Source organism: Lytechinus pictus, chromosome 12 (assembly GCF_037042905.1).
Source record: "Lytechinus pictus isolate F3 Inbred chromosome 12, Lp3.0, whole genome shotgun sequence".
In the NCBI taxonomy this organism is placed as follows: Eukaryota; Metazoa; Echinodermata; class Echinoidea; order Temnopleuroida; family Toxopneustidae; genus Lytechinus; species Lytechinus pictus.
The window spans coordinates 8,315,365-8,387,453 of record NC_087256.1 but is presented as its reverse complement, the minus strand read 5'-3'; the positions used below and the strand labels follow the sequence as shown (position 1 = coordinate 8,387,453).

At 35.6% G+C, this 72,089-nt stretch overlaps 3 protein-coding genes across 3 annotated transcripts in view; 1 reads left to right on the top strand and 2 right to left on the bottom strand.

Moving 5' to 3' along the window:
- Positions 1-2,599, bottom strand: part of LOC129273257 (regulator of G-protein signaling 12-like) — a 6,962-nt gene extending 4,363 nt beyond the window's left edge. The window contains exon 1 of the mRNA XM_064107570.1: positions 1-2,599. This exon is cut by the window's left edge and continues 1,982 nt beyond it. Within this exon, the coding sequence (XP_063963640.1) occupies positions 1-1,640 (1,640 nt within the window). The 5' untranslated portion in view covers positions 1,641-2,599.
- A 10,478-nt stretch (positions 2,600-13,077) lies between these two features.
- LOC129272893 (charged multivesicular body protein 7-like) lies at positions 13,078-25,344 on the bottom strand. The gene is made up of 9 exons (XM_054909976.2): positions 24,944-25,344; positions 23,181-23,346; positions 21,918-22,109; positions 21,097-21,167; positions 20,432-20,543; positions 19,159-19,278; positions 17,526-17,630; positions 16,074-16,272; positions 13,078-15,533 (listed from the first exon to the last, which is right to left on the bottom strand). The coding sequence occupies exons 1-9, from the start codon at positions 25,210-25,212 to the stop codon at positions 15,424-15,426; spliced, it is 1,344 nt and encodes a 447-aa protein (XP_054765951.2). The 5' UTR covers positions 25,213-25,344; the 3' UTR covers positions 13,078-15,423.
- A 23,364-nt stretch (positions 25,345-48,708) lies between these two features.
- On the top strand, positions 48,709-66,367 carry LOC129273467 (transcription termination factor 2-like). Its single transcript, XM_054910504.2, has 20 exons — positions 48,709-48,816; positions 49,412-49,495; positions 49,808-49,868; positions 50,517-51,747; positions 52,628-52,899; positions 54,421-54,568; positions 54,838-55,005; positions 55,844-55,943; positions 56,290-56,429; positions 57,609-57,707; positions 58,094-58,368; positions 59,016-59,221; positions 59,620-59,687; positions 60,431-60,519; positions 60,679-60,770; positions 61,314-61,548; positions 61,801-61,950; positions 62,394-62,698; positions 63,337-63,495; positions 64,501-66,367. Exons 2-20 carry the CDS (start codon positions 49,491-49,493, stop codon positions 64,562-64,564), a joined length of 3,867 nt encoding a protein of 1,288 aa, XP_054766479.2. The 5' UTR covers positions 48,709-48,816; positions 49,412-49,490; the 3' UTR covers positions 64,565-66,367.
- The last annotated feature ends 5,722 nt before the right edge of the window (positions 66,368-72,089 follow it).

Below are 72,089 nucleotides of genomic sequence, written 5' to 3'. Positions count from 1 at the left end.
AGAGATGCCACATCCAGGATTGGATTGTGATGGCTGTGATCCATTTGAACATTGAAATCACTTTGGTCTTTACTATTTCCGTTACCAAATCCACTATCACTGTTACTGCTGTTGGTGCTGTTACTTCGACGTGGACCACTGGCAAAGGAGGAGTGTCCATAAAGTTCACCAAAGTAGGACAAGTCATTCCGGTCTCTATAGAGTTGCGACACCTGCTGAAGAATAGGTTTGGCCGAGGAGGGGAAGATGTCACAAGTGTTTGTTTCTGGATTAGTGCAACAAGAGATACCAAATTGTGAGATGACCCGGGCGTGCACATCATGCCTTCTGAACTCTGGATCTACCATGAAGACATGGCAGGAGCTTCCAATTGGTTCATCATCACTATCCATAGCATCTAGCATTTCCTCAGGATTTTGGGATGTAACAATGCCAAAGAAACGCTTGTCATCTGGGCAGACACCACTGAAAGCAAGACGTTCTCTTGGGTACACAACAGCGATGCGTTGGTTACTGTTCACAAGCCGAACACCATCAGTCCGAATCTCCATCATCATGAACGAGTGCACCCTGTGCTCTTTGTGAAGCCTACGGACACACCCTCTTATCGCATGGAGACTGGCCGTTGGAAGATTTGCAGAAGCTGGAATGTCAATGGATCCAAGATAGCCAACCATAGCTCTCATGTGCACATTTTCATTGTCCTCCAAGAAAGATGCACCCATGCTGTGCCCCTGAGACAAATTCCGAATGGCATGTCCTGGAAGTGACACTGACTTGTGCATACCCCTTGAGGCATCACGACTGGCATCATTGCCCGGGTACATCAAATGGCTCAGTTCTACGGGGGACAATGGCCTCATTTCAGGATCATTATCATCATAGGGATTCTCTCGAATGTAATAGCTGGTCGGGGTAGGAGTAGAAAACATACGATTCCTCGGATCATTATGCCTCCTCGGTTTACGCGCCTTCGGTGTTGCATTCATCTTTTCAACACTTTTTCCATTCCAATAGGAGTAATCATAGTTTGGTGATCTTTTCAAAAGCATTTCTCCGTTTCCTGGCTGGTTGAGAGGACTCAAATGGCCTGGTGCAAACTTGGAAGAACTTATTTGGACGTCCGCCTGAATACGTTGCACTTCTGCTCCTCTAAGCATTGCCTGAGGAATATCTGTGTGCATGGAGAAGGAATCAAGAAGAGCCCCCTGCTGCATCTCTTCCACGACCATCTCTGCACGGGCTTTACTTCCAATCATCGACAAAGGTGTAGCACTCTGCGACCTCTTAGCATGCGGGTATCGAGTCCTGGGCATGTACACATACTCATCATCGGAAGACTCTGAACAATCCATCTCCGCGACAGTAAGACGTAACACACCAGTAGTTGCTCCTATCAACTTGATAATTTGTTCATGGCTTAAACGCGTCACATTTTCTCCATTCACTGCTATGACACTATCACCTGTTTTTATCCCGGCAATTTCTGCAGGGCTACCATGTAGGATGCAACTGAGAACACAAGGTGACTGACCGGATACAGTGAAGCCATAGCCATTTCGGCCTCTGGGTACTTCAACTGTTTTGAGGTTCATCGCGCTTGTCCTTGGCAGCTTTGTTTTCCTTCTGCCTGGATACATTTTTGCAGATTGTTAGGTCACACCATCATATCAAGTACATTACTCACTTTTGCCTTCCTCAGTAATAGTTTCATTTATTCAGTTAGGGTAAGCCTATGGGAAAGTCATCTCATCCACAATTATGAATTCATCCTGCAAAGAGCAAATTACAGCAACAGTGAGTATATCTTCCAGAGTATTATAAAGTTAATAAATTTCTCTGTCCAATTCTGAATGTCAGCAAGACAGCTGTCAAGATAGATGTTTTGGTAGAATAAGCAAAATATTCCTTCTTAGTTTTCAACCAGGGGGAAAGTGCAATGAACAGTGTCAGGTTATAATCAATACACGTTATTTTCAATAGAGTGCGTCGCTTTATTTCAATTTTACACCACACTCTGCCCACAACCACCACTCCAGTCAATGCAATATTCCAAATTCCAATAGGCAGTCGAAAATCACCTGCTACAAACTCAAGTGCAAATATGTGTACGATCTGGAACTCAAATGTTGAATAAATGAGTCTGGGTGATTAAAAACAGAATTTCTCACTCATCAGCCTCAATATCTATGACATTTATTCAGCAAAGTTTTTCGTTCGACGGCCGACGGTTGGCAATCAATTCAGGAATAGAACTTTGAACGGGGTTGCAAGTGGACAATCGGCCGTGATGTCTGCGATGAATAGATGTCTCGCACCCCTTCTTCGGCTTCGCTCAGCTCAGCTCAATTAATTACGAATACGAGCGCTTCAGTGTCGGCTTGCAAGTCCAAATGTCTTCAGATATTCATCAATTTATCACAAAATGAACAAACGTAAACCTAATTTCACTTTCACAGGCAATTGCAAAGTACGAGTTTACTTCTCGAAAGGCAAAGCGGACTTCCCCTTGGATACACGACGCGGTTTTCCACCACTTGTTCTCTGTACAAATTGATATGACAGGTGTATCACATTTGCGCAAACATCGGTCCCTCTGAATACTAAATTACCCCGTATGCAAAATGGACGCGTACTAACGGTGCGTCACATGGTAGGCAGTTCACATTGTGATTTGATGATAAAGCTTTTATTAGAAGTGTCTATTTTTTAAAGGGTGTAAGGTACAGGTTGTTGTTCCCCGAATTGTATTTTAGTCAGTTTTGTGTATTTCGAAATTCTGATTGAAAACGAATTCATTGTCATTTTCTCACTTTCATTCTTCCTTTCCCTTCTCAAATTCGCGTTTGTTTCGTTATTCTGTAATTCTTCACCTCTCAAAAGTTCTCTTTTACATTGTCATAGCACAAGGGACTTAATTAACATAATGACATGTAATGTAATATAATATACAGATTACACTATGATAATTAATGAAAACTATGAAATTTCGATTTCTTTTGTATTTTTACCTTTTCGTTCATACTTTGAAATTAAAAAATCGATCTATCAACACAGAAGTATCCAGGATACAGGATTTTCCAAAGGGGGACACATTTTCCCCAGAAAAAACTGACAAGCAAAAGAAAAAGAAAAAAAAGGTTTCCACAAAAAAAAATGAATGTCATTTTGTCCCACGTAAAATTGGACAAAAAAGGTCCTCAATCGTGTATGAAAAGTATGAAAGCACATAGTCAAATTAAAACTATTTGCTGCGACTCTCAAGGGGGGGGGGCACACTTTGTATGGACGACATATTTACATTAAAGGACAAGTCCACCCCAACAAAAAGTTTATTTGAATAAAAAGAGAAAAATCCAACAAGCATAACATTTAAAAAATTTCATCAAAATCGGATGTACAATAAGGAACTTATGACGTTTTTAAGTTTCGCTTAATTTCACAAAACAGTTATAAATTATGCACATCCCGGTCGGTATGCAAATGAGGGAACTGATGGCATCACTCAATCACTGTTTCTTTTGTAGTTTATTATATGAAATATTTTAGTTTTCTCCACATTGTCCTGTTAAACAAAGTTTTATTTCTCACCGTGAACATGAGGAATTACCATTGTTTAACATTTTATGGTTCAGTAAAGTTCTCAGTCGGTCCTTATTGTCAAATCTGTAAAAATTGAAATATTGTATAATTCAAACAATAAAAAAAAAGAAATGGTGAGTGAGGGACATCATTGATCCTCTCATTTGGATGTGACTAAATTGTGCATACAACTATTATGTGAAAAATAATAGAAAACTTTAAAATGTCTTTCTTATTTTACATCCGATTTTGATAAAATTTTCAGCATTTTGCTTATCTGATTTTTCTCTGTTTATTCAAATCAACATTTTTCTGAGGTAGACTTGACCTTTTAAAATATTGATTATGACTTTCAACAGGAGGCACAGGCCGGATGTGCCCCCCCCCCCCCGGATCCGCCACTACTTTTAAACTCGTTAACTAGTGTAAATAGAGAATAGTGAAAATCAAAATTACAGTCATTTTCAAGGTTTGACTTGGAAATATTATAGTCTACTTCAGAGGAATAAACCAATATTTCAGTAGGCCTACTTTTTCATAAGTTTATAATATTCTTTTATTGAGCATTGAACAATAACTGTTGCATTTACTAAGAGATACCCATTGGAATATTGTAGGCCTATTGTATACATTTACCCTTATGCGTCGCATATATCAAATATCAAGTGTATTCAATTTCGCTGCTCTCTTATCCATGATATCCTGTTAAATTGACTTTAGATATGTAAGTAATTCTCTGTTAGTTTTTGAAAAATGCAACTGCACATATGAATTCCGTATGATTGTTATTATACCCCTTTTAAATGAACGAATAATATTCAATTTTGCTCTTTTTGGCTTATTATAGTTTAGGGCATATTATGATTTATATAAAGTTCTGTACTTTATATTTTGGTTTCGAAAACAATTTTCAAAACAATCTCCTTTACCTCCCATTCATGAATTTGTATTAATCTATTTAATAGTAATTATTCATTTTTATGCACTATCATTTTTTTTTATACTGCCGCCGTTTCTTTCCCATGCACGATCGTGTCCTATTTCAAGACCTTTCATTTTCCTTAGTCTCCTTCTCTGGTCATCTTTTCCTTAATTTCTCAATCTATATATCCAAAGTGTTCATCCTTTTATTTGTAAATGATGGATATAGTATATATATAGTATATTCTTTTTATATTGAATTGCCATTATTTGTACAATTCAGTCTATAATCAGCTACGATATATGGATATAAACCATTTAAAAATATTATTAATCAATGTTTATGTTCCTGAATATTGCAACATTTTATGATTGATCACTTTTTCATTAAAACTCATTTTTTTATAAACCGAAAAATCATACGTCGATCTTCTATCATTTTTCAAACAAGCTTTTCACTTTTCAAAATGAATTGAAATAAAATGTGATTGTAATAGATTTATCTTATATGCAAAAGTCGCAAATTAAATTCTTAAAGTTGTCTATTTTTTGTCTTTTCTCGAATCTGTTTGTATTTTATCTGTCTTAAAAACATATGACTTTGTTCCGATAAAAAACTTATTTGAAGTCCAAAATAATTTTGCCTTAATATAATATGTATATAGCTTTCATGATATTAACATCAAATTGATCACCATGAAAAATAAAATCCTCTATATGTATATATATTTTTTACAGCATTTTCATAAGCAGGTGTCGGGAAAAGCTTTCTTTACTTCATGTAGCTCGAGGACATCTTCTAGTTCTAAAATCATTACAGATGTTACCTAGGTCTTTGCCTGCTTCTATAACAATTAGCGTGGCTGATTTTCTCCATATACTTAAATTAAAGTTAATGTTTCACTTTGTCCTTTATTTATTATTATTTATCTATTTATTTGTTTTCCCTTATTATGTATTTATTCATTTGCTTTCCTTTTTTACACTGTAAAAACGCTGTTTAGAATTTTAAGCACGTTGTGTAAGCCCGTCACTCAAACAACTATTGTTTAAACTTTTTAAACAACTGTCTTGACTTTTTAAAGAACTGTTTTAACAACCTGTTGTTAGAGTGACAGGCTTAAACAATGTACTATTTGTTTCACTCTATATAATGACGCTATATTATACATGTTATATGGGGCTCTTCCTCAGCCATGATCATCTTTCTTCTTCTTCACAGTTCTTGTTCTTCTTGTCTTCCCCCTCCTCCTCCTCCTCTTCTTCTTCTTCTTCTTGCACATGTATGTATTTATATTATAATACCCATTTTTTGTTTTCATTCATTTCGCCCAATAACACTTACTCTATTATTATATCAAATTGGTATGGACTAAATGGCTATTGGACCAACTGGTTATAAGACAAAATAGTGAGTGGATAAAATGGCAAATATACCATGTGGAGAGTGGACGAACTGACGGTAGACCAAATGATAGTAGACGAATTGGTAATTGGATGAATTGGCATTAGACTGAACGAAACATACTCTCTCTCTCTCTCTCTCTCTATCTGAATAGTGTCAATCAATATTCAACAATTAAAGATAGCCAGATTCCTCCTTGACAAAAGTTATTGTGACAAATTCATTAAATCTAGATCCCTGTTCATGAATTAGACAATGGTATTATTGATGCGACTTTTCCCTGAAATTGCACGATTGAGGCCATTTTGGTATTTTATGATCCACAGATCAAGGAGATCTCCTTGCACAGATCTATAACAATGCATAAACCCATCTAATAACTTAACTAAGGGTCTAATAACATGTAATACGGTTTTATAGTTGGAGCACAAGACTTGAACAGATTTTACAGATCTCATACAAAGGCTCATGATTATACCCAGAATACGTTTTAATAGGATTTAAATAACAACCTTTCCCATCTTTTCAGTATAGCCCCCTTTTGTGTAGAGAATTAAAGAAAAGTTTGAGCAATCGTTAGAAATTTTTTCTATCAAATCATGAAGAATTCCCATTTAACGCAGGATTTTACAGGATTTACATACACTAAAAAAGTAATAAAAAAAGCAGAAGAGTGAAAGTGTTTGGGTTTTTCACTCTTTTAATGCTGTCTATTCTCAGCATTGATTTTATCAGGGGCGAGCTGCGATTTGCCCCTTTTATGGGTTTAAGAGCATATCAAAGTTGTTTAAGATATGAACAATTTCACAAGTTCATGTAGATCTGCATGATGTACTAAACACTCTGGAAAAAGAACATTCAAAGATACAGTTACATGCATCTGTGTCATTTTTAGCAAGGAGTTTTAAAGGACAAGTTCACCCCCCAAAAATTGATTTGAATAATAGGAGAAAAATCTAATTATCCATTAAGCATAACACAAAAAAACTTCATTAAAATATGATGTTAAATAAGAAAGTCATGACATTTTAAAATTTCGCTTAAATTCACAAAACAGTTATATGCACATCCTGGTCTGTAGGACTGATGATGTCATCCACTCACAATTTCTTTTGTATTTTAATATATCAAATATGAAATATTCGAATTTCCCCTCATTGTCATGTGAAAGAAAGTTTCATTCTTCCCTGAACATAAATAATTGCCATTGATTTAAAATTTTATGGTTCAGACAAGTTAGTCCTTATTGTGATATTGGTAAAAATTGAAATATTGTATAATTCAAACAATAAAAAACAATAGAATAGTGAGTAAGGAACATCAGCGACTCTCTCATGTCTTTGCGTGTCACTAATTGTACAATCATATAACTATTTTGTGAAAAATAAGCGAAACTTTAAAATGTCACAACTTTCTTATTTTACATCTGATTTTGATGAAATATTTAGTGTTATGCTTGTTTGATTTTTCTCTTTTTATTCAAATCAATAATTTTCATGGGTGGACTTGACCGTTAAGTGACAGAGAAACATCAAACACATATCCTTTATAGCCACTTTGATGCCGCAAGGATGAAATAAATTATGTTACATGCACTGGCGGATCCAAGGGAGGGGGGGGGGGCAAAGCCGGCCCGTGGCCCCCCTTTGAGAGGCACAATTAAAATTTGTAATGTCAAAATGCCTTTAAAACAGAAGTGTGCCCCCCCCCCTTTGAAAGTGAAGACTTTTTTTTTGCTTGTCAAATTTTTCCTCGAAAAAATGTTTGAAAATCATGGATCCGCCCCTGGTTACACGTGTGTTTCATTGCAATTTTTTTGCAGATTGTATACAAAAGATTCTACAGATTTACACATGAATTACAAAAGGAAACATGCTTTTGTAATGATAATTACTTTTCGCTGCCTCTGGTCGGATAAGATGAGCAGACTGTGAGACACAGTGCTCACTTTTACAGGGGAAAACAAAAATAAATGTTTCAATATTTCTTGAAATATTATTTAAAATTACTCCATCGGCCGCATGTGGCTGCAATTATGACACAAAATAGAGTGTCACAAAGATCAAAGGAGTATATCCCGACAAACTATAATCATAGTGTTTTTATGATTGTGGAAATCTGTAAAGTTATGATTTTAATAATGTCAAATTCTTAAGTTTTATCACATTTTGAAACTGTTACCATTAAATATTTTGCCAAATTTCAGGACACGATAAGAGCCTTTGATATATATTTCATCATGAGTTTAATATCCATGTTTTGTAATCAAATAACTTGAAAATATGTCTCTTTCAACACTAATCACATCTCTGGCCGTTTTCGCCTGAAACTGGCGGCATCGGAGGTCACCACCAAAGGCTATAGTGCACCTGTGTATTCTTTTGTACTTCTTTAGAAGTAGGAACCAATTTACATACCGTGGTCACTCCATCCTTTTTTATCTCCATGTTTTTATAAGGGTGCCTTTTGAATGGTATCCTTTATACCATAGGGCGCATAAACTTTGAGATAAGGAATACGTTTCCCCTATATAGTCTTTTACTTTCCTGGATGAAGAGTAACAAAAGGGGAAGTTCGTCCTGCATGGTGATTGTTATGATAATAGTATAGAAAGCTTATACGAAAATCTAAGAAAACATTGATGAAAGTTTGATGAAAGTCTGTCATCATAGAATAACAGACTTATGAAACGTTAACACTTTGATTTTGTGATTTTACAGACGAGCAGTTCCTCTGTTATGTTGTGTGATATAGATTTTTTTTTTTTAATACATCTTTCTCCCAACAAAAAATTGTTGGTGATTTTATTTGTGTGGTAGATATATGATTCGACACATTTCAATCCCCAATCAATATTATAACAAAATCATTTTTATTGATCCAGTTAAAACATAATTATTCATGGAATTTATATTACACGATATACAGGGGAGCTGGTTGCATAAAAACTTCACAATTTTCATCATTTGATAGATTTTTCCGTAAAGAAAAATGATACCTTTGACACAATATAGCTTGTGTGAAAACAGAAAATTCAAAGAAACAGATCAACGAAAGTTTGAAAAAATTAAATAAATTATGAGAAAGTTATGAGCATTTAAAGTTCAGATCATTATCATAATTTAGATCCTCCGGTTGGCAATGCAACAAAGATGTGTGATGTCACATGTGAACAACTTTCCCATGATTACTTTTCTATATATTTAACCTAAACTGCCTCTTTTATCACATCTATTAGTAGATCATGTATTCTTTCTATAGGAGGGCATGTAATACAGATTTTTAAAGAATACATTATGGATAAAGAGCAAAAAAATTGGGGGGTATTTTATAGTCCATCACAAGGAAAAATTATTCACATGTGACATCACACATCTTCGTCGCATTACCAATGGGAGGATCTCCATAGCATTATTAATCGCAATATTCAAATGCTCACAACTTTCTCATCATTTGTCTGATTTTTCACACACTTTCTTTGATCTCATTCTTTGATTTTTCTCTTTCCACACAAGCCCACTTGTTCCAAAGGTTTATTTCCCCTTTAACCTTCTCCAAAATTTATCTTATGTCAAGAAAATAGATATTGATCATTTTCTTGACATAATTCTAGTGGGCATCATTCACATAGATATTTACCATGACCCAGAGAGAGAAAAACGTGAATTTATAGTCAATGTTTGATAATTACCGGGGATAATTATAATAATGACAATGAGTATTTCTAATGCGCACTTTCTAATGAATTACTCAAGGTGCTGCATAATTATATTCATTTTGTAATACTAATAGCAAAAGTGAATTATATACTGAATGTGATAACAAGGTTTCAAATTGGGTTTGAAAATATATTTTGGTGTGAGATTTTTTGTCCACAGATAGTTGATTATACTACATCCCGCACTGCTATATTTGAATGAAAATATAACTGCTTGTCTCCCTCCCAACACACCACATCAACCTCCACACACAAAATAAGCTGGGATTGCAATCCTTTTATTTCAAAGATACAAATAAAGAAGAAAATCCCACTCTAATAAACCAACTGTGCCAAAGAGAAGATTTAAACCATAAGTACACAATACCTGTTTCTCCTTACATAGAAGACTGTGTAAGCCATCTATTCATGTTGAGATTAATACTAAGATGATTCGAATAAGATTATAGTTTCCTGATTCATCCTGCTTAGGAGATATTCAAATGAGTTCAAAAGAACACTACTCAGGATCCTGTTTCATGGAACTAGTTATCAATGGCAAGTAATAAATTACTGTGTTAAGATAGTGAAAACATGAAAGTTAATTGGCCAAGAATCCTTCATTGAAAACAATTTCTCGTGAAAAGGGATCTAGGTGCAGATCAGGTACTCATGGGAGCGTTTGAAAACAGGACGAGATTGCTTCTAAATCAGCTTTCTTTATCCAAGATATACGAGATTTTCGCTCTTTACCTCTGATATATATATTTTCATCTATGAAATATCCAGTTTTAATTTAAAAATAATGACAATGAAAGTAAAAACAGGATACAAGGCAAAGAGGATGAAAAAAAAAAGTCTGAACATGTTCAGTCCCCTAAACTTTAGGGACAAATATTGGAAGTTAATTGCTGATTTGAAAGAACAACTCTGATTGGTTGCTAGCAAGTCTTTTGAGCAAAGTGCTCATGCAACGATGATCTTCATGGCGGGCCATTTCATTTAATTAATCACTAACCTTTATGTTACAGGGCCTAGATGAAGAAATAGTTGCGTTTAAACAGAAATAAAAAATCATGCATAAGCTCACATATTTTGTTTTGATTGTGGTTGTAAATCCAAGATATGTTTGATTCTGTTTCTGTAATAGCGGGGCCTGTAACACAACTTAGCAGTCATTGTAGAAGATTATCTTTACAATTGATTGCATTGACTTGATTGGTTGTAAATCAAGATGTGTTTGATTCTGTAATAGCGGGGCCTGTAACACAACTTAGCAGTCATTGTAGAAGATTATCTTTACAATTGATTGCATTGACTTGATTGGTTGTAAATCAAGATGTGTTTGATTCTGTAATAGCGGGGCCTGTAACACAACTTAGCAGTCATTGTAGAAGATTATCTTTACAATTGATTGCATTGACTTGATTGGTTGTAAATCAAGATGTGTTTGATTCTGTAATAGCGGGGCCTGTAACACAACTTAGCAGTCATTGTAGAAGAATATCTTTACAATTGATTGCATTGACTTGATTGGTTGTAAATCAAGATGTGTTTGATTCTGTAATAGCGGGGCCTGTAACACAACTTAGCAGTCATTGTAGAAGATTATCTTTACAATTGATTGCATTGACTTGATTGGTTGTAAATCAAGATGTGTTTGATTCTGTAATAGCAGGGCTTGTAACACAACTTAGCAGTCATTGTAGAAGAATATCTTTACAATTGATTGCATTGACCACAATGTACAATCAGACGTGAAAATCAAGCGTACGATCAATTGCTAAGCTTTGTGTTACCGGACCCAGGACTTTGGTTGTGCTGATTTTCATCCAAAATCATTCAATCTATTTGCCTTCCATCCCATGTTTTAAAAGTTCTTTATCGTTGAAACTGACCCTCCGTCTAAAATAGAACAGAGGTCAAGCTATGGTCTGGAAAGAATTTCAAACTTAATTCTGTTAATCGAAGGAAGAAAAAAAAATCAACAAAAATGTCATTTATAAATGGAAGTTTATTATGCACTTCATAATTTCATATTCCATTGCTGTTTTAAGTATACAATGTTCAATTAACACATTTATATAAATAACCTACATTTTAAGACATAAACCCTTGCTCTATATTTCACAGATTTTCAAGGACAATAATTGATTCTATATTTCATGGCAGCATACATACATTTAAAATTACATGTATTCATATACTATGGAGTGCTCTCCAGGGGCGGATCTAGTCTGCTATGCAGACTCTGAATGGCTCGTGAAGTGGGATCTGCAGCTGGTTTGCGAAGCAAACCAGCCTGAAAGGGCGAGCGAAGTGAGCCATTTCAGTTCTGCAGCCTTATAGACCTAGTCTGCTATGCAGACTCGTTGAATCAGCTGAGGTACACACACTGCAGATGTGGGTCTACATTTGTAGACTAGGGCGGATCCAGGATTTTCTAAAAAGGGGGGGGGCACATTTTTCCGATGAAAATTTGACGAGCAAAAAAAAAAAGGTTTTCACCTCAAATTGAAAGTCATTTCGTCCGCTGACAATTTGACAAGCCCCCCCCCCCCAAAAGAAAAGTCCTCACTTTCAAAACTTTCAAAAAGGGGGGGGGGGGTGGGACACACTTGGGTGAAAACGGTATGTGTACATTACAAATTTTGATTATGACAAATGAATGAAGTAGCAATCTTGTAATCTTTCATCAGTATATATTTACTCTGTATTTCAGTTCTTTAGGGGCATGTGATGGAAAAAAAGGTTATTAATCACAGGTGCATCATAAGCAGCTGATATAATGAAGGCATGGTGAATGCTGCATAGCAATAGCATTGTCAACATTCAAATGATAACCACTTTCTTAATGTCAGTCCAATATTCATCAAACTTTCATTCATCCTTCTATGATTTCATACAAGCCGACTTCTTCTGTGTGTTTCATTCTCCTGTAATAACATAATTTCATAAACAGGATTAAGATCACTTTTCAAAGCACAAATTGCTGAAAATCCAGTCATCCATAACTGGTTAGATATTGTAAAATTTCATGAGCATTTAATGACATTTTTATCCTATTGGTCTAGTCGTTACAATTAATTTGCTACACGGAGCAGGTAAATTATTAATGACTTGAAGTTTACATACCTCACCCCAAAACAGGGCCTCATCTGTGTCATAAGCCCGGGGGGGGGGGGGGGGGGGGGGGGCACTCGACCAAAAAAGTAGTGGGTATGTGCCGCGGGCGAGACAAAAAACAGGGGTCCTTGGAACGGGTCGCCTGCGTGTGATTGCGTATTCAGCTATAGCCCGGCGGCACGGGCGCCGGGTGCACTAGCGCAGATGCGATGGTCGGACAGCGCTCTGCGGCCGCTTTTCACCAAGACTGCGGCTCATTGCGGCTCATTGTAGCAGATCAATTCGGCCGGAACGGCGTAATGGAAAATATGCGAAGCTTTGGAGCGGATTTCTTTCTTCTTTTTTTCTCGATAAGAAGAAAATGCTATGCTTTGGAGCGGCTTTCTTTGTTCTTTTTCTCAATAAGACAAAAATGCTATGCCTTGGAACGGAAATTTGAGTGTAAAAATGGGGGTCCCCTCCGCGGCACATACCCACTATGCATTATATACTGAGTGCCCCCCCCCCCCAGGGTCATAAGTATGAGTAGCGGCAAGCCTAAGACTAAGAGTGTCAAAAGCAATATTTAACATGAATATGCTCCTTAAATTTTAGACCTCTAGATCTGACTTATACTAGATTGCCAAAATCACAATATTTTGTTTTATTTCTAATTCTAAACAGCCGTCACTAGTTGGCATACAATTTTTTTTCTGAATTGAACCCATACAAGCCAATGTTTCTGTCACATTTGGCTTCCACGAACCCATAGATTAAAAGATACTGTGGCAGTTGCACCAATGAAAGTAATAAACATTTTTGTCTGGGGCCCGTCTTACAAAGAGTTGCGATTGATCTGATCAATCGCAACTATGGAAAGCCAGCAAAGTCAACATATAAAATGCATGTTTGTTAAAAAAAAATTCTAGATATGAATGTATATCCAGAAATTCATTGATTTCTTGACAATTTGGTGTGATCTCCTTTGTTTACAAAGGACAGTTTGCAAATTTTCTGTACAAAAAATTATGACACGGATTTCCAAAGAGTTACGATTGATTGGATCAATTGCAACTCTTTGTAAGATTGGGCCCTGACAACTTTCCTTGAGTTTGCTTAACTTAGAATCAATGTTACTATGGAAACTGTCGGATAAAAAGTCTGACTAGTCCTTTCATGAAATGTTCCCCAGATGCATGTCATTTTGAAAGACATATCTTTGGTCAGTTTGACTTGTGTGACTGGGACAGTATAATCTTTAATTAATACATATCCAAGACCTCATAATAGGATTGATATTTAAGACCGCAGGGGGTGTTGCAAAAAAATATTTGCTATCAATTGCAAATATTCAGTTGCAATTTTACAACTGATAGATCAATGTTAGCTGAAGCAAATCAGATTAAACTTCTTGTTTCAAGGAACAGATTAGCAATCAATCACTAATTTGCAATTAACTACAAGACAAATGATTGATTTAGGGACCAAAAATAGACTTGCAATTGATCGCAAGTTTCTTGCAACACCCCAATCTTTAATTCAGAATAGGAAACTTAGAGATTAATACATATCCAAGCCATCATAATAGGATTGATATTTAAGACTGCAATGAATCAGGTTAAGACATGATTAATACCCTGTCTGCATGTCACCGTAAAACAGGTTTTAACAGTTAACCTGGCTTACACATCCTCGAACAATTCATGCATATCCAAAAATGTGAGGATTTGAAGAAATCCTCCAAGAATAAGATATAAAAGTGGTTTTAATTTGAACAGATAGAAAAAGACTTGTAAGCTAAGATACACACCGTTGTGTGTCTTACAGCACTCATGAATAGATTTATAGCTTGAGTTTGTCTGTATTAAAGACAGGCTTCAGATATACCAGAAGAATAGAAAGCTAGTGTTTTCAAAACCATAAAGCTTGACAATTTGAGTTGCATTAAAGCCAGAATAAAATTTGGGTAAAAATTCCAATAATTAGTGGTGCTTAAAAGTTAGTGAACCCTAACAGAAATGAACATGCTTAAAGTGAACTTTCCGTCATGTTTTAGATATTTAATTGTGAAGTCGGGGGATAAAACATTACATTCAATAAAGTATGTTTCTCTGGGCTTCCTGAACATTGTAGTGCTGTTGTCTACATTCAACACTCATGAAGGAGGGCATTTTGTGGTGGGTTCACAAACTTTTAGCACAACTGGAGATTAACTAGGATTAGTCCATGTGGGATGGGACCAAAAGGAATGTAGACATAGTGGCCCGTATTCTGACGTCAGGTTTAACTTAGATCATGGTCTAACTCTGTGCTAAAATTATGGAGAGCCAAGAGTGTCAAAATTTGTATTAAGTTGTATGTTTCTTATTTTTACTGTGCTCTTTCCTGATTTATTGATGGTGAAGACAATCATCTATTTATACTTCTTAGATAATTATGAATGATTTGAGAGCCAAAGAAGCTGAAATATGATATCTCTACTGTTAGTGATTTATGTAAAAATTGGCTTTCCATACTTAAACCATAACTTTAAACCTGAGTTTAAGTTAAACCCGACTTCAGAATACGGGCCAGTGGGTGTAGACCAAGTGGCTATTTACCAAAAACTGAACATGATGATATTTAAGTTATTGGCATACAATACTTGCACAGTGCCCAAAAAAGACAGTGTAAGGATTTGTTGATCAGTACTTTGTGTCCTATAAGAACACTGTCACAATGCCATTTCACTCTTTGGTATACTCTCCTTTTGGAAGGAGGAATCGAGGTCAGCAGGTGATTCCAAAGGCACATCTGGCAAATCTAGCATAGTTCCACTTGTATCTGAATATATGAAAAAAGAACAAGATAATTACAAGGAGAGTGAAATGCTGGGGAAAGCCGAGTTCTGATAAGGTGAAAAATAGTGCTTGGCCATCACAGTCTTTATGGCATGTTTTATGAAAGGACTTATTAGACGTTTTATCTGGCAGTTACCACAGTAACAGTGCCTCTCAGCCAATCAGAATCAAGGATGTCAGATCTGACACTTTGTTTGACAAAAAATGTTGAAGAAATGCTCCATAAAAGCACATTATACTAAAGGTTTCAAAATACTGTTCAAACCAATGCCATCATAATAATGACTTCATTACAATGATTTTCATTTGATATCATGACTCATTTTGCATGATGTCATGATTTAATTTGATTACATCAAAAATAATCTTGATCCATGACATATAAGTCAAATTCTTTTGTATAAACTTATCCCTTTTTTGCCTTGTGACATATAAAATATCTCTTGCAACCTAATTGTTAATGCTAGAAATCAAGCTGGCAATTGTACACAAACTTTGTCTAAACAAATCATAAATAGCGTACCTTTGGCCATGCTTTTCCTTTCTTCTGTAGACTTGGATGGAGTTGTGGCCATTGACACATCCAAATCACCGCTGATGAGTGATTCTAGCTCCTGTTCTAGTAGATCCTGGTCTATCTCAGCACCGAAGCTAACCGTTTCATCAATGGACCTGTTTCCTCTCACCATGGTGTCGTCTATCTCATTGCACATTTCCATGACCTGTGGAACGCAAATTAGAAGAATTCAATGGATAATGAAAATATCTTAAGATGATGAGTTGATTTATATAAATGCAGAAATATTAGAGAAAATATGGTAAAGTTTTGATAAAATTCCATCAAAGAATAAGTGAGTAATGAATTGCGCAAGTTTTTAAGGCTTTTGATGGATTTTCATCAGACCTTCACCAATCGTTTTCTCTATTTTTTGTCTGCTTTAATTAAAACCAAATTATCAGACATCACTGAGGGCACTTTCTCTTTAAAGCTAAAAATCAGTTTTATTTCACAGCCACAACAAAAGAAATGACTCAAAACCAGCCAATGGTATGACATTGAAAATATTAAAAAAGTTTTGATCGCTATGGAGTTAGTTTTGTTGGTGTGACTGCCACATTTGTTGTAAATTAATTCCAGTGAATATAGATATATGTAGTGTTTATTGTTTACCCTGAATACATTAAGATACATATTCAAGATCATTGTATATGCCACTGTATGACTTCTTGAGAAAATTGTGCATTATACAATACATGCACCCATTTAAGCATAACAGTTTAACTTGGATTTCAGTGCTAGTGAACGCAAATTTCCCACTTTAGACAAAGTTAATCCATCACTTTTAAAGCAAATAGACCACCTTATAGCACCAACCAAAATCCTCAACTACTCAAATGCTGACAGGTTCCTAATCCATAATGCAACATCCTGAGCTGTATAATCATAATAATAATTTAGGCCCACTTAAATGATCACATACCAATTCAATGCTCAATATATTCATACTATAATATTTATGATATCAAGCAGAAAAACAAGTAAATGTTTTTCTCTAAGCACAGTTTAGTTTCTATATACAAATAAAATTACAATATATTTTAAGACCAGGTGCCTGTCTTACAAAGACTTGCAAATGATCCGATCAATCGCAACAAAGGAAAGCCAGCAAAGTCAACATAATCATATAATGCATGTTTGTTCAAATTTTTTTCTAGATATGATGTATAATCATATATTCATTGACTTCTTGACAATTTGGTGTGTTCTCCTTTGTTTACAAAGGATATTTTGCAAATTTCCTGTAAAAAAATTATGACATTGATGGATTTCCATAGAGTTATGATTGGATCACTCGTAACTCTTTGTAAGATGGGCCCAGCTATTTACAACATACCTGAGAGACCATATACAGTGATGGTTTATAGTTCAATCCCCCTTTAAAGGGTAATTTGAAAATGAAAATGAATGAAATACCTCTTGAACATCAGAGATTGTATCGTCCACAGATTCAGGTGTGAGGCCATTATCATCAAAGGTTTTCTTCAGCGCTTTTGCACCATACCGGTATGCATCCAATACCTGTAGGGAACACAATTCAAATTTCAAATTCAATTTTTTTTTCTTCAAATTTCTGAATGATGATAATAATAATAGACAGTTAATAATAGATAATGTGATACCAGAGAAAAAGTGTTTATTTGCCTTTAACATAAATTCTAGTTGTGGTTTCACAATTACAAATTGAATTCATGCAGAATCCAACAAAATGGCCTCTCAACATTGGTATGTAAAGATGTAAATTACAAACCTAAATAATGATTCTGATATAAATAATTGCTCAGAAATAACCAAAACAAGCAAGACATTCTAGTAGTAGACTGGGTTAACTTCAATCAGTAATACTTCATGTGGTCAGATGTTCTTCTTATGAGGGGAATTTTTACATTCTCAGTCTACAGCCTAGATTTTATTATTTCTTATTTGTAAACTGTAAAAACATACTAGATCTAGTTCTAAAACTATTTGGTAAAAATTTCATCTTGAATTCAGAGGATTTCTTGTAGAAATGCTCACTGTGACTTGTCAGCCTAAATTCACAAAGGTGGTTTTATAATCATCTAAGGTTTGAAACCCTGGTTTACGCAGATTTCATCCCTATTTACACAAGGTGCAAAATATTAATGCTAGTTGTAAGATCACAGCATTAGCGAGTCCACCGTTTGTGATGATTAAGTTACATAAACAGTTGGCTCATTAATGGTGTAACCTTATTAAAGGCCAAGTCCACCTCAGAAAAATGTTGATTTGAATCAATAGAGAAAAATCAGACAAGCACAATGCTGAAAATTTCATCAAAATCGGATGTAAAATAAGAAAGTTATGACATTTCAAAGTTTCGCTTATTGTTTACAAAATAGTTATATGAACGAGCCAGTTACATCCAAATGAGAGAGTCGATGATGTCACTCACTCACTATTTCTTTTGTTTTTTATTGTTTGTATTACACAATATTTCAATTTTTACGAATTTGATGATTAGGACCTCCTTGCCTGAAGCACAAAATGTTAAAATATTGGAATTCCACGTCTTCAGGGAGGAGTGAAACTTCATTTCACATGACAATGACGAGAAAATCAAAATATTTCATATTTCGTATAATAAAATACAAAAGAAATAGTGAGTGAGTGATGTCATCAGTTCCCTCATTTGCATACCGACCGAGATGTGCATATAACTGTTTTGTGAAATGAAGCGAAACTTTAAAATGTCATTACTTTCTTATTTTACATCCGATTTTGATGAAATTTTCAGTGTTATGCTTGTTGAATTTTTCTCTTTTTATTCAAATCAAGTTTTTGTTGGGGTGGACTTGTCCTTTAACAAGTGTCAATTTAGCATGCTGTAATTAAAGTACACACTCACTATTGGACATTTTCTCAATATACACAATGAATTAACAATTATCCATGCAAAAAAATCTGCCCAAACCATGATTTGGAGCAAGATTCAAAACTACCTTTGTGAATTTTGGGCCGTCGTGTTTAGCTTTAATAAAGGCCGGTTCACCATGTGAGGTCAGCCTGTACTGCAGTGTATGTAACATACCATTTTGTCAGATTCAACCGACTCCAATTTTTCCTGAAGCTGTCGTAAGGCATCCAGCATTGATTCTGTACTTGATAACTTTTTCTGAGCCATCTTTTTCCTTTTTAGAGCACTCTTTGCCTGGAATAGAAGAAAAAGTAAAGTAACTAAATGGTAGTGACTTTTTTTTTTACCTGATGGGGAATAAAGCATGAATGCTTGTAAGCAAGCAACAAAACGACCAAAGGCTTAAGGTCTTTGAGGGACTTGGTAATGAGGATAAATGCCTTACCAAAGAACACAAGTGCATTTTAAGTGGGAATTGAACCTGGGTCACCTTAATTTAAATTTCCTGTACTACCAACTGAGTTATCACACCTACACTACTTTACATTTTTAGCCCAACATCATGAGGAGACTAATTCATTTTTTCATTAATTATTTTGGTAAAATGGCACTTTAAAAAATCAACATACAGGTAGCTTTTACTTAGTCAAATTTTTGGGAACACATAAATCTGTTTGACCAAGGAGAAATTTGACTAAGAATAGGTCTAAAACATGCTTCAACTTAGTGAATATTCAAATTAGGGAAGGTCAACTTAAGCAAGATTGACTGTACATGAATATGGCACTATGTCTTTGAAAACAAGATGAAAAACTGAATATTAAACCACAGGCACATTAAACCTTTTGATCTTTTTTTACAAAAAAAGCTGTTCAGAGAGTTCCTGAATTTTATTAAAAAGATAAAAAAATTATATGATATAAAACAAACAAATAGAAGATAAGGTATTGTGATTTTACATCTAAATATAAATCATATAGCCATGTAGGCCTATAGCCATGTGTAACATTTTGAATAGAAAAAGAAATGGTGTTTGCTGAATAAAAGTAATTGAATAGAAGGAACTGAAGGAAATTTCATTCTTGGTATATTTTTTCATTAGATAATCTAATCTAAACCAAAACAACAAATCCAATAAATGAAAAAGGAAAAAAAAAAACCTGTCAGCATAACTAAGACATTTACCATTATTTAAGCATAAAGCATGATATAAAATATAAGCATATATCTGGGATAACTAACTATATAAATAAATGAATGAATAAATAAATAAACAAATAAATAAAAATATACATTTTTTTAAATATTCTAACACTTTTTAATCAATACTTTAATTACAATTATATTGACCTTCTTAGGAAAAAAAATTCAAGAGGTAAAAACGAGACATGACATGAGCCTCATTCCATTTGTCAGATAATGGAATGCAATCAATGTAGATACTCACCGAATTCTTCTTTCCTTTTCTTAGATACTGTCTAGTCTCCTTGTCTTCTTGCTCGATAGCTCGTGAGAGTTTCTCTATCGTCAACTGCATTGAGTTGATGGTATGTTTTAACCTGTGAACAAATTGAAAAAAATCAATATCCATAACATACAGCAACTAGAAGCAAATTTGAATTTGTAATTAACAGCTAGATAATAGATTGATTTTGGGATCTAAAGTTGATCATAAATGCTCCTTTCGCATCAGAGTCTTCTATTGGTATCCGGCAGTCATTGCTTCTAAGTAATACGGTATGTTTGAATAGTATCTTGTCAATCCCCACCCTCTCCACCTCCCCCCCCCCCACAAAAAAAATAAACTTCTTAAATTGACATGAACTACAATAACTTGTCAGTGGCATCAAATTATTATTCACAATCAAGTTAGTCTCTCACTGCTAAAATTAAAAAATCTTGAATGAGAAGTACATAGCATATCGAGAGAAAATTACTGTAATCTGTATGGTGTAAGTTTGTCAGAGACTGAACCCCTGATTTTAATGTCCCCAGTCAGGTACTTACAACCCTTCACAGTACCTCTATACAACTTTGCAATATTTTAAGAGGGTCAATCATTGAAAAAAATCTCCATAAATAATATGTCCCTTTAATTAATTGTTTATTCACCTCAGGGTTCCAAGTTCTACAGATGTCACAGGTGTCACAGCTTTCTGACCTCTGGAAGCAAATTTAATTATCTGAAAGAAAGATATCAAAACCACTATGTCATGGAATGATCTTTGTAGTGTTTAGGAGCTTTGGATATGGAAAGCTTGAAGACATTGAACCCATAGCTTGGCAAAACTACTGGAAATACATGAAATGACTTTTAAAAATATCATTGAAGAACTAATTACTTGAAGACTGTATGCAAAATTTTCACAATGCTTTTTTTATTTCTGATATATTTTTAAGGCCATCATCGCCAAAATGTCCACTTTTCACTCTAACCATTGCTGCATACATATAAATGTATTTGTGAATATTATATACATGTAATAACTTGTTGAAACATGCTGAAGGAGTGTGTTCAAAACAACATTTTCCCCTCCCAATACAACAATCAAACTGAGACTAAATGGGAATTCAAATGAAATTGAAAATTGTGGATAAGTTGAAAACAATGTTAAGAGGTTTGCGGGTACATCTAGTAGATAAGGGAGTCCTGAAAAGGACTCTTTTGCTATCTTTCTGAAAATGTTCTGAAAAAGAACTGTTTGTTACCGAAAATTTGTGTTTATTCTCTTACAAACATTACATGAAGTACCTGTGATCTTGGCTGAATTTACTCACTTTTTTATCGTGCTGTTGATTCCACAATCTTTCAGCAAAAACTAATTCATAGACCTGTAAATACATGCTTTACAATAAATATTTCTCAATTACTTTGTATCTCCCATATTTTGATATCATGGACAGGATTAAAATTTAAACATACATGAACAAACCTTTGTATTGTCATCGGTTGTTATAAGAACCCGTTTCCTTTTCTGAAGATGTATTAAGATGAGATCAAAGGAAGCATCATCCTTACACAAGTCTGAACACTTCTTCTTGAAAGCAGAGTATTCCACTATATGGTCAGTACTATCACAGTGCACAGCCTCGTGATGTCTCTTGAGAAGGGCTTCTCCAAACTCCTGTAAATCAAACAAGTCACAAATTTCACAAAGATGTATTAATAGTGTGAGATCAAAGGACATGAACATTCTTACTTGACTGAAGAGCATTCTACTATATGATCAGAGCCATCATAGTGCACAGTCTCATGATGCTTTCAGAATAGCTCCTACAAACTACTGTAATATCATTAAAATAAAGCCAGATTTCTCAAAGATGTGAGAGCAAAGGAACTGTAGTCCAATTAAATGCACACTTTTCCACCACATTCTTGGTGCTGTCACATTTAAAAGTGTAATGTCTTGTGAGAACGGCTTAGAACTCAAAACCCCTGTTAAAATAAAGTTGAATGCTACATGTAATTAGGTCACTCTTTTATTAAAAAAAAATATGTAGGCCTATTTAAGCCATCTTAAAAGGCTGCAAAGACCCATAGTGAGAAAAATATCTAAGATGTGAATGTTGTTATTATCAATCTTAATTAAGAATTTAAAAAGTAATTTTTACCACAAATTTTACTTCTTTACAAAGCCTCCATGCATATAACCTGATGGGAAAAGATGGCATCCACAATAAAGTAGAATTCAACATTTCAAAGAATAGTTTGTATTGAGAAAAGAATATTTAGAATTTATACTACACTTTTCCTTTGGACCTAGAAAGTCTCATAGGGGTAAAACATGATTTGAATTTTGCAAGGCTGATTTTATTGTATATAAACATTTTACCTCCCATTTTTCACTTCTTAATTGTAATATAAAGACCTATTATTAATTATTACAACATTCAATATTTGCAACAATTCAAAGAATGTATGGTCAATCAGACAGTTATCATACTTGTCAAATGTATTTTGTGAATAGAAAAATGAATAAAACTCAAATCTCAATTAAGATAATATGAAAAATAAATGTAACAATTCAGTGAACAGATATTTTACATTACATAATAGAAATTAAATAATGGAATGCCAGGGGAAGAAAAAATACACCTTCTGCCCCACTATCAGTTTTACAACCCTACTTTAATTTTGATAATGAAATTATTATTGGTGTCAGACAACAGACTATGATAGGGGATCGTCAGTATACCTTTAATAACTCAGATGATACAAAGATTCCTGTAGGAGGCTCGTTCGTCTGTTGGAAGAAAGTAGCTGAAGTCCATCTCCACGGCCTTCGAACAAAGGTGTCGACTCCCCACGACAACCATGTTGTACCTACTTTTAAATCTTCTTCGCTTATCATTTGACCCTTCCTATAAATATAAGAGAACAAAGGCTCATTGTAAATTGTATAAACCATGAATTCATATCTAGAGTAATAGGCCTGTTAAAGTGATTTATAAAGCAAATTTTCTCAAGATTCCTCACTTTTGTATCAATGCATATATGGTAGCCTACATTACTCCTATAATAATGTGAACTAAAACAAGCTGGGTTCATCATATTGGACTAGAGTATAATTTCCTGTGGTTTATAATACTGTTCAACTTCAAAGCTGATTAAGAAATAGCCAGGTTTTCCAAATTGTTAGATATTAATATAACAAACTAAACAAAAAACACAAAAGATACCAAAACTGTGACCGTGTTATCATATTATGAACAACATCCATCTTTTTACTTGCACTATAGTTTAGTTCTGTTCAACACTTCAACTGCACCAAATGTCATGTGTTTTTGTGATTGCGGCCTCAGCCAAGTACGACTATACTCTGTAAAGAGGACTGTACTCAACGGAAGAAGAAGAAAAAAAAAACAACAGAAAAACAAAAAAGAACATGTTACGTCACATCCACTGTACTGTAGGATGGCTGGTCTAGCTCTGCAAAAAACAAAGTTTCCTGGGGATTTATAATAAAAGGTAGGGAGTGGTACACGTGTCCGGACACTTAATAATAATATCATGAATACTGAAGTTTTCTTTTTTGTCTTTGGAAATTGTAGATTAGATCTACACAAAATTAAATTCTATAGTTTTGTCTCCAATATTTTCCTGTTAGATAATACATGTATACCCAGTTGTTGTGTGTCCGGACAGGTTGTGTGTCCGGACGATCAATGTCATTTGGAAAAATTACAAGCGAAGTTTCATCAAATTTTAGTACAAAATTTTAGAAAATATTATAGAGAACAAAATAGAAGATGATTACAACTATTGAATTCATATTTTTAGTGTAATCTTAAGACAAAAAAGAAGGCTTCAAAAATATAAAGTGTCCGGACACCCGATCCCCCATCCTACATATTGCCTTACACTTTGTAATAAAATCTTGAGAATTTTTTTTTTTTCCAAATGCCAAATGGCCGTTTGAAATTGATTGTTCAGACACAAACCTGTCCGGACACAAATTGGAGCAGATCTTTAACTAACCCAGGTCGCAATAGCACTCCAAAGAAATTGGGGAAAAATAAAATATGCACTTACCTCGATTATATGGATGAAGGTCTATTGTGACACAGAATCCCGACATCGAGGCACAAACTGGACCCTCAAAAAAGGAAAATTTAGACCTCCATGTCGCGTTCGTTCTAGACCATTTTTTTTTTCAATTTTGAAAGGAGAATGAACGTGACAGAACTTTTCCTTTTTTTGAGGGTCCAGTTTGTGCCTCTATGTCAGGATTCTGTGTCACGATAGACCTTCATGGCTTCATCCATATAATCGAGGTAAGTGCATAACTCATTTTCCCCAATTTATTTGGGGTGCTATTGCGACCCCATTCCACCCCATTTCGGAGAGTACATGCTGCCTAATAATATTACACGGACGAATCCCTGCCCGCGAAGCGGGCCAGAGCTCCCTGGGTTAATCTTTAACTTAATGTGCAAATTAGAAGCTAGTTCAAGCTACCTATTCATTTCTTTTATCACAGCACCGATGCACTGTGGAACCACTCCTTTCCTCTTGAATCTCTGTGTCAAATCTTCCATCGAAAACAAAAGAGTTCTTTGAGTTTGTCCATATTTCAAGACAAGTTCTGACCAGAATTTCATTTTGTTGTCCCAATCTCGAGGGTTCACTTGACGATTCTCACGAAATCTGGAAAACAGATATCCCATTCGTTCATCATCTTCCCAGCAATCAGGTAGATATTCTGTGCCTGTGTCAGAGATATCCATGATCTGACTGAAATTAACATGTAAATTCAAAGAGTATTGTTTCTCTCAAACAAAAACAGTCCACCAATGCAATATTCAGCTGCGCTGCTACAAAACATGTAGGCCTACAGTCGAATCAGCTAGCTGTGCACTGTTTCGGTAGGCACTTATGATCCAAGTTTGAAAGGAGACTCGTAAAATGACGTCAGTCTCGCCGATGAATATTCATTAGATCGTGGTCGTGCGTGTTCAATACACAGGCATGCAGATAGTTATATGCGAGGAACTTTGGCTCCAGAGACAAGTTGTCAAATAACGTGTGTGCGTGTGTGTACCATCGGCTGGTAGTATGCCATGCTGTCTAAGACTTCAAACGCGTCGGAGAGAGTGCATGGCAATTCGGTAAAACGAAGTTTCCGATATAAAGAGATAATAAAATAACACTACAGTACGCCCGGGGGGGGGGGGGGGGGGGGGCCACTTACATTGACGAGTGGATACCATGCGCGACCAAAAAAACACGTAAAAAGGATGTCTTTTTCAAGAGAGGGCACGTTACGTACGTAACGTGATAAGGGTGTCAAAAACACAAAAATATTGAAAAAAGGGTATCTATTTCCAGTACGTTGAGAGGCAAATGTCAGATCAGGGGAGGCAGGAGTACAATCAGGTTTTTTTAAAGGGAAGAATAGTGTAGAATAAAAGGTATTATATATAGCCAAATGATCTAGGTGAGCTAGGGAAGCTAGTGAACAATGATGTTTTTTAAAAAAAGAATGAATATACCTTACCTGAATATTATCGGTGAAGCCAATTTAAAAGGAGGTGAGACAAGTTTCAATGGAGGTTTTAAAAAAGAATAAACTGTATTATGGTGAAGCCAATTTAAAAGGAGGTGAGGCAAGTATTAATGGAGGTTTTTGAAAAGAATAAACTGTATTATGGTGAAGCCAATTTAAAAGGAGGTGAGGCAAGTTTCAATGGAGGTTTTTAAAAAGAATAAACTGTACTACAAATTATGGTGAAGCCAATTTAAAAGGAGGTGAGGCAAGTTTCAATGGAGGTTTTTAAAAAGAATAAACTGTATTATGGTGAAGCCAATTTAAAAGGAGGTGAGGCAAGTTTCAATGGAGGTTTTTTAAAAGAATAAACTGTATTATATGGTGAAGCCAATTTAAAAGGAGGCCAGCGACGCAAGTTTCAATAGAGGTTTTTAAAAAGAATAAACTGTACTACGGTGAAGCCAATTTAAAAATAAAAGGAGGTGAGGCAAGTTTCAATGGAGGTTTTTAAAAAGAATAAACTGTATATGATATGGTGAAGCCAATTTAAAAGGAGGTGAGGCAAGTTTCAATGGAGGTTTTTAAAAAGAATAAACTGTATTATGGTGAAGCCAATTTAAAAGGAGGCGACGCAAGTTTCAATAGAGGTTTTTAAAAAGAATAAACTGTACTACAAATTATGGTGAAGCCAATTTAAAAGGAGGTGAGGCAAGTTTCAATGGAGGTTTTTAAAAAGAATAAACTGTATATATGGTGAAGCCAATTTAAAAGGATGTGAGGCAAGTTTCAATGGAGGTTTTTAAAAAGAATAAACTGTATATGGTGAAGCCCATTTAAAAGGAGGTGAGGCAAGTTTCAATGGAGGTTTTTAAAAAGAATAAACTGTATTATGGTGAAGCCAATTTAAAAGGAGGCGACGCAAGTTTCAATAGAGGTTTTTAAAAAGAATAAACTGTACTACAAATTATGGTGAAGCCAATTTAAAAGGAGGTGAGGCAAGTTTTAATGGAGGTTTTTAAAAAGGATAAACTGTACTAAGAATTATGGTGAAGCCAATTTAAAAGGAGGTGAGGCAAGTTTCAATGGAGGTTTTTAAAAAGAATAAACTGTATTATGGTGAAGCCAATTTAAAAGGAGGTGAGGCAAGTTTCAATGGAGGTTTTTAAAAAGAATAAACTGTATATGGTGAAGCCAATTTAAAAGGAGGTGAGGCAAGTTTCAATGGAGGTTTTTAAAAAGAATAAACTGTATTATGGTGAAGCCAATTTAAAAGGAGGTGATGCAAGTTTTAATGGAGGTTTTTAAAAAGAATAAACTGTATATGGTGAAGCCCATTTAAAAGGAGGTGAGGCAAGTTTCAATGGAGGTTTTTAAAAAGAATAAACTGTATTATGGTGAAGCCAATTTAAAAGGAGGCGACGCAAGTTTCAATAGAGGTTTTTAAAAAGAATAAACTGTACTACAAATTATGGTGAAGCCAATTTAAAAATAAAAGGAGGTGAGGCAAGTTTCAATGGAGGTTTTTAAAAAGAATAAATGTATATGATATGGTGAAGCCAATTTAAAAGGAGGTGAGGCAAGTTTCAATGGAGGTTTTTAAAAAGAATAAACTGTATTATGGTGAAGCCAATTTAAAAGGAGGCGACGCAAGTTTCAATAGAGGTTTTTAAAAAGAATAAACTGTACTACAAATTATGGTGAAGCCAATTTAAAAGGAGGTGAGGCAAGTTTCAATGGAGGTTTTTAAAAAGAATAAACTGTATATATGGTGAAGCCAATTTAAAAGGATGTGAGGCAAGTTTCAATGGAGGTTTTTAAAAAGAATAAACTGTATATGGTGAAGCCCATTTAAAAGGAGGTGAGGCAAGTTTCAATGGAGGTTTTTAAAAAGAATAAACTGTATTATGGTGAAGCCATGCAATTTAAAAGGAGGCGACGCAAGTTTCAATAGAGGTTTTTAAAAAGAATAAACTGTACTACAAATTATGGTGAAGCCAATTTAAAAGGAGGTGAGGCAAGTTTTAATGGAGGTTTTTAAAAAGGATAAACTGTACTAAGAATTATGGTGAAGCCAATTTAAAAGGAGGTGAGGCAAGTTTCAATGGAGGTTTTTAAAAAGAATAAACTGTATTATGGTGAAGCCAATTTAAAAGGAGGTGAGGCAAGTTTCAATGGAGGTTTTTAAAAAGAATAAACTGTATATGGTGAAGCCAATTTAAAAGGAGGTGAGGCAAGTTTCAATGGAGGTTTTTAAAAAGAATAAACTGTATTATGGTGAAGCCAATTTAAAAGGAGGTGAGGCAAGTTTTAATGGAGGTTTTTAAAAAGAATAAACTGTATTATGGTGAAGCCAGTTTAAAAGGAGGTGAGGCAAGTTTCAATGGAGGTTTTTAAAAAGAATAAACTGTACTACAAATTTAAAAGGAGGCGACGCAAGTTTCAATAGAGTTTTTTTAAAAAGAATAAACTGTACTACAAATTATGGTGAAGCCAATTTAAAAGGAGGTGAGGCAAGTTTTAATGGAGGTTTTTAAAAAGAATAAACTGTATTATGGTGAAGCCAATTTAAAAGGAGGTGAGGCAAGTTTCAATGGAGGTTTTTTTAAAAGAATAAACGGTATTACAAATTATGGTGAAGCCAATTTAAAAGGAAGTGAGGCAAGTTTCAATGGAGGTTTTTTTTGAAAGAATAAACTGTACTACAAATTATGGTGAAGCCAACTTAAAAGGAGGTGAGGCAAGTTTCAATGGAGGTTTTTAAAAAGAAACTGTACTACAAATTATATTGAAACACGGATATCAAAGTCTTGTATTTTGTCTTTAACTTTTACAACCTCACATTTTGACAGTATGAAGAAGAAAAAAAACTTTTTCGGATAAACCAATATTCTAAATATGCTTTTGGAAAACTGAATTACTATTTTGGTTATTTTCTACGAACCTTCCATGGCAACTTATTGTTGATATTTGGGTGGCTGGCCACATTTTGTTTTGTTGAGAAAAAATATCAAAGAGTATATGAAAAAAATATTTATGTAAAAAAGCTTGCCTAGCTGTTGGTATTTTCTTCTATTGTACTTTGTCATGTAACTCTGATAGATTTCATTTCGTTACACAAAATAGGGTTCAGTATTCAGAAAAACCATTAACCTTGCCTCAACCACAACAGTACTTGCCAAAGTGGATAAATCAACATTATATCAAGCTGTGTAGCAGAACTTAATGATCATGTAGATACCATTAAGTGCACACATATGTAATGTCTTTCAAGCTGTATGACATAGATATTCTTTTCCATCCAACATCAGCTTCTACTATTTTTTTAAGGTTAGTATTTATTGTCATGTTGGCAAATTGTGAAATAGTTCATGTTGAAATATGTTGTATTACCTGTCATGCATTATTTTGTAATGTTATTTTTTTTTAAATATATTCTAGTTGTCATCATTTTCAGTACATAAAAGTTTATTCAATGTATGCCTTTACCAAAGTTGGCCATAAGCACAGTGGGTACCAACTATCACTGTAGACAACACAACAATTACTCAAAATATATAGCCTTATAAATGTACAAGTCAATAAAATATACTATGACTACATAGCTTTTCTTTGTGCAACACAGTCATATTTCATTTGGATCAATTCAAAATTGAGTGGTGTTTTGGGGGTAATGCTATGGTAACTGCAGTTCTGTTGTCCTCTGACAGTTGGTGTTGTAATGATGTGATTGGCAGTGTGTGGACGTCATGTTATAAGAGAAAAAAGAAAGTTAAAGTTAGAGTGTTGGCTTTGAAATGGACTCAACCTATGAAAGTTGAAGTTTGTGCTGCAGAAACTGGTGTGGTACTGGGATGATAATAATGATGAGGAACATACAGCAAAAACTGCGGTGTTAACCGGTGTACATAGAGGACCACACCAGTTATTTTACACCGGTGTTGAATTGGTGGTGTTAGTTTTACACCTATAGGTGTCATTACAACACCTTTGGTTGTTACATTTACACGCTTTGGTGTTATTTTTAATCTCTAGGGTGTAATTTTAACACCTCGGGGTGTGGTCCTCTATTAACACCAACTGGTGTCAGTTTTAACACCGCAGTTTTTACAGTGCAGTGCCGGTATTCAATGCTACTCTTAAAGCCACAATTTTAAGTATATTTTACTCAGTATTTTGCAAAAGTAAAATACTTATCCATCTTTGGTATTCAATTGCCTTTTTTGGGGGCTAAATATTTTGCTTAAATGTAAGTCAGCCATCTACTATAGACTTAAGTCTACATATACAAAAATGATACGCACAGAAATACATTCACACATTTGGCACTATTTGGCTCAAAATTTATAACATCACAATGGGTATTAGTATTTACTTCAATTTGGATAAGGTAAATTCTGAGATCTGATCTGCATATAAGTTTAAGCATTTTGTTAAGCCAGCCAAATTGCTAAGTAAATTAATTACAAAATCAAAACTTAGAATTTAATAGGCGGCCGAGGCATTTTTATTTCCTAGAGGACATGTACAGATTTCTTGTTGACAAAGGATGACATGATGATTATTTTGCATAACCTGGCTTATTAAAAAATATATTATGTACATTCCATTTCAGTGATAATTGCATTTTTGGGGAGGGGATATTACATATTTGGGAAATGGAAAAGTTCAAAATGAATGCATACTTAACCTTTTTACGCAGGGGGGGGGGGGGGGGGGCTCTGAGCTCTGCGATTTAAAAAAAAAAGTCTTTTGCATGTTTTGAGACCAGTTTTGCGAAGCCCGTGTACTGGGTTCTGAAAATTACCAAACAATTTGTAAGTGCATATCAGACAAAAATGGCTCAAAATTGTGATATTTGTGTACCACGTCAATGGAATATGCGTTTTCAACCAAAATTCATAAATGCCTAATTGTTTTTAGTTTTGTTGAACTAAACTGATTTATTTTATGCTGTTACGAGAGTCCCAGCATCGTTGAAAAAAAATCAATGCAATACAAAGGTAAAAAAATACATTATCAAAGAACACCACAAAGAGTTTCTAAACCACAAATTAGAACATTTGGAGCTTTATTTAGGGAGTTACAGGAATAGGTATAGTATACTAATTATGTACAAATGAGCATAATCAATTAATAGCAATTTGCATGAAATAAATAACTGCACAATTTTCTGGATTATTAAAAGCAATTGCAATCTATTTCTTCACTATTCATTGTTTTTAGAAACCTCATTGTAGACTTGCCTCACCTCCTTTTAAATTGGCTTCACCATAATGCAGTTTATTCTTTAAAAAAACCTCCATTGAAACTTGCCTCACCTCCTTTTAAATTGGCTTCACCATAATACAGTTTATTTTTTTTTAAAACCTCCATTGAAACTTGCCTCACCTCCTTTTAAATTGGCTTCACCATAATTCTTAGTACAGTTTATTCTTTTTAAAAACCTCCATTGAAACTTGCCTCACCTCCTTTTAAATTGGCTTCACCATAATACAGTTTATTCTTTTTAAAAACTAGCTCCATTGAAACTTGCCTCACCTCCTTTTAAATTGGCTTCACAATAATTCTTAGTACAGTTTATTCTTTTTAAAAACCTCCATTGAAACTTGCCTCACCTCCTTTTAAATTGGCTTCACCATATACAGTTTATTCTTTTTAAAAACCTCCATTGAAACTTGCCTCACCTCCTTTTAAATTGGCTTCACCATAATTTGTAGTACAGTTTATTCTTTTTAAAAACCTCTATTGAAACTTGCGTCGCTGGCCTCCTTTTAAATTGGCTTCACCATATAATACAGTTTATTCTTTTAAAAAACCTCCATTGAAACTTGCCTCACCTCCTTTTAAATTGGCTTCACCATAATTTGTAGTACAGTTTATTCTTTTTAAAAACCTCCATTGAAACTTGCCTCACCTCCTTTTAAATTGGCTTCACCATAATACAGTTTATTCTTTTCAAAAACCTCCATTAAAACTTGCCTCACCTCCTTTTAAATTGGCTTCACCATAATACAGTTTATTCTTTTTTAAAACCTCCATTGAAACTTGTCTCACCTCCTTTTAAATTGGCTTCACCATAATATTCAGGTAAGGTATATTCATTCTTTTTTTAAAAAACATTGTTCACTAGCTTCCCTCACCTAGATCATTTGGCTATATATAATACCTTTTATTCTACACTATTCTTCCCTTTAAAAAAACCTGATTGTACTCCTGCCTCCCCTGATCTGACATTTGCCTCTCAACGTACTGGAAATAGATACCCTTTTTTCAATATTTTTGTGTTTTTGACACCCTTATCACGTTACGTACGTAACGTGCCCTCTCTTGAAAAAGACATCATTTTTACGTGTTTTTTTGGTCGCGCATGGTATCCACTCGTCAATGAAAGTGGCCCCCCCCGGGCGTACTGTACATAGTGTTATTTTATTATCTCTTTATATTGGAAACTTCGTTTTACCGAATTGCCATGCACTCTCTCCGACGCGTTTGAAGTCTTAGACAGCATGGCATACTACCAGCCGATGGTACACACACGCACACACGTTATTTGACAACTTGGAGCCAAAGTTCCTCGCATATAACTATCTGCATGCCTGTGTGAACACGCACGACCACGATCTAATGAATATTCATCGGCGAGACTGACGTCATTTTACGAGTCTCCTTTCAAACTTGGATCATAAGTGCCTACCCACTGTTTCACTGTTATTTTGGACATGTTTGCTGCCCTCTTAAGACGTTGTTTGCTTGCCGGGGATTTTTCAAAATTTGTGCAAGGAGAGAGCAGATAATTACCGATTCCGACGTGGATTTAATGGGAATTCATGCAAAATGGAACAAATTGAATGCAAATCACATGGTGAGATAAAACAAATATCTTTTGATGAATGGTAATTGACGCTTCGATCCTGTCTCGATAACTCTATCCTGGTTTATTTTTACGTAGTCCCACTCGTTCATAACACTGTTGCCTGTTGGGGGCTTTGCCTTTAGTAGAGTTACCAAAAGGTCGGCCGATCCACTGAGCAAAATTGCTATGGGCAAATGAAAAGTCAATTGCAAGTGCGTAAACAGTGTGCATTGCCACCATCGTCTGTTCTCGACGGCAAAAATGAGCATTGAAATGCTTTTCCTCAGCAAATTAGTTCATCTTAGTGAAAAAAATTAGGCCCTGTGTTTTTTATATTTAAATTTACTTATGTGGGATGAAGTGTCTTACCTTCATGTGGTATCGAAAGTGACGTTTGGAGGTTAAATCCACGAGAAATCCACAGAGTTTCGTCGCGTGTATTCGCTATGGAGAAAAATGCGTGCGATCACATGCGTTATTGCAAGCTCGAGACGGCGCTGTTGAACTTGGTCTGGAAATTCATAAAAAATAAACAAAAATCCTTGAGTAGGCTCACAATAAAATCATAAAAAATATGCTTTATGGCTAAAACGGTAGTTCTCTTGCCCACACATATCATACTTGTTGTTGCGTAAGAAATCCTTTTTTCATGATAAAAATATAGCAATAAATGTTTAAAAAATTATGTTTTCCACATGGAATATGTTTGAAACATATATATTAGAAGAAAAATGTGTTTTTTTAATGAATTCAAACTAAAATGAAGTTTATACATGCCTGTACTTTTTCATACTACTCAAAAAACTAAATGGGCCGTCAATCAACGTTGGTTACCTCGGCAAGTAGGCGTGGTCTATCGTGAAGTTCGCTGGTGACGTACCTTTCTCGCTAGACTTTACTCAGCCGCCGAATTTAATTCATTCTCCGCGCACGTGCAACTGCAACTTATTATCGTCACTGCACTGCTGGTGTTTGCCGCATTGAGGACAGATGAAACAATTCAGATAGAGTTGCGCGTGTACAATGAGTGAAACAGCGCGATCGTTTCATGATCGAATGTAACAGTGTGCCTGTCGAGATAAAATTCATATGTCATGTTATTTTCTATCGTGTTTTATGCAACTGCAATTGATTTGTTATATAATTTTTTCTTTGATATTTCCTGTATATGTATGTATGAATTTTATTTGAAGTGAATGAATCATGCTGGTGTCCTTGCCATTGAGGACAGATGAAGATGAAACAACACTGATAGAGTTGTGCGTGTACAAGGAGTGAAACAGCGCGATTGTTTTATGATCGAATGAACAGTGTGCCTGTCGAGATAAAATTTATCTGTCATGTTATTTTCTATGATGTTTTATACAACTGCAATTAATTTTTTAAAATTATTTTCTGTGATATTTTCCTGTTAATGTATGAATTTTATTTGAAGTGAATTATTATAAAGATTAATCCAAAACAAACCTAAATAATTGTCGGCTTCATTGTATTCGTGATGAACAAGTTAAGGTATCAAAAAATTATGCTAATTTTTTTTATTTGAATGACTTTAAGTAAATTGGAATTGAAAAGGACGTTTAGTGTTTCCTGTTCAGTGCAATTTTTGTTTTCTTTTTTTCATTTCACATTCTCGGGATGCGAACCTCCACTATAATTATAATTAATGAATACCATTATAAACAAAAATATTTGAAAAATAAAGACTCGCAAAAATTTTAATACTAGTGCAACGGTGATTTTTTTTATTTTGTTGTTTCATTTACTGGAAGGTACGACAGACAAATACCCGGTGTAGATCAAAATTTTGCTAATGGGGGGGGGGACTACAATTTTTCTCCCCGATCTGCGCCGTAAAAAAAAAAAAAAAAAAAAATTCGCACCGCCAGCCAGTAGGAGGGGTTGCCGCCGCCCATAATTGGGTCCGGCACCTGGATCTGCCTATGGAATGGATGAGGAATAAGGAAAGGGGAGACAAATAAAGGTGCCCCCTCCCGTAATATATCAAATATTTGTTAGTGGATTTTGTCGTTCATTCTCAAGTGAGGACTTATTTTTCAACTTTTCCAAGGAATTTTGTGTAATGGAATGATTTTTTCCTAGCATACTAGGTCTTGAATGCCCCCACTTTGGAAAATCCTGGATCAGCCCCTGTCAAGGTGTATATAGATGAAACTAAACTTGAATAGGGCTCCACATTAATGATTTTCAAAATTTAGCCATTTCCTATTTTCCCCGTTTAACACTGTGAGGTGAATAATTCAAATGCTTTCACCATCGCTACCATAGAAGGATCCAGGGGGCGGTCACCCCCCCCCCCCCTGTTGGCGGATTAAAGACCAAAAAATGGAGAAAGGAAGAAGAAACAGAAGGAAAAGAGAGTGGAAAAGGAAGAGGGGAAAAGGGAGGGAGAAAAGTGAATAAAATTAGGGAGGGGAGACTTTGATGATTTAAAAGAACATGCAAAATTGAAATTTTCGCTCGCGCTTCGCACTCGCATTGCTCATTTTCGATGAGTACATAATTATTGCTCAATAGGCTGATATATATGAGCTTGACATTTAAGCTTTGCAGTCAAAATACAAAACATATACTGTACGGTCAGCTAGGACATTGAACTTTCATTATTCTTTTTTATTTATACCTCGGTCACATTTGCTCTGCGGCGGCCGTACGGAGAGTCGAAACAGCCGTTTTATTCATTTTTATTCAAACCACCTATATTTAGCTGGCACAAAAAATGTTTAAACGACTGTTTTCTACTCGCCGTAGAAAAAGTGTGACCGAGGTATAACGAATCAATAAAAAAGTGCTTTGTAAAATATTCGTTTTATGATCTGAGTATCAACATTTTTAGCTCACGCTGTGCCCTAGCATTATTTCAGTTGTGGAGTACCTATCCTCTTCATGTAGGCCCTATTCCATAAATTTATCAAAATATAACTTTTTAAGGTCTGATTGTCAAATCTTATCAGCTAGCATTGCACGCACGTGCTTAAATTGGTGAGTTATGTATACCTAAAATATATATAAATCAAAGTACTTAAAATCGCCTTTTCATGACAGTTTTTTGAGTTAATAATAAGTTTATTAAATTAAAAATTTGCTCGCAATTGCCGTTCGCATTAATTTCTAAAAGTACGTTACCGGTAATTAATGCATCATATTCATAATTACAAAAGTGCTTATAATGTCCAGGGTTAACACTTTAATATCAACAAATTTAGAGCTCTCATTAGGCTTATTAGATTAGTAAATAAGATATTAATAACATTTCATTAATTCCTAATACCGTAATTAAGTTGTCACTTTTTCAAAATGGAAGATCGACATGTTTCTTTTTGCGCTTGGGAAGAGGAATCGGAAGACATTCATAATTATGATGAAAAAATGTCCTTAGAATGTCCCGGTCCTAGGCCAGAATAACTTCAGCTCATGCTTTGCATTCGCCTCATTTTTTAAGAGCAATCCATGTCCACTTTACGATTATTTTCCTGCACAGTGCAGTGCTTAATTTGACCTTTTCACATCGGAATATCCAATATTATCAGTTCGCGCTTCGCGCTCGCATTATTGATTTTCCGTGATAAAAAGTGTATTAAGAATGCACAAATTCTAGAACACGCATGTTTATTGAGACGGGCTGCTTATCCTTTATTGAAAACAGCATGCTTAAATTATCTCGCTTCAGATTAGAATATAAAAAAAATTCTTCTCGCTCTTGCATTATAAAATAATGTAAGACGGTAACCAATTACCCACCCTTTTCACGATTTAGAAAACATAAATATAAAATAGTGTTCCTTTTTAGGTCTATATATCTCAATTGTTATCCGCTCACGCTTCGTGCTCCCACTGTGTTCTGTTCATACACAAAGTGCTTGGAATGTCTATTTTTATGGTCAGAATTTCAAACATTTTAGCTCGAGCTTTGCGCTCGCATTATTTTGATTGAAATATGCATCGTCTTCTTGGCTAACTGTAAACCGCCATTAGCAAGTCCCTTTTCGATCAGGCCAGAACGTATATTTCTCTCTTTTCTTACTTACTTTTTTTTTTGCTCCTTCGCGCTCGCAGCAATTTTAGTAAAATACGCATCTTGTTCCATTTCACAAACATTGCCCAGAATGTTCAATTTTGAGGATAAAAAACATGAAATTTCAAAAATATTTTAGCTCGCGCTTCGCACTTGCACTATAGGGGCTATGAGATTATTGTATATTGTGTTTTGTGTATGCTGTTTAATGAGAATAAAGAAGTGACTGTTTGGACTACCCCTATTAACTTTGAGCGGCTGATTGTGGAAAATACGGGTGCAAATATTTTTCGGCCCCTTCCCCGGTTTATTTCCAATTTGTCTAATTGCCAACTCGTCTACTATCGTTTGGTCCATCAGTTCGTCAACTCACCACATAGTCTTTTTTTTTCATTTAGTCTAATGCCATTCCGTCTAATGACCAGTGGACCCAAAAGCCATTTGGTCCATATACCATTTCATCTAATTGGACTATAAGTGTATTATTGTGCAAAATGAATGAAAATAAAATGGGTATTAGACCAACCGGTTATGAGACTAAATGGTCATAGACGAGATGGTTATTAGACGAAGTGATGATTGGACCAAATGGTTAATGGACCAATGGCTGTTAGACGAAATGTTGATGGACAGATTGGCATTAGACTAAATGAAAGTAGACCATGTAATGAGTGGACAAGTTGGCCGCAGACGAATTGGCACCCCCCCCCCTATTGGCGATAGATCCGCCCATGCACTACTACTTCTTTCTTATCTCATTATGATCTCTCAGTTCCATATCCCCCCTCTCTCTCACTTTTTCTACGAGGACTCTTTTATCGTATGCATATCTTCCTTCGATTTCCTCCCCCCTCTCTCTTTCCCTCTCCTGACTGCTGTTCCTTTATAGTTAATTCCCCTCTTTTCTCTCAAACCCCCTTTCTGTCTCAACATCTTTGCCCCCCCCCCCCCTCGGCATCTCTCCCATTCGTGAATTTCATTCAATTATTCTACCCCTTTCAATATCTCCAACATGCTTCTATACTCCTCAATGTGCCATACACACCTTGAGAGAGAAAAAAAAACCCTCAAGAGATATATGGGCAGAAATAGCATGGGTCAAAGAAAGAAGCATTAATGGTTCAAGATTATGGGATTCACAGAATTTAATGCATATGTAGAGTAAATACATGGTTATAATGTAGTAACATATTGATAATGGCAGTTAAAAGGAGGGTAATCCTTGTGACTTGGCCTTATAAAAATTTTGGCTCGCGACTTGCGCTCGCATAAACGGTTAAAAATATTACCTGATACATCATATTCATAATTACAAAAGTGCTTGAAATTTCCAGTTTTCATACCATGTTATCATCAGATTTCGCGCCTCATTAGGCATTTATAGATCAGATATTAATTTTAATGGCTAAATTGTCCTTTCTGTTTCATCTCGCTCTTAGCAAGAGGAATAGGAAGATATTCATCACTTTCATGTCCCGGTCCATGGTCAAATCTATCAGCTCTTTATTAAGTGCGATCCAAATCCACCTCACAAAGTACTTGAGCTGAAATTGACCCCTTTTTCAGATCAGAATGTCAAATATTTTAAGGTCGCGCTTCGCGCTCGCTTTGATTTTCAATTTCATGTTAAAATATATATTCAGAATGCCTAGATTGTAGGCCTAAATCGGAAACACGCGAGCGCATGTCTATCTAGATACTCAACTTGTTAGTATTTCAACCATTATCCAGTTTCTGAAAAACAAAATTCTGCTAGCGCTTTGTGCTCGCATTTTTTATGTAGGAAGAACCCCTATTACTCATCTTTATTATACAAAACAGGAATAGAGTGTCCCATTTTTTAGGTCTAAATGTCAATTTTTTTCCGCTCGCGCTTCGCGCTCGCATTAATTGTTTTATAACGACGATCCTGTTCATGGTCACAATAATTGATTAAAATTGTCCATTCTTTATGTAGAAGTGTAAAAAAAAATCGGCTCGCGCTTGCATTATTTTATTGTTGAAATATGTAACGTCTCCATGGCTAAGTGAAATAAGCACTCCTTAACAGGTACCATTTTGATCAGTTCAAAACGTATACAAAAATCTTATGCTCGCGCTAATTTGCGCGAGCATTATTAAAGTAACAAAGATCGGCAATTTGACATCCTTTCCATGATGATTTAAAAGACATGACTAGACATGTCTCGTTTTTAGGTCTAAATCTTCCAATTTTGTGCTCGCGCTTCGCATCAATTGCTAATTGCAAAGTGCCTATGATTTCAATTCTGTTCGCACTTCGCGTTCTTAGTAATTATTTAGTTGCATACACATCTTTTTCATGATAAACATTGCCCAGAAATTTCAAACTTTGGGGAAAAAACATATTTTTTTAAATAAATTAGCTCGCACTATATAAAAAGGGTTATGATATTATATATTTATGTTGATTTATAAGACAAAAGCTAAGAAGTGACATTTCTTCAAAGAAGGCCGATTGGGGAAAAATAATGGTGAAAAAAAATTTGCCCCCCCCCCCCTTTGGCGAAAGCTGGATCCACCCCTTCATCCTATTTATTTCTCTCCTTCCGTCCATCTCTCCATTCTTCCAGGAGCCGCGGAATAGTTTTGAAAAATGTTTTTTCAAAACTACCAATAAATTAATGAAAATAATGCGGTACAAAAATCAATGTCATTCTTCTTCCTGTTTTAAACTATATACGTGTACAAAAAACGCACCACCAGCTAAAAAAAAACCAAAGAAACTTGGGGGTCACAACCCGAGCACCCCACTTCCCAGGGCCATATACAAGGATTCTAATTTATTAATTTTAACGAAAGCATGAGACATCATTTGTTGAAAAAAATTGAAGAGAGCTATTAATGACTGCATGTGGTCCTACCGGTACGCTAGATCTGCGCACAAAACTGCTTTCATATGACACGCAAAAGGGATAAATCTTAGTGGAAAAGTGGGATAAAGCAAACAGGATTTAGAAACTGCCTTCGTTGGCGTTCAATAATATGGGTGGTATGATACAAATTCTGCTAGCTTATTCGTACTATTATTTTTGGCCATTGTACTTAGATCTATATTTTAATGTGGAAACATTTTTAAATTTTTTTTATGATACAAATCGAGCGAGGCAAGTACAATGATATGGGGCAGAGTTCCAAGTCTTCATGCCCCAGACTGAATATATTTTGACATCAACTTACTCCAAAAACAAGTGTTATGTTTTATTTTGTATTATTCATTTTTTAAGTATAAGGTAAAATTATAAGTCTCGGAGTGTCAGTTAATGCTGCAAAAGATGTATAAGGCCTACTCTTTTGCAGCACTATCCAGCTACCGCGGCGAGGACGCCCTCCGAGAAGGTAGCCATATCAAAACTAAAAACAAAAAATTCCACTTAGATTACTGGTGGATCCAAGGGGCATAATTATCGAGAGCCAAATTTGTAATTTGTAACATAAACATGCCCTTTTCACCCAAGCATGCCCCTTGAAAGTGAGGATATATATATATATATATATTTATATATATATTATATAGGCCCTATTTTTTTTGCTTGTCAATTTTTAGGGACGAAATGACTTTGAATTTTTGGTAAAAACATTTTGTAATGCTTATCAAATTTGCATCGGGAAAATGTGCCCTCCATAGGCCCTGTCCCCCCTAAATCTGAGGTTGGGACCATTGGCAACGGAAAGCAAAAATTTAGGGGAGGGGGACCACCAAAATTTTGTGACAAGCCCCCCCCCCCCCCAAAAAAAAAGGTTTATCAACCAAATTTTAGGGGAGACCCCATGAAATTTTTAGGGGGGTCCACTGAAATTTAGGGGGCACGCAGGAAAAAAAATTGACAAGCAAAAAAAAAAGGTTATCGACAAAAAAATTAGGAGGGGGGGGGCGATTGTCCCCCACCTCAAATTTAGGGGAGACACGACCCCCCCCCCCCGCTGCCTATGGGGGGACGTTGTTACCTTTTTTGGGGGCTAAATTTTTTTTTTCGGTCCCCCTTTGATAACCTTTTTTTGTCAAAAATTTTGGTGCCCCCCCCCCTAAATTTTTTTGATTGCCGCCGCTAATAGTGCCCTCCCCCCTTTGGAAAATCCTGGACCCTCCCTTGCCTAGATATAGATGTTTAAAGAATTTATTATTTTGAAAGTCAGTGCCCCCGCCCCCCATGCTTTAGTTATCATGGCATAAAACTTATGTCATATCTAATCCTTATATCAGCAAGAGGTCAGAGCATACTATCCGTCACCAAACGACTGCATTTGAGCCATTTTTTTTTCTCTTTTCTCTTCTATCTATTTTTTGTTGTTATTTAATCATTGTTTATTTGGATAAGCTCGGATCCGAGACTAACTGGGACGGTGAACGCACTTTCGTTCGAGTTGTGTATTTGGGTAACAATAGGCCGAGGCGAGAAAGGACACGCCCACAATCCCTCGTTCAGTGCCGAGCTCTGTGCATACGTGTCGACGAAATTTCAAAATGAAATTTGTACACAAATCTGTCACAATTCGGACCCACTTTAGCCTCAGATTAACAGATATTTAGATCTCTTTGGAACACTAAAAGTCATTCACTTGGGGTTTTTTAATATGCTGATTCAGGTGAGGTACTTTTCAATGCTTTTAAACATAGATTTAAAAAATTAGATTTTCGTTTTGGGATCCCTACCTTTAGACTCTGAAAACAGTTAACCCCATGGGTTCCAGGACCCCATGGAAGAACAGCGGTATTTTATTAATACCGCTGAAATGGGCCATCCTCCATATGATCTGTATGTTATGTTAAATTGAGCATGTATATATTTTATCTTTTTTAATGGAAATAAATACAAACAAACAGAACACTAATTTTTAATTTTATTCAATTTTTTAAAATTTATTTAGGCCCTATTTACTTACTTATATATGGATACTTACTTATGGATGCTTCTGAACGCAGTCTAAGACTCTATATTCAGTTCCAAATTCTGTCTCCTCTTTAGGTTGGCCGGATCATGTCCTGGTGGGTCAGCGTCAAACTTGTACTTCACAGGTTCACATTTCCAATACTTATCCAGTCCATTCTCGAAGCTGTGGACACTGGGTGCATTTACTAATTCATTACTTAGGCTATTCCAAGGTTTCCTCATTCTTATGTAAAAAGAATTCTTACGTTTCTCAGTTACTGACCTCGGAATGTACAATTTCTTATCATGACCTCTGGTAGGCCCATGCACCTGGCCCAAATCTGGCACTACCTCTTGGTCATACCTGTGAAATAACTTGTATGTTTCGATCATATCTCCTCGCGCACGGCGATATGCTAATGTAGGAAGTTTTAGTTGAATCAATCTTTGTTCATATGGAAGGTTCTTTACTTCAGGTACCAACTTAGTGGCCCTTCTTTGTACATTTTCTATTGCTTGAATATGTTTCTTTAAGTATGGACTCCATACTGCATGAGCATACTCCAAGTGAGGTCTAATCAATGCTTTGTATAGGAGTAGGAAGTTCTCCTTGTGAAGATAAACAAATGTTCTCCTAATTAGATTCATTAGCCTATTGGCTTTATTTATCTTTGACTGAAAGTGCTGGTCAAAACTAAGCTTTGTGTCGACAATCACTCCTAAATCTTTACTAGTTTCAACTTGTGATAGATTATGTGAAGCATTATCATGTGTCATAGTATATTCATTGAATTCATCATTCTTTGTACCAATAGTAAGTACACAACATTTATCCGGGTGGAACTTTAATAGCCACTTGTCTGACCATGACACAAGACGATCTAAGTCCGCTTGTAATAACTCAGCATCTCTGTCATTATTAACATGCTTGTATAACTTGGTGTCATCTGCAAATAAATGAACAGTACTTGACGAAATCTGATCCGGTAAATCATTAATGTACATTACAAAAAGCAGGGGTCCGAGGACACTCCCTTGCGGTATTCCGCTGGTTACATCAGCCCAGTCAGAGAACACACCATTCACACAAACTCGGTGCTGTCGACCAACAAGAAAAGACCTGACCCACTTACATATGAGCTTAGATATGCCAAATCCCTCAATTTTGGCTAAAAGTCTCTGGTGTGGGACCTTATCAAAGGCTTTCATGAAATCTAGGTAGATGACATCAACTGCACCACCAACCTCCAACATATTCGTCCAATCATCTAACACATTGAGTAATTGTAACATTGTTGATCGTCCTGATACAAATCCAAATTGTTTTGAACTGAGAAGGTTGGTGCTCCTCACATGCTCATATATTTCATCCCTCAGGATAGACTCCATGATTTTACATACAATACATGTAAGACTTATTGGTCTGTAGTTTGAAGGGAGTTTACGATCACCCTTTTTTAATACGGCACTGACATTGGCCTTTTTCCACACATTTGGTACTACGCCTGATGTAAGAGAGTTCGAGTAAATAATACTCAGAGGTTTTGCAAGAACAGGTGCCAGTTCACGCAAGACACGGGGATGCAACCCATCTGGCCCTGGTGATTTTGATATATTCAAACTCTCTAATTTCTTTAATACACACTCTTCAGTAATAACAATTGTGTCTAGAATATGAACATCATGATGTTTAACAGATGGGAGAGGTCCATCAGGATCTTTAGTAATGACACTAGAAAAATGCTTCAATAGTGCATTTGACTTCCCTACATCTGATTCTGTCAATGTTTTACTACTTCCAGTTCCATCCTGGTAGAGTGGTGGTATTCCACTCTTTACTTTTGTCTTGTATTTTGCATACTGCCAGAATTTTTTAGGATTAGATTTTACTTCTTTGGCAATGTTTGACTCATATCGTTTTTGACAATGTCTTGTCGCAGTTTTCACTTTATTTCTGATTGTGTTATAAGTTTTCTTCTTTTCTACAGTTTTGTCTCTAATATATCTTTCCCAGGCTCTGTGCTTTTTCTTAATCAATTTCAAGGTGTCATAATCAACTGGGAAATCACTTCCTTTGCCCCATGCATGTTTACCACATGTTACTACAGAAGGAATAAATTCATCCTCAGCTTCATCAATTATACTCAAAACATGAGACCACTGCTGATTTACATCATTCAATGCCGATAGTTCTTCTTCCCAATTTATGGAGCTTAGTTTCTCTCTCATACCTCCAAAGTTACCTTTATCATACACAAACCGTTTTTTCTCATTTGAACTACAATCTGCATAACAAAGTAGGTCAAAAACCAAGACAGAATGATCACTGAGTCCTAAAGGACTACAATGTTCAAGATTGGCTAGCATGCCTTCTTCACTAGTAAAGATCAAATCGAGGACATTAGGTCTAGAATTGAATCTAAACCTTGTAGGATCAGAGACATGTTGAAACAGGAAGGCATCCCTTACACATTCAATAAATTTAAATTCTTCACTTGCTTCACTCTTTGAAGTTGTCCAAGAGTCCCAATCAATCTCTGGGTAATTAAAATCACCCAGTACAAGTAAATGGCTATAATTCAAATCTGAAACATGTGAGATCAATTGACGGAGATTCTCATTATTTCTACTAGCAGCACTATCACTCCTGTAAATACAACCGATTAACAGCTTATCAGAATGCTTCAAACACAGTTCGAGCCAAACTGCTTCCTCAAAATGAATACTCTCAAAACTCACTTGATTTACATTCAATGACTTATGAACATACAATACGATACCTCTACCAACAGCCTTGTCAATGTTTGTGTGATAAAATGTAAAACCTTCCAATATAAAGTCTTCATTGCTCAAATCTCTGAAATGTTTTGGTTTTGCCTCAGTGATCGCTATGATATGTGGTTTCTCTTTCTTCACGAGAGCTTTTAGTTCACACATTTTGTTGCGCAATGAATCTGCATTGGTGTAAACACATTTTAAGCTAGAACTAAAATTAGAAACTGGTGATGTATTTGAACTTTTCTTACTATTCACTTGTTTACGTAGTAAATTTGTTCTATCTAACCTAGGACTATTTACATTAAGACTATGTACATTATTTACAGTTGGAGGCCTCTGTACTGGGCCACTACTGCTGGACGCTTGGTCCGGATTCCCTGACTCCATTCGGTCGAAAGGCAGGGGTAGCCTGCACGATCTTCCCATGGCTTATCTTTAGGTTTTGCTCTCCAGCCTCTTTTCTCTGCTTGAGCTCTTCGCGGAGTTTTCTATTCTCAACGCGCTGCTGGTAGGTTAGGTCAGGAGTAACATACACATTGCTAATAACTCCATTCGGATTTCCACGCAGCTTGGAAGCCTGAGATAGCACATTCTTCTTGGCACTCTTATCAGCAAACGACATTCTCAGAAGTCGAGATTTACCGGCCACTTTCTTGCCAAGACGGATTGGCTTCTGTACCACAACTGCATCTGGGACGTTGAGCTGGTTGAGGATCATTTTGGTTTGGTCAAAATCATGTGCAACACGATCCTTAACCTCATCAGAATCCAACTCAGGGACATTATGAAGTATTACATTACATTCCCTCTCTGCCTGATCCTTACTCTCTTCCATGTACTTCTTAACCTTCTCCTCCACAAGTGCCTCAATGTTTTCAACCTTTGTAGAAGATTTCTCCAACATCATGACATGAGAAGTAAGAGCATCGATCTTCTTCACCAATTCTCCAATAATACTTTGCATTGCTTCAACAGAGGGATCCATTTCACTTACATGATCTCTTTTGGCGGACACACTGACCTTTGAATGGCAATCACAACAAAACCACATGAGGTTTGGAGACCCGCGGTTCATAAGACGATATTCCGGGGGGAAGGAGGGGGATCAATCTCCACCCAGTGACCACTCCGGGGGGGGGGGGGGGGCACTTACATTGACGAGTGGATACCATGGCACGACCAAAAAACACTAGAAATAAAGGATGTCTTTTTCTAGACCAAAAGTCCAAACAAAACAAAGCTTCAGTCAGTCTGTATTTTGGTTGTTCCGCTGAACTGCGTTGCCGTTGGCTCCACTCACCAATACATAGACTGAAGAGTTGTTGGCCCGTAAGTACAGACAACGTCAAAGTATTAGCAGTAACGTTAGATCTAACATTCGGCGGAAATCTGATTTTCGGATCGGTTTTTTGTACATAAAATGTCACATTATAAAAAAGAAATTACATCAAATTTACGTTAAAAAATATATAAAATTCAGAAATATTGTACCTTAGACCGCAGTTACCGCTAATTCCTTTCAAACGATGATCAAAACATAGTCATCTTCGATCTTTTCGTTGGTCAACGTAAGTTGCCATCTTGGATGATGTCATCATCCTTACAGCGAGACATGTTTACCAGTCGCTAGTCTATATATCGCGATTTGTGCCGCTGCTTCGCGCTTGTAGATGTGTGTGTGTTCGGAACTTGTCGCTCGCATTGATTGGCCAGGATATCTAAAATTTTATATCGGAAAGCCTTGATAAAAGCACAACTCGTTGAACGTAGAGGGCAGCAACACACGGTGCCGTTTTTTCCTTTCCGGCAGAAAAATTAAAAATATAAGGAATAAATCATTGGTAAGGTATATTTCAGAGTCTAACGAAAAAAGTGGGCCTTCGTTCAAGAAAATATGATGTCATTTAAAAAAAAAAAAAAAATCTAGACAAAACCCGGTCACCCGAATTGGTGGACCTGATTACACATGCAGGCTCGCACTAACACACTACCGTCGGTGAATGGGGATGATAGTAAAATGTCAGAAATTGTTAAATAAATCCCCAGAAACAACAGTTATTCCTGTCTAGTTCTTTTTCAAGATAGGGCACGTTACGTACGTAACGTAAGAAGGGTGTCAAAAACACTAAAATAATGAAAAAAGGGTATGTTTTTCGCTAGGAAAGCTACGTGTTTAGGGTCAAATTTGTAAGGGTAAAAAGACAAAAATATTACATAAAGGATGTACTTTTTGCCCCAACAGTCAACACTACGTGTTTAGAGTCCGAGGTGTGGGAGGTGGGGCCGTAATAAGCCCAATTATGTAGGTACAGGTAAAACTAACATCCATGACATTAAAATATCACTGTACTTGTTTAGGGGTTCAATTCAGGGAATTCTTGCCAAGGGTATCGTTTTGTTTCCAATACTTGTTAAGAGTAGGGTTTCACACAACAATACTTGTTAAGGGGTGCATTTTCAGAATATGGAAAATACTTGTTTAGGGTGCTTTTCGGGACCCCATGGTTGCCCATGGTATCCACTCGTCAATGGAAGTGGTCCCCCCCCCCCCCGGGACTACTCACACATATTGCTGCGAGGTTAGTATACTATACCAACCTCGCACTACAAACGTTTCTACGCAGTGGATATTTTAGTAGTCGATTAACATCGCTTCATAATGGGATGATGTTAGCCGAAACTCATTCCGCTACTCACCAGCGCTTTTTCTGGTGAGGAGCATTCCATTTTCAATTTTATATTATTTTTTTAAATAAAAAGCACATAAAAAAGAGCAAAATCACTTACCTCGGCCGGGAAAGTGGCTTCGCATGTCTCTTCCACGGAAATAAAAAGGAAGGTTGTTGGTGGCGGTAATACAATTCACAACCTTAATTCAGCTTGTCAGTATTTTATATCTAGAAAAAGTCTAGATTCATTGTATGTGAAAATTCCCATGATTGTTTGATAAAATATAGACACCAATCAATGCAATAACTTAAAAAATGTACTTTTTAGATTATTTTTGCTGACGATAATACTTTTTGGATAACATTCAAAGCGATGACAAATTAAAAAAAAAGAAGAAAATTCTATGTGCCTTGAACGAAGCCAGCAGTGCTACCATTCATTTGTCAACGAACATTCCACCAAAGTCTTTACATTAAAATGATTGGACACTTTGCCGACTTCGCGTAACGCTTTTCATCAATTTACGTGTAAAATAGTTTTTGTGCCTAGTCTTTTCTATGTAGTGTCTTTGATATGAAGATAAATCGCACGCCCTCTTTAGCTAATTAGACGAAAAATTTCGGAAATAAGACAGATCCATATTTTATCAACAAGAAGAGAAATCAGCGCTTAAATGACACTATTTGAGGGATATTCATGATATTAGGGGGAATTGATTTCACATCGTTCGGTAAGTTTCGTAGAAGGACTTGATTTTATTAAAGTTTGTCTGATCTTCATGCAAGGGCCATGGAAGTGTTGCAATTTTGCATGAGCCGTGCCTTCAAATTTCCTGTAGTCGGCAGCATGTAATGCACCATCTCCACCATCATCAATTTCCTTTTTTGCTTTGGACAGACTGAATACTGACACTATTACTGATTCAATGATTGATTCTCATTTTTCATGGCAGAGCATACTGGTCATGCTGGTACTAAGAATTATCACATGTATCACATCAGTCATGACATCAGGATATGGATAAATAAGATTTCTCTTGTAGTCTGTAGATATCCGGTCTTAACGTCATGACTGATTGCTAATGGTTAATTTTAACTTGAATGTGCATCTGTAATAAGCGGTATTTAAATCTCTCATTCCACCAAAATTTGTCAAGCAAGTTTTTAAAACTTTGCAATGACTTTGCCTCTACAATTTCTTGAGGTAGATTGTTCCAATCTCATACAACTCATTGAGTAAAAAAAATTGCTCCTCTGAAAAATGTTTACTGCAGAATTCCAAGTCAACCTGTTAGAACCTTGAAGACTGCAGTCAGTCATATATCATGGATTAATGGGTTGCATTTACAAGATTATGAGCAATATTAATGTTAAGAGAGTAAATTATGGGACTAAGTCTATTTTCCAGTGGAACTGCTCATGTTTTGGTGTTTTAATGATCATGCTCGTAGGCTGCAACAATGTAAAGCCATGATATGAATTTTTAAGCTATATCTTTAATTTTAGGAGAATTATGCTTCCTTAAAACCGGTGTCAGTGAAGGATCAAGAAAGGGGAAGAGTTTTTACATCTGTGGATCCTCATCTGAACAGAAGTGCAATTTTGTGCAGGAAACAAGGTAGGTATATATATATGCCCTATTACATGTACAATTTGAAGTAAAATATTGCCAAAGTACATTTGAAATATCATATAATTGGGCATATAGTATAAAAACACATTAATACATACGTACATTATTGAAATTCCAAATAACATGATATACAACTGTATAGGATATATCTCTTTCATGAATGAGTATGTACAGGTAATTGAAAATGATTGAATGTATTTTTTTAATCTTATCTTTACCATTAACATTTTTTAAGTGCATCAAAATATTTATAGGTATTCATTTTTTCATCCATCCCTCTAAAGCCTTCTAATAGCAGTCTTAAACAGGGACTGCATTATTCATAGACCTAGTGGTGTCATTTAATTTCTAAATAATATAATAAGGGTTCTAGTATACATGTAGATCCACAACTCTGATCTCTCCTTTCTATGTCCTTATTTCTTCCACTTATTTTTTATGTAATTTTAAATTCAGTCCCCCTCCCCTCCTTATAATGCCTCCCCTGGTCTTCAAGAGGTGATAAACTGCTTGTGAAACTGATGAACCTAACTTGAATTATTCTATTGCAATGAAAACACTATTTATTTTCAAACTCCAGTCTGCCACCATCATTTTGCCTCAAACATACTGACGTACTAGTCGAACTGCAAGGATATGGATCCAAAGCCAATGGAGAGATGAGGTAAGCTCTTATTTTTTTTTTAAAGTCATCTCTTATTTTATTTAGCTCTTAGGTTAAAGAGGAAGTCCGCCTTTTGATACTCAAAGTGGGGTTTGATAGAATAGAGAGACAATCAGAGAGAGAGAGAAAGAGAGAGAGATTTCAATGAAAATATTATGTAATCCATAAAGAGGATGACACAGTGATATTGCAACATATTTTATATTTTGTGAAGACACTTTCTAGTGAATCTGATTTCAAGCCAAATGTATATTTGTTGAACTTGCCTGATTTTGTTTTTAAGATGCTTTTCTACATTGTTTGTCTCATTAGGCAGTACTATCGATGTACAAAATCCATGCATGAGGGCAAAGGATGGTGTGGCTATGTGGTGGTAAGCATAATTAGATAAGATTTGGTTGACAGAGTATTGGAACTGTCTAAGAAATAGCTTTAGTAAAAAAAAACAATGCCCACTGTCTTCTAATTACTTCGCAGGATTTCAAAGTGTTTTTTGTGATCCCCGTTTGTTTTGTTTATACTGAATTGGGAAATAGACAGGGAAATAATAATGCAGGTTTTTAGGTCCCCAAGTTTTATTTTCTTTTTTTTTCTTCTTGTTTGTGTGGTTGTTAATTATAGCATTATTCCACTTTTTTGTTGTTATTATATATTTGGCAATGAATATATGACAAAGTACAAGACTGTTGGCAATAATTGAAAAGGTGATTTTTTATCTGATCACCATAATAGATTATGGCATAATTAAGCAAGCCGAACTGAAAACTAGTAGAAACTAAGCAATCCAAAAGAAGTGATTGAAATTGTTAACACAAATAGGCAAGCATTGGAGTATATATAAGACCAATCCATCAAGAAAATGCCTTGCTTATTTTGCTTATTAATGAGTAGTCATTCACTTTCTACCGGAACCATTTGACACATTCAAACACGAGTAGTCATTTCATTGGAACCTGTTAGTATTTCTTACGTGGTGGTGACCACAAATGGAATTATCTTTAAATGTGATGTTTTCACCCAGGTCCGTCAAGCCAACCGCAGGCCACTTGGTGATGTGAATGGGATGTCCTCTCTATCTTCTGACAGCCTCAAGCATTCTAGTGAGAGCGGTGTTGTGGAGAAACCAGACTCATTAGTGAAGTCTACCAGACAGCCATCATCAGGGAGAGATGAAACTCGGACAGGCCAGAACAACGGTGCTGAGTCAAAGAATATTAAGCATTCCAGTAAACAGAGAGACATGGATGATATCACCAAACAGATGCATGCTGCAAAGATTGGGAGTAGAGAGTATGACTCCAGGAGGCAGCCACCATCTAAAGATGGGATTGATAGAGAAACGGGAAGAAACAGGAGTGGGGACGGAGCCAAGAGATCAGATTTGGAAAGAGGTGGTAATGAACCGAGGAGGACTAGCTCAGACTCAGATAGAGATGTTTTCTCAAGAGGGAAGACTTATGGAGGAGATACGAAACAAGATCAGATGGAGCAGAAACTTGGTCATGGAGGCAGTGGTGCATCAGATCAAAGTTCTTTGAAGAGTGCATCTCACAGAAGTAGGAGTGAAGGGGATAGTCAAGACAGACGACCTGGTTCTGAAATTAATCCTGTAGAGAAATTGTCTCAGGGGGATGATAGGAGGTATCATGAGAATTTGCAAGCGCGAGGAGAGAGGTCCTCAGAGGTGGCTGCCAAGGAGAAAGATCAACTTCGGCAGTCTGCAAACAAGGAGCAAGCACAAGGTCCTAGTCAATCACACAAGGATGGCAACCACAAGATGAGATCTCAATCAGCCACTTCCAATGATGCGAGACCGAAGATTGTTACTGTAAAATCCGATCTGGAAGCAGTTGCTGCAGAGAAGACGCAACCACAAAAGCAGTATCATCAAGCTGCAAGCAAAGACAGCAAACAGGGTAGCCAACAAGCAGTAACAAAGGACAAGTTGGCCTCAAGATTTGACAAGGTGCGGCAAAATGACAGTATGAATATGTCATGGAGGAACAGCAGCGCCCTCAATGACAATATCAGCAGTGATGAAGAAGAAGTAAGCAAGGATGACACTGATGATGATGACTGTATCATCCTGGAAGACACACCTAAGGTGATATCCAAAGATTGCACTGAGAATAAATCAGCTGCTGGTGCCACGAAAGCTCAGAGTAAAGAGGACGATCGCCGTTCTCCAGTGGATCCTAGTCTTGGATTGAGAGAGAGACTTATGCGCAAAATGAAGATTGATGCTCCAGGCAGTAAGTTGCACATTACTTTTGTTATCATTAAACCATCTAAATGATTGTATAGTTTAGAATTTGCTATTTATACATTACAACAAATTCATTTTCTATAATTCCAGTAGAGATTGCTGGACAAGTGCTTTTCCAGGACAAGCCAGTGATATATCAAGCATATTGCAAGCAATATTTTATGAATTAATTGAAAGTTATTTTAGACATTGCAACACAGTAACACACCTTCAATTTTTGTGTGCTATTTGATGATTTTTGTGAAAATGCAGAGCGAGCAAAAAGTGATGTTTTTTTTTCTCATCCCGTCAAGTGTCTGAACAAAGGATACCCATCTTAACATGTTATTTTTCATGAATGCCCAACCTGTTATGTTTTTTTTATACTTTGTTTTGTTTTGTGTTTATGAATTTAGATGAAAAGCTGATTACAAATTCATGGTTAATCAAGTTAAAATGTATCAATACCAATATTGTTGTTCATAACAAGGAGGTATGCTTTCACTAGTTTAGAATTTGCTATTTATACATTACAACAAATTCATTTTCTATAATTCCAGTAGAGATTGCTGGACAAGTAGTAGATGAAAAGCTGATTACAAATTCATGGTTTCACTAGTTTCATTTTCTATAATTCCAGTAGAGATTGCTGGACAAGTAGTAGATGAAAAGCTGATTACAAATTCATGCTTTCACTAGTTTAGAATTTGCTATTTATACATTACAACAAATTCATTTTCTATAATTCCAGTAGAGATTGCTGGACAAGTAGTAGATGAAAAGCTGATTACAAATTCATGGTTAATCAAGTTAAAATGTATCAATACCAATATTGTTGTTCATAACAAGGAGGTATGCTTTCACTTCAACTTGTCTGTTCCCCACAGATGGTGACAAAGGAGCACAACCTAATGAAAAGAACAACGAGACAAAACCAAATACTTCTACAAGTGCTCCATCCTCCACTCTTCCAAAGCATCAACAAGAAAAGACTGGTGCCCCTCTTCCAGCTCCTCACAACCAAACAGTGCATGTTGTGCCTCAGGTATCCTCAGTGAGAAGTGACTCAAACCAGTCTGGGATATCATCTGCAGCAGCATATCCAAAAGCTTTGCTTGCTCAGAGGCAAGCCTATGAGAGACAGTTGCAGCGACAGAAGGTCATTAATGTTTTAGATATCTTGTTCTTTATTTCTTTTCATGTTATGGATCATTAACTCTAATCCCTTTTCATTAACCATTATTTGGTGATGAATTAAAGGGATAGACTAACATAAAGAACACGATAAGTGTTATTTAAGGACGTTCCACAGTTATGTTTGTGCGCATTATGATCTGCGCATAGTTTACACTCTGCGCGCTGACGTCACAATGGGTGAACAGGTGATTAATTAGCTGCGGGTATGAGCTGATTTTTCTCATCTTCTGCACTTTAACTGCAGATCCGATACCTTATTTCATGAAGCTAAAAAATTGAATTATTCCATGGACCATTAAAAAAAAAATTCTCTACAATTTCAAAATACTTTACTCTGCAGTGCTGCCAAGAATCACGAATATTACCCCGAGTTTGAATAAATGGTAGAGTGGTTTTGATTTTTTCTTCACATAGATACAAGGGATTCGGCGCATTTTTGGTGTTTTAAAAAGCACATTTGCTCTAATAAAAATGCTGATAGTTTAAAAACAAGCACATGAACCCCTATTTTTTAATGTTTGTACCTCTTAGGTATACCCTCCTCTACAACTCTGCAAATTTTGGTGAAAATGACATGGATTTTAAATAAAGTGCAGCATTTGTTGTACGTTTGTAGTTTGTGGCTGAAATTTTACATTTTTTAGATTGGGATTTTGTTATCTTTTACGCCATTTTAAAGAACTGACAGTGCTGTTAAACTTAAAATTGCAAACAAATAGCACTTTAAATATATTCTCTATTCTAACGATACAATTACTAACTCTCTCGCGAAATTTGATGACTTTTTCATGTATTTTGACTGAGTAATACAGGTTTAAACTCATTGTAGTAAACTTGGGCGGTCTAAAAATGCCAAATTCTTTTGAATGCGCAATTCTAAAGAACATTCATTTAGGTGAACTTTGAAGCTCTATAGCAAAAAATCAAGCACATGGACCTATGTTAATTTTTGCATATTTCGAATATTAAGGTTCTTAATTATCTATGTGCAAAGTTTGGTGAAAATGACATGGATTTCACTTTAACTGTGGAACGTCCTTAAATAATGTAATAATGGAATATGGAACCCATGTGAGAGATGATAAAATAACTTATATTGTAGAAATATGTTAGCTCCAGAAAGAAATAAATTGAGTCTAAATATGTAGTGTGGTGTATAATGTAGTTCCTCTGTCGGGGTGGGGGGAGGATCAATAAATATAAATGCTTTATTATACGTCAGATTGCATCATTTTGGGGTAAAAATAATTGGGACTGGTGTTAACAATTATCAGTTGAAGATATTTGAGGGTATCTTCATAATGATAGCAATCATAATTATAATATTTGCTTGTACAGTGCCTAATAACCTTTTTTTCAAAAGGCTAAGCACTCTACAATGATACTGCATAATTCCCCTGGCTTTAGCAGGGCAGCTTTTATTTATTTTGCATTTCAAGGAATAAAGGAATTATTCATATTTTTATATTTTGATTTGTTACAGGATCTGATGGAGAAGGTACCTCTCTCAAGTCTCCCTGATAAGGGTCAAAGGATCAAACAAACCTGTGCTGATTTAGAGATGGCTATCCGCAAATTGGACGTAGCAGCCAAGAACTACAAGCCTTCACAGCTCACCCTATCAACAACAGGTAAGCTATGAGTTTAGAGACAACTTCCTCACCTATACCTTTATAATGCAATGATTTTTCAACGTTGTATGAAGATATACTCTGCAAGATTTTATTTTCACAATATAAGTTACTCTTGTACATAGTAGGTGTAAATATATCGCATGGCTCTATATTGCAATTTCATAAATTATTTTGCTCCCACCTTGCTAATAAGTAACTGTAGGTATTGTAGACCATCTTTAATTTGACTCCACTTAAGAATAGTACTTTTGTTGTTCTATCTTCAGGTGTTACTCCTGCTCCTCATAAAAGTGGTAGCCACTCAATGGTCGGTGGTAACTTACAACAGACAACCATCAAGCAACATTTCCAGCCAATTCAGCCTGCGAACCATGCAGGGACACAGCAATATTACCAGCAAGCACAAACAATGTATCTTCCATATCAGTATGCAGGTGGGTGTGATCAACAACCATTCTTAAGGTTCATTCTTTCATTTGGAGTAGTATAAATATAAGTATAAGAATTAGTGCTATAAGTAGTAGTAGTTTTAGTAGTAGTAGTATTAGAAGTAGTAGTAGTAGTAGTAGTAGTAGTAGTGGTAGTAGTAGTACTAGAAGTAGTAGTAGTAGTAGTAGTGGTAGTGGTAGTGGTAGTGGTGGTGGTGGTGGTGGTGGTGGTGGTGGTGGTGGTAGTAGTGGTAGTGGTAGTGGTAGTGGTAGTGGTAGTGGTAGTGGTAGTGGTAGTGGTAGTAGTAGTAGTAGTAGTAGTAGTAGTAGTAGTAGTAGTAGTAGTAGTAGTAGTAGTAGTAGTATTAGTAGTAGTAGTAGTAGTAGTAGTAGTAGTAGTAGTAGTAGTAGTAGTAGTAGTAGTAGTAGTAGTAGTAGTAGTAGTAGTAGTAGTAGTAGTAGTAGTAGTAGTAGTAGTAGTAGTAGTAGAGTACTAGAAGTAGTAGTAGTAGTAGTAGTAAGAGGTGGAGGAGGAGGATGCGAAGTAGTAGTAGTAGGGTAGTAGTTGTTGTAGTATTAGTAGTAATAGTACTAGTAATAACAGAAGTAGTAGAAGACAAAGGAGAAGAAAAAGATGACAAAGACAAAGAAGAGGAGGAAAAGGAGAAGGGAGAAGTAGTAGTAATAGTAATAGTAGTTACAGCTAACAATGATAGCAATATTCTATGTTTATGATATTTAGAGTTTGTCATTATATTTTTGTTTTAAATACTTTACGACTTCCAGTGGATGCTGTAAACTTCAATACAATTATTTTGTCATTTTTGTATCACTGTTTTTACAGCCAATCCTCAGATGCAGCAACTATATGGTGGTCGAATGACCTTCTCAAGACAACATCAAGTCAACACTACCATCAGAGATTCCATTGAAAAGCTCCATAAGTAAGAATCATTGATATAAACATTAGATTTCATAATAGGTGTCACTTGAGCATATCTGACAGTCATTCTGTCAAGAATTTCTGATATTCTACATGGCAAAGAAACAAAAATTCTTTATGTGTACCCGCTTTTGTGTGAAGAATGCAGTTAAGGTAGTAATGACTTCTGAGGTAGCAATAACAAAATGAATGTCAAATAAAAAAATTACCACTAAGTTTTATTGATTTTTTAATAGTAATCACTCAGACATTCTTTCAAAATTATTGCTCACTGGGAATACTTTATTTAATGTGAGGACATCTCTTTCTAGATTTCTTTTCTTATTTCTTGTATTTCTTTGCATTAGAGCTTTGGAATCTTGCCCAGCTGAAGACACTGTGGCTGATGACCCAAGCCACCTTCGAGTCACTCTCATGCCTCATCAGAAGTACGCCCTCGCTTGGTTGACATGGAGAGAGGAACATCACCCATGTGGAGGCATCCTGGGTAAGCGAATTATATTTTTCAATAAAATATTTTATACAATTACCAATTGCCCATGTAAATAGTCCCTGTTATTTTCATTTTGTTTTGTGTGTGATGAGTCTGGTGGTGACTGATTAAAAACTTTCATGATTCATATTGTAATGATTCTGATGAAATCGTTTTTGTGAATAAAGTTAAAATGAAGACATTCTTGTATCGTACTACTAATAATAGGCATTTATATAGCGCCATCTATCTAGAAGTATTCTATTCCGAGGTGCAATGTTATTATTATTATTACCCCGGCTTTAGCTTGAGCTGCCTTTTGGCGCTCATGCATTCAAGGAATTAATCCTGCCGGGTACCCATTCATCTCACCTGGGTTAAGTGCAGCACAATGTGGATAAATTTCTTAATGAAGGAAATTACGACTCTCTGTTTCAAAGTCCGAAGACTAATCCACTGGGCCACAACGCTCCACAATGGCATAACACGTCTTATGGCATAAGAAAAAAATCTAAATAAGTTTTTCCTATAGATATAGCATCATGTGACAATGAAAAGATTTTTCTCAATATTTTCTTATCAAAGATACATCTTTGCCTTATAGTGATTTGGTAACTTTGTCAACTATGATATGCACCACTCTATAATAGTATGTTACATTGAGTATGGATGATGTTGTCATGGGGTAAGACTATTTAAGCAAGTAAATAAAGAGGCTTTAATAGGATAAATCATAATTTGAAAACAAATTTTTGGCATTACTCCTATGTGTTTTAAGATCGTATGCTCGATCTGTAATGAAAATCATGAGTCAGAAAAAATTTGAACCAGTGGGATTCGAACCTGCCATCTACTGCTTGCCGGGCACCGACTTAATCACCAGGCTATTCTGGCTCATGGAATTCAAATACCCTTGGTCCTTTTTCTAACTCATTATTTAAGCAAGTTACTAGAATTGGCAGAATTATATGAAATTATCAAACTACCATTTTATGAATGGCACTATTTAGTTATAGATATTTTGATACTATTATCATTCAACTTTGAAACATTGATATTCAAGGCTCTTATACATCCATCATAGCACCTGTCACAAACATAAGAATTGAAAAAGATTATTCACAATTGCTGGTAGCTTCTTTAAAGTCTCCACTCCCCCAGAAAACTACAGGATATATTTTGTTCTATTTTCAGCTGATGACATGGGACTTGGTAAAACACTAACCATGATTTCACTTGTACTCAAGAAGAAACAAGAAGCAGAAGCAGCAAGAAAATCACAGAAAGAATCAGGTAGGTTTCTCCACTTCCTCCTTATCCTCTTTCTTTTCCTCCTCCTTGTTTTCTCCCTCTCTTATTTTTCCTCTTCTTTTTATCCTTTTTCTTCTCTTTTTGTCTATTTTCTCTCCTCCTTCTGCCTCTTTGTTTGTTCTGCTTTTCATTCTTTCCCTATTTTCTTTATTTCTTCTGCTTTCTCTTCTCTCTTATTTCCTGCCTCTCCTTCTACTTTTCTACTTCTTCTTCTTTTCCCCTTTTCTTCAGCCTCCTTCTTATTCTCCTTTGTCTTTGCTGACGTGTTTGTATCTTTCAATGTTCTTCTCCTTTTACTTGTGTTTTAGTAATGTACAGTAGTGTTTTATGATACTATATTTATTATCTGCTGTCTTTTATGCTTTCAGAAAAACCAGTGAAATCTAGTGGAAAGGATGAGGACTTTATACGATCCTCCTGCACTTTGGTGATATGTCCGGCATCCCTCATGCACCAATGGGCCAAGGAAGTCGAGCGCCGCTGCAAGCCTGATCAGCTGAATATCTATCTATACCATGGACCAAACCGTGAGAGAAGGCCAGAGAAACTAGCCAAACATGACATGATCTTTACCACTTACAACCTTGTAAGCTGCGATCTAAAATCGCTACTGAAAGATGACAAGGGAGTCGAACCAGTAAAGGTAAGAGCCAAAGATACCAGTCATCATGTTTTTGCCTAATTTCAGGCAGTGGTAACTTCCCACTTAGGTTTTTCCAGGTTTTGAGTTGTACGGCACATATGGGTTTTAAAGGGAGTAGGGCCTGTAAAAGGTAAGAGCTTCAATAGACAGTGTAAATATTGATTAAAATGTATTGTATCATAGGCAAAATATTTCTGACTATGATTTGCATTTCTAAATGCAAGCTGCTTATTAGTTGTATCAAAGTTGTCATGAAAGATTGCAATCCTTTCATTAAGTATTTTAAGTAAGATAGTAATTATATCTAAAAGTTAAATATTCAGGACAGTGAAAAACAAATGGCTGCCATGTCTCTGTTTCCAATCGAATAATCTACAGTATATTTAGAAACCTTACAGTTTATCTAAAAATTATATGTTCAGGACAGTGCACAAAAATGGGTGCAATATCTTTGTTTCGAATCGCATATTCCATTGATATGGCAAGGTAGCTTCATTTATTGAGATAGAGAAAGATTCAAACACAACATCACTTGATAAAAAGAAGAGAAAAAAAAATCTCTTAAAATATGAGATCAAGATCTTACCTCATCAGGGTTGTTATGGATAAAATATGATATAACCTTTCTTCTTTCTTTTTTTAAATAGGATGATGAAGTATCGACTGCTAGAAAAAATCAACCAGCTCTCCTGAGGATCTTTTGGGATCGCATTATCTTAGACGAAGCTCACAACATCAAGAATCATAAGAGTCAGACAGCCATTGCAATCTGTCGGCTGAGGGCCCGAGCACGATGGGCTGTGACAGGCACACCCATCCAGAACAACATCCTGGATATGTTCTCTCTCCTCAGGTATGGTTCTTCTAAAATGATTTATTAGTGTCTGAGTTTTTATATGAAATATAGATTAGAAAAGGGTGACTTAGGGAAGTATTCTTTACTTGAATTGACTTTTTGTTAAATTTAATTAGTAAAACATTGGAATTTCATCAAAATTGGATGCAAAAAAGCAAAGTTATGGAATTGTCAACTTTTTCATTATTTTGATAAAACTTTTGTATGCATTATTAGCATGGATATGCTATTTAAGTGCATTGATTTTATAGCCCCACCTTTTCTTATAATATTAAACATTTTTGTGTAATCATAGTTATATTCATTCTAAATTCGTAATCATGAAAAATTATGTCACATTAATTTGTATTCAGAACATGAAATATATTAATGCCTTATTTGTTTTCATTGTATAGATTTCTTAGATGTACTCCATTTGATGAATATCAGGTGTGGAAGAGACAGGTAGAAAATGCAGGACCAAGTAAGTACTGATAGATGGATGGATGGATGGATGGTGGATGGATGGAGGGATGGATGATAGATGGAGGGTGGATGGATGGATGGATAGATGGATGGATGGGTAGATATATGGATAGATAAATGGATGAAGGGATGGATGGATGGATGGTGGATGGATGGATGGATGGGTAGATGGATGGATGGGTAGATATATGGATAGATAAATGGATGAAGGGATGGATGGATGGATGGTGGATGGATGGATGGGTAGATAGATGGATGGATGGATGGATGGAAAAATGGTAGAGAGATGGATAGATATATTGGTAAGTGGATGGATGGATTGATTGACAGACAAAACAGAATGTAGCTTTCCTGGCTAAGAAAATAATTAAAGTTGTTTTTAATTCATACTTGGACTTTTACTTTCTTTACCTGAATTCATCCACTAGTTCTTCCTGAAAAGCATTGTAACATCATATTCTCATTGCAGTTATCCTGCACAGCTCAACTTGACTGGGTATGGATAGGTCACGTCAGATATTAAATGGCAACATAATATACAAACAAAATGTCTATATTGTCATTTAATATTTGTACTATATTATTTTAACTTATTGTAGTCATATCCTGATGAACAACAATTGCATGATAACACATATGAAACAATGGCTGGTAAATATATATGATTTTTTTTTATCAAAGAAATATCTTTGCTGCAGTGCACTTGATTCAAGATATGCATGTTTCTGTTTTATATTACAGAGGCCAAATCCGAGAGACTTCATACGCTGGTCAAGAGTTTACTTTTACGAAGAACAAAGGACCAAAAGACAAAACATGGAAATCCAATCGTGAGTAATTAGACCTGCTTTATGAAACTTGTTATCAATGGATGGTTCCTGTTATAAGCTACCAAAAACTTATCGTTCACTTTTTCTGGGAGCTAATTTTAATGTAACATTTGTTATTGATGACAATATAATGCTTGACTTCTTTGATTTGTCCTGTAGGTTTCTCTACCCCAGAAGAAAGTTCAAAGTCACTCGATATCCCTATCGGGTGAAGAGAGGAAGATTTATGACCAATTATTCACACAGTCAAGGTAATACACCCATTTGCTACTGAAACCTCTCATTCCTATATCTACATGTAGCTACACCAGAATCCACTGGAAATCATGAGTTCAATATTAGGGGAACGTTTCGTAAAGAGTGAAGTCAGTTTGCCATGGTAACTACCATGGAAACCTTGATTGTGATTGGCTGCTGAGCCGAGTCACCATGGTAGTTGCCGTAATGGCAAAGTTACAATATTCTTTATGAAATGGACCATAGACGTTCTTGCATATTTACCGTTAGACTTAATAATTCGTAGCTTTTCATGGATTTTTTCCAAACCTTATTAAAATGATCTTATATCCAGGATGAAGTTCCAAGTCATGAGACCACTGGAGAAAACATTCTCCCATAGACTTTGTACACATAACTCAGCCTGATGCAAAGGTCAAGGCTTGTAAAATGTATCCTCGAGGCCATGCTTGACCCCTTTCCTGTATTGCATACATGTTTCTCTCATATTTTTTCTATTTCTGATTAAAATTGTGGTACACTCTCACTCTTCTTTCTATCCACCTTGCCAACCCCAGATCCACCGTCAAGGCCTATATCAACTGGCACGAGGGGAAGGGGCAGGGCGGGGCAGCCCCCACCATACCAGTGCGCCCCTCCCCGGCCTCCGTCGGTGCTAATGGTGATGTAGCTAGTCAGGTGATGGATCAGGCAGCCGGAGCAGCTCCCGGAGGCAAGGTGTCCGCATCATACATCCTGGTCATATTACTTCGCTTGAGACAGTGCTGTGGTCATCTCAGTTTGCTCAAAGAGGTTAGTATATTTATTATTGGGGATTGTTTTCAACTTTTCAGTCATTTTGAAGGCATGAGGTATTTGTCATTGACAGTACAGCTTACGCAACAGCTGTGTGATAAATGGCTATTGTGAAAAAATAATAGGTAGTCTGGGAAGGATTTGAAAAGAATATACATGTACCGTAAAATGAGTTATTTTCAATTTTACTTTATATAAAAACAAGGGACATCTTGATCGGATCTAACCTTGCTCCTTTTTCTGTTGCAGCTCCCAGACCAAGAGTCTTGCGAGACGGACGGTATTGAGCTTGACCTGGTCAGCCAGATGAAGGAGATGGGTCTGGGTGAAAGTGACCCTGGGTCTGGTGAGGTCAAGCCTAAGACAACATTGTATGAACCCAGTTTCTCAAGTACAAAGGTCAGTAACAACATGGTGATAAAAAAAATGTGTTTTGCTTCCTTTTATACCGTGGCTATACTAGGTTCTACTACCAAACTGATTAACTTGACCAAGCTCAACCAAGATATTTTTGGCTAGGTCCTTGTAGCTCGGCAATCTGATCAGGGTCAATCTACCTTGACTGCGGTGAACAGATACAAACTGGCTCCCTCTGCAAATATTTTGGACATTTTCTAAATGTTTCCCTACCCCCTCATTCTATTTTTTTCAGTGCATCCACCATCCTCAACCTGACTGTTCTACTGTCCTCCATTTATTTCTTCCATGTCTTTCATTATTTTCTCTTCCTGATGACTGGTAACTAATTTTATACATTTTATAAATATCTTTTTTGTTTTGAATTAAATATTATTTGTGTAATAATTACCATAAAGCATGATTACTCTGTTCATTTTGTCAAGGTCAATATAGTCATCAATCGTCTGAAGGAGATCCGCGCTGAGGGCCCTTCCGACCGCCCCATGAAGAGCGTCCTGGTATCCCAATGGACTCAAATGCTGGATGTGGTCGCAAGCCACCTCAAGAGGGCAGGCTTTGAGTACTGGAGTATTCGTGGTGATATCCCACCCAAGAAACGGAACGAGGCATTGGAGGACTTCAATAATAACCCCAGGGGTCGTGAGGTCATGCTGGTGTCGTTGAGGGCTGGTGGAGTTGGGTTGAACCTCATCGGGGGTAATAACCTCTTCCTTCTTGATATGCACTGGTGAGAAGATGTTTTTGCTAGCTGAATCATCTTTCTTGAATCAATAATCTGTTGATTTCTTCTGTTTGTAGGATGCAGATTTGTTAGAAATTGGTAGAAAGGACTATAGGGGTCTGAAAAAGATTTAAGTCTAACTAAAATTTATACTTAAATTCCCAGTTGCAACACCGGTGTGTTGGCTCAGTTGGTAGAGCGTCCGTCTCACAACCGGGAGGTTGGGGGTTCAAACCCTGGCCGCATCAGACCAAAAGACGTTAAAAGATGGGAGTTGCTGCTACCCTGTTTGGCGTTCAACGATTAAAGGGATAGAGCCTCGTCGATCTGGCGCTGCACAGCGGCTGCCGGGCCCACGATCAATTGGGCAAAGCAAATTTTCGGAGTATTTCATTTCATTTCATGTCTATTTTCGAACAATAAATTATGGATTTATCATTTATCATGGATTTATTATTTCCAGGCTCATTAAACAAAACCAACTGGTATCCCGGAAAATCAAATGATCACATAAATGTCTTTGAGCCCATCTGTAGAGGATCCAGATGTATTTGTTAGATTGTCTCCTGCAGATTCTGTTCAGACAATATGAGTCGGTCTGCCATTATCAAAGTTTGTTTATTTTCATGTTTTTGTTTGTATAGGAATCCAGCCCTAGAGGACCAAGCCTGTGATAGGATCTATAGAGTAGGGCAAAACAGGAATGTTCACATTCACAAGTTTGTCTGCTCCGACACAATCGAGGAGAGAATTCTTCAGCTACAGAAAAAGAAAACGCAGCTTGCCCATGATGTTCTTACAGGGTAAGTGATAATGATAATAATACTCAATACTCTTCTATCGCACTTAATACATCTGGACGATGTCTATTTTAGGCAATTAAAATATATTTGGCATGGGTCATTCATAGGTCATTTTTTTCAAGTGTTTCATTACTACTGATTACCAGGGTGATAATTTTTATATATCTATGAACATAATGCAGTGATTCAGGTTTTATATAATAAAATTCAAAAGAAAAAACTAAGGATGTGATGTTTTGAGCCCACACATGGTATTTCCATAGGTATTTACATATATATTTATACAAAGTTTTATTTCAATAACTTTTTTTATTTTTCATCAAAATTTTATAAAATTCTTAGGCCCGAATTCAGGAAGGTGGTTTTTAAAAACATCAGTTGAACCCATTGTTTATTCAGATTTCCTGTATAAATTACGCTTATTTACCGTGTATGTTAAAAAATGTCCAATGCTGATGCGCATTTTTGTCACAGTGCGCCAAATTGATGCCTATTGTCATGGTTTTCCAGTCTATTTTATTCATGAGTCCACTGTTTAAAGAGTGGACTCATGAATAAAATAGCGTATCAAACCATGGCAACGGGCGTCAATTTGGTGCACTGTGACAAAAACGCACATCAGCATTGGACAATTTTTAATACATGCGGTAAGTAAGCATAATTTATACAGAAAATCTGCATAAACCATAGGCTCAACCGATGGTTTTAAAAACCACCTTTGTGAAACCGGGCCTGAGTATTCAGACCTTCAGTAACCATTTAAAATGAAAAAAAAAATTGAACCAGTGCAATACCATTTGTCAAAGCAAGAATTTATTTTCATTAATATTGTACAATTTTTTTTTTAATGCATACCTATGTAAGTCCAAAGATGATATATCTGCTGAAATTGGAATAATTATTATGATGTGCTTTTAATGCATAATTTTATTCATTCCTAGATAGTAAAACTTTTCTTCTCTCTTCTGTTTTCAATTTCTCTTTCATTTCCTTCTCTCACTCTAGGTCTAAAAGTAAGAAGGAGAAACTCAGTCTTGCTGATCTGAAATTCCTGTTTGGTGTCCAATAGCTACATGGAAAGAGTGACCCTTGACCCAGACGACCTTTAATCTGAATGACCCTTCACCCTACTAATCCTACATGACCATCAGACAAGAAAGAAATTCAAATTTCTCTTTGGGAATTTTTTTTAATGCATATTAGTTGATCGTATTTATCCACATTATCTAGATATATTATTAACAAATGTTTCATATTGAGTAAAATTCGAGACAACATGCATATGTATGAAGTATCTATTAATGAAATCTTAAGTTGAAGATCAAAGTGAAGCTTCCTTGTAAATTCTATGTGGATATTTTTTCCTATCATATGTTGTATTATGTGTTATACTTACACATACATTGTATGTGTTTTTAAGCTGAAGATTAATTTTATGAATCAACTTGTATAATGCTGAAAAAATCTATATGTATACTGCACGTAGAGGGGGTGAAGAATTCAGATCTACAGCTTATCAATAAAATCAAACTACATTTTCAGTTAACTACTGCCAGAGAGATAAATTTAAGTGATGCCAGTGGACAAATATTTTTCATTTAAGAAAATATTTTTCAGTAAAGAGGAAATATCACCCAGTAATGATAACGATTGAAATGATTTATAATGCCCCAAATTCACTTAGCTGCATATTCAATGTGTACTGTAAGAAAGAGGGAATAAGAATTATAAAGACTTAATCATGCAGAATACCTGAAAAGACTTGATTACTATCAAGAATATAGAAGAGAGGGTAGCAAATAGATGTCTTTAGGTGATGTTTGAATGTAAGAACACAAGTGCAATTTCCTCAAGTTAAGTTTATTGTGGTGGTATGTTGTTGAGACATGAATCAATGTTTTATCGTAAATATCTTGATGTTGACGATTTCATGGTTCCATGGCAATCGCTCCGGCGACAATTGCTCCGCTGTAAATTCTACACACTAATGGAATGACCAATTTCAACCCTGGATTTAACACTATACCCTATCCTAAACCTAACCCTAAAGCTAACATAACACCCTATTGGAACCCCATTGGCCCGTATTCTGAAGTCAGGTTTAACTTAGACCATGGTCTAACTCTGTGCTAAAATTATGGGAAGCCAAAAGTGTCAACATTTTTATTAAGCTGTATGTTTCTTATGTTTACTGTGCTCTTTCCTGATTCATCGATGGTGACGACAATAATCTATTTATACTTCCTAGAAAATATTGAATGATTTGAGAGTCAAATGAGCTGAAATATGAAATATCTACTGTTAGTGATTTATGTAACAATTGGCTATCCATACTTAAACCACAACTTTAAACCCGACTTCAGAATACGAGCTAATGCCTTTATCTCAGACGAAATAAAGCCCGGAGCAAATGTCGCGTCACCGATTTCATAGTCTCTAAATAAAGCCTAGGCGATTCCTGCCTGGCTTTTAAATTTGCAATTGTGACTACAAAAGTAGCTGGAAAGGCAATTTTGATTTTAAATCCTGGATATAATGTATTTTCTTCCTTTCAAAGTTCTTAGTTGCAGGATATTATGACTTCTTTCAGAGTATTTTGAGTCAGTTTTATTCATGTGACTCTCAAATTTCATTAAAATTTGATTAAAAAACTAACAAAGTTAGGCCGAGTGTTTTCCTTTGATAAAATCCCGGCAGTGTCGGTTTAATATGTGTAAGTTTAACATTTGGATGAAACAGTCATCACAAATGTGCTATATATGAGCTTCTGAACTGATCTCACCTTCTAACTTTTTCTGCGATTCATTTTATGAAAATACTATTATTCAATTTGCTATTTCCAAGAATAACAGAAACAAAGAGTAACTCCTCATTTAATATGTAAGATCATCACTTACAATATTTAGGTGGTCTGTCTATGACAGATCACCTTTTATGTTTGTCCGAATTTTCTTTCTTTATTTATTTATTTATTTATTTATTAGGTGGTCTGTCTATGACAGATCACCTCTTATGTTTGTCCGAATTTTCTTTCTTTATTTATTTTTATTTCTTATTTTTATTTCCTCCATTTCTTGTGGACAGCAAATCTCAGAAAGTTCATATTCAATAATCGTCAAAATATCACCACATATCAACATCAATAAGACCTCAATTCTGCAAGAATCTTAATGTCATGACGTCATCATGACGTCATCTAGACGCCATTTTGTAAAATCACATTATCAATCATATCTCCATTATCAATTATCAAAAATAAATCAAATTCACATGACATAAACTTCAGATCAAGGGTCATCAGGTCATGTCATCAAAGGTCACCTGAAGGTCACGACGCGCGCGTACGCGCGCGTCAAAATTTTAAAATGCTAAAAATCACTTTTTGACCAAAACAGAGTACGTTTTAGGTCATTTTAAGCATTTCAAAAAATTGCGCGCGCAAACGTATGCGCGCGCGTTTCCGCGCGTAACGCCTTGAATGCAACTCAGAAACACCGTTTTTTTTATTTCATTGCATTGATCATATAATTTTGAGCAATTTGATACCTTGATCAACCTTCTACGACCATTAATAAGGAAATTAACACCCGTTAAAGTTTGCAGCACGTGTGCGCGCGAGCTCTCACTATAGGCCATATATGGGCAAAAACATGCCTATAGAAAATCCGCTGTAGCTCTTCAGAACGCGTGGGGACCCCCAATTTTTTTTTCATATTTTGATAGAGTATGAACTAGAGATATAATTTCATGTCTCATTTGACCCTCAATTATATTATGACGTCATCAAAATGGCGTCGGAAGTCAAAAAATCCATTTTGCCTATTATGACGTCATTATAATTATGCAAATCTTGCTCTAACTCCGTGAATATCGGTCTTTTTTCACCCAATTTTTGATATGTTGTAGCTTAGTTCTTACTCTTTCTGTATAATTGCCTTTATTTTTCATTTCGATAAACAGATCATCCTCAAAAATTGCAAATAATAATGGCATGTCATTTTTACTCATTTTGCGTGTAATCTCTATGGGACATGACTTTTTCTCAAAACTAGATTCTACATTCTTCTATTTCGTAAGCCATATCTCCAATTTTTGTTGCTAGTTATCCCTGAGCTTTTAGTATGTTGTAGCTGAGATTCTAAGCTTTCGGTTGCGTTTCCTTCATTTTCCGATCAGATGTCGGGATCATGCCCGTAATTCACTTGCAAGATTGGATTTGAGATTCTGGTGTTTTGCTTACGTGTTAAGTCTATGGGAAATATTCTAGCTCAATCGGTTAGGCGTCAGACTTACTTCTCATTCCATCATGCAGGCAGGGGTTCGAGTCCGCGGGTGAACATGATTTTTTTTTTTTTTTTTTTTTTTTTAGCTATCTTGTACGAAAGACCATTAGTGCCACGGAGAAAAAAAAATACTATTTCTACTAATCTGTTATAACAGATTACGGTATTTCTACTAATCTGTTATAACAGATTACGGTATTTCTACTAATCTGTTTAAACAGATTATAATCTGTAATAACAGATTACGGTATTTCTACTAATCTGTTATAACAGATTACGATATTTCTACTAATCTGTTTAAACAGATTATAATCTGTTATAACAGATTACGGTATTTCTACTAATCTGTTATAACAGATTACGGTATTTCTACTAATCTGTTATAACAGATTACGGTATTTCTACTAATCTGTTATAACAGATTACGGTATTTCTACTAATCTGTTATAACAGATTACGATATTTCTACTAATCTGTTTAAACAGATTATAATCTGTTATAACAGATTACGGTATTTCTACTAATCTGTTATAACAGATTACGGTATTTCTACTAATCTGTTATAACAGATTACGGTATTTCTACTAATCTGTTATAACAGATTACGATATTTCTACTAATCTGTTTAAACAGATTATAATCTGTTATAACAGATTACGGTATTTCTACTAATCTGTTATAACAGATTACGGTATTTCTACTAATCTGTTATAACAGATTACGGTATTTCTACTAATCTGTTATAACAGATTATAATCTGTTTAAACAGATTAGTAGAAATATCGTAATCTGTTATAACAGATTAGTAGAAATACCGTAATCTGTTATAACAGATTAGTAGAAATACCGTAATCTGTTATAACAGATTAGTAGAAATACCGTAATCTGTTATAACAGATTAGTAGAAATACCGTAATCTGTTATAACAGATTATAATCTGTTTAAACAGATTAGTAGAAATACCGTAATCTGTTATAACAGATTAGTAGAAATAGTGTTTTTTTTTCTCCGTGGCACTAATGGTCTTTCGTAATCTTGCCCACGATCAATTATAAGAATTCTAACAAATAATAGCTAAAATATTGCAAAATAAAACAGATTATAATTACTTTTTTATATCATATCTATTTATCTGTCTGTCTATCTACCTACATGACATATCTATCTCTCTGTCTAATATATATCTTTCTGTTTGAATACGTCCCTCTCTCTCTATCTATCCATATGTCTGTCTGTCTATCTACCTACATTGTATATCTATCTGTCTGTTTATCTCTCTCTCTCTCTCTCTGTCTAATATATATGTATCTATCTGTTTAGATATGTCTATCTATCTATCCATCCATCTGCCTGTCTCTATCTATCTATCTATCTATATATCTATCTATCTATCTGTCTGTCTGTCTCTCTATCTATCTATCTATCTGTCTATCTATCTATCTATCTATCTATATGTCTGTCTCTCTATTCATCTATATGTCTGTCTCTCTATCTATCTCTGTCTCGATCTCTATCAATCTATATGTCTGTCTCTGTATCTATCTATATGTCTATCTATCTATCTATCTATATATCTATCTATATGTCTGTCTCTCTATCTATCTATATTTCTGTCTCTCTGTCTATCTATATGTTTGTCTATCTATATGTCTGTCTATCTATCCATGAAGCTATCACGAGAAGGAGAACCATCTTCCAATTTCTCTCTTAATCCTTTGTTATCGCTTCCTTCGGGCGAAGGAACGATATCTAACATCAATTGGCGAGCCGCCAGGCGAAAGTTAGAGCCCGCTTACATAACGCGATAGGACCACGCAGCATGAAGCTATTACGAGATAGCTCGTAATAGCTTCATGATATGTCTGTCTCTCTATCTATATATATGTCTGTCTATCTATCTGTCTATCTATCTATCTGTCTGTCTCTCTTTCTATCTATATGTTTATATATGTTTTATTAATATAACCACCAATCATCTCTCTATCTATCTATATATCTATATATCTATCAATCTATCTCTCTATCTATAAGTCTGTCTCTCTATCTATCTATATGTCTGTCTCTCTATCTATATGTCTGTCTCTCTATATCTATCTATATATGTCTATGTTTTATTAATATAACCACCTATAATTTATCTCTCCATCCATCACTCCATCCATCTAATATAATTATCTTTCTTGTATGTATCTGTTTGATTATGTAAATCTGTTTGTCTATCTATTTTTCAATCTAATATCTGTTTAAATATTTTTTTCCTGTTTATCTATCTATACGACAGACCACCTAATTCGTCCGCATGACGAATTAAAATCTAGTTAGGTGGTCTGTCTATGACAGATCACCTCTTATGTTTGTCCGAATTTTCTTTCTTTATTAGGTGGTCTGTCTATGACAGATCACCTATTATGTTTGTCCGAATTTTCTTTCTTTATTTATTAGGTGGTCTGTCTATGACAGATCACCTCTTATGTTTGTCCGAATTTTCTTTCTTTATTAGGTGGTCTGTCTATGACAGATCACCTCTTATGTTTGTCCGAATTTTCTTTCTTTATTTATTTATTTCTTATTTTTATTTCCTCCATTTCTTGTGGACAGCAAATCTCAGAAAGTTCATATTCAATAATCATCAAAATATCACCACATATCAACATCAATAAGACCTCAATTCTGCAAGAATCTTAATGTCATGACGTCATCATGACGTCATCTAGACGCCATTTTGTAAAATCACATTATCAATCATATCTCCATTATCAATTATCAAAAATAAATCAAATTCACATGACATAAACTTCAGATCAAGGGTCATCAGGTCATGTCATCAAAGGTCACCTGAAGGTCACGACGCGCGCGTACGCGCGCGTCAAAATTTTAAAATGCTAAAAATCGTTTTTTGACCAAAACAGAGTACGTTTTAGGTCATTTTAAGCATTTCAAAAAATTGCGCGCGCAAACGTATGCGCGCGCGTTTCCGCGCGTAACGCCTCAATGCAACTCAGAAACACCGTTTTTTTTTATTTCATTGCATTGATCATATAATTTTGAGCAATTTGATACCTTGATCAACCTTCTACGACCATTAATAAGGAAATTAACACCCGTTAAAGTTTGTAGCACGTGTGCGCGCGAGCTCTCACTATAGGCCATATATGGGCAAAAACATGCCTATAGAAAATCCGCTGTAGCTCTTCAGAACGCGTGGGGACCCCCAATTTTTTTTTCATATTTTGATAGAGTATGAACTAGAGATATAATTTCATGTCTCATTTGACCCTCAATTATAATATGACGTCATCAAAATGGCGTCGGAAGTCAAAAAATCCATTTTGCCTATTATGACGTCATTATAATTATGCAAATCTTGCTCTAACTCCGTGAATATCGGTCTATTTTCACCCAATTTTTGATATGTTGTAGCTTAGTTCTTACTCTTTCTGAGTTATTGCCTTTATTTTTCATTTCGATAAACAGATCATCCTCAAAAATTGCAAATAATAATGGCATGTCATTTTTACTCATTTTGCGTGTAATCTCTATGGGACATGACTTTTTCTCAAAACTAGATTCTACATTCTTCTATTTCGTAAGCCATATCTCCAATTTTTGTTGCTAGTTATCCCTGAGCTTTTAGTATGTTGTAGCTGAGATTCTAAGCTTTCGGTTGCGTTTCCTTCATTTTCCGATCAGATGTCGGGATCATGCCCGTAATTCACTTGCAAGATTGGATTTGAGATTCTGGTGTTTTGCTTACGTGTTAAGTCTATGGGAAATATTCTAGCTCAATCGGTTAGGCGTCAGACTTACTTCTCATTCCATCATACAGGCAGGGGTTCGAGTCCGCGGGTGAACATGATTTTTTTTTTTTTTTTTTTTTTTTTAGCTATCTTGTACGAAAGACCATTAGTGCCACGGAGAAAAAAAAACACTATTTCTACTAATCTGTTATAACAGATTACGGTATTTCTACTAATCTGTTTAAACAGATTATAATCTGTTATAACAGATTACAGTATTTCTACTAATCTGTTATAACAGATTACGGTATTTCTACTAATCTGTTATAACAGATTACGGTATTTCTACTAATCTGTTTAAACAGATTATAATCTGTTATAACAGATTACGGTATTTCTACTAATCTGTTATAACAGAATACGGTATTTCTACTAATTTGTTTAAACAGATTATAATCTGTTATAACATATTACGGTATTTCTACTAATCTGTTATAACAGATTACGGTATTTCTACTAATCTGTTATAACAGATTACGGTATTTCTACTAATCTGTTTAAACAGATTATAATC

Excerpts from the sequence above, each read along its gene's own strand:
- LOC129273467 (XM_054910504.2), top strand. Across the intron at positions 54,569-54,837 it reads GCTCACCCTATCAACAACAG|GTGTTACTCCTGCTCCTCAT; the intron begins GTAAGCTATGAG and ends TTCTATCTTCAG. Across the intron at positions 61,951-62,393 it reads CCAGTTTCTCAAGTACAAAG|GTCAATATAGTCATCAATCG; the intron begins GTCAGTAACAAC and ends CATTTTGTCAAG.
- LOC129272893 (XM_054909976.2), bottom strand. The coding sequence starts at position 25,212 with ATGGATATCTCTGACACAGGCACAGAATATCTACCTGATTGCTGGGAA. Across the intron at positions 20,544-21,096 it reads GTAGAACTTGGAACCCTGAG|GTTAAAACATACCATCAACT; the intron begins GTGAATAAACAA and ends ATTTGTTCACAG. Across the intron at positions 19,279-20,431 it reads GAAAAGGAAAGAAGAATTCG|GCAAAGAGTGCTCTAAAAAG; the intron begins GTGAGTATCTAC and ends CTTCTATTCCAG.